Below are 72,089 nucleotides of genomic sequence, written 5' to 3'. Positions count from 1 at the left end.
GCGCTTCATGAAGACCTTAAAAGACTTTGTGAGAGGCAAAGTGCAAGGCCCAAAGGAAGAATGGCCGAGGGTTGGTTGATACAAGAGTCTCTTGTATATATTTCAGAATTTCTTAGTCAAGTAGACAACTCTTTACCGGGACTATGGAGCAATGAAGAGGACTTGAGGATGACCTCTATTGTGCCTCAAGGAAAAGGACAGAGTAAAGTAATTGACAGAGCATTGATTGATGATCTCAATTTCATTTGCATTCTTAATAGTGATGTGATGAGTAGATGGATTACAAGATATAAGGATGCAAAGACAAGAAGGCAAGCAGAAAGAGCTCTCTTTCAGAGGCAACAAGGCTCTCGTAAGGCGTACCCTAAGCATCTAGCAACACTTCCGAATGATATCCATGTTGATTGGTTGCATGAGGAAATGGAGAGAGCACAGAGAGACGAGGGGCTGCATATCACGGCAAAAGAATGGGAGTATGCATGAGGATGCATGTTAAAGGTACATAGAACTAATGTTTTGCATTAGTTGTAAGTGATTTGCTTTTAATATTTATTCACATTGCCTACACAAATATTGCTTCTATTTTGGTCCAGTGCACTATGTTCAATGCTATATGGTGTAAAGGAAAGCATTTTCGAACACAAAGAATTGATGATAAGAGGAATACACAAGATTGCGGTGTCATTAGTAGCTTTGAGGGAGCCAATGGAAAATGAACGATTATTGTGGCACAATCCAAGACATATTTAGGCTTGACTTTCGTCGCTTCTTTGTGTATGTTTTGGATGTCAAATGGCAAATGAACATGGTGGAAAAAGGACCTAATGCAACGATAAAATGCCATGCAAGTGACTATGTAACTATTGACTCTACAAAGTTTTGGCAAACAAAGAAAGATAGGCTCGTATTGCCACAACAATGTGAGTAGGTATGCGTTTCTTTCGTTGCTCCGTTGTGTATGTTTTAGATGTCAAATGGCAAATGAACGTGGTGGAAAAAGGGCCTAATGCAATGATAAAACGCCATGGAAGTGGCTATGTAACTATTGACTCTACAAAGTTTTGGCAAACAAAGAAAGATAGGTTTGTATTGCCACAACAATGTGAGCAGGTATGCGTTTTTTTACTAATGTGTTTTATGTACATATATATCTAAGCTCACGTACCCCTGGACTTTTGATATGCTAATTAATTGTAGTATGCGTTTTTTTACTAATGTGTTTTATGTACATATATATCTAAGCTCACGTACCCCTAGACTTTTGATATGTTAATTAATTGTAGTATGTGTATTTGAGTAGGTTATCTATCTGCCAATGGTGCATGACACTAAATGGTGGTACGTCATTCTTGTTGCACCACATTCTAAAGTGATGTACAATACATTCACTGATATGGAGCATATGGAGGATGTAGCAGGCCCCAATGAAGATGATGTCCAACGTGCCAATGAAGATATTGTGATCAATGATCAAGAAATAAGAGATCATCATGATAATGAGGATGAGCGTGCCATTTCTCATGATCATGATGATGACCCTACCATTGATGAGATGATGGTGATGTTGATGAGGATGACCAGGGCATCGGTACCATTATCAATGGACAGAATATCGATAGTGGAATAAATTTAATCATAGCCTTACAAATTGATCAAATGGATATTGATGTTGATCGTTTGGCAAGGATGGATCTTATTGAAGATGAGATCTAATCCTAACCAATCCATCATTGTATCGTTCTAAATTGATGACAATTCTATTGTATATGTTGTCTTTTAATTATCAAATCATGATTTGTTTTTGAATATATATTGTTGTAAATGCATATAGTGGGATTGTGTAATGGTATATATTGTAATGTACTATGAGATGGTTTTTATTTTTTTAAAGGTATGGAGTTTTTCTTAAATAATATTTGCTCTCTGCTATGGAGTTTTTCTCTACTATCGCAGGTAATAAAGCATGTATATCTGCGTCTAAAACACAATGTTTACGCGTATATACACACTCTGTTACATGCGTTTATGAACTCAGTATACATGCAAATTTAAATGCCCATATACACATGCCCGATTTTACTCATATACATGTGCGGTCGTAACTTATCGCGTGTATCAAATGCGTGTCTTGTAGTGAAAGAGTAGATCTGATTTTTAAAATGGGAGACAGAACATCTTCAAGACCCATGGGACTATTGGAAGAATGTACGACTTAAGCTCTTTATGTTCCCCTACCATCATACATTTGTGGTAATGGACATTCTTCACCAACCAGACTCATATGACATCATCTTGAGTAGACCTTTCATAAGGGAATCCAAACTAGTGCATGATTGGGCATTATACCATGTGTATGTTTGAAGAGACTCACAAATCCTAAAGATAAATCTGCGAACATGGAAATCGCATCCAATGGAAGGGTAATTTTTTAGCAATGATTCGGTCACCACCAGTGAGCAAACCATGTCCTACAAGTCTGTCAACCAATGGTAGAATTCTCAAAGGAGAAGGAAGAAGAGGAGATGTATGTGTCACTTCCCCCTCCGCACTTCAGTGAAAACAAGATGCATGTGATGGCCACTATAGATGTTTTACAGCCTAGAGGAACCGAATATGTTGAATCAGGGAATGTTCCTACCACCTCAGTGTCCATGGTCAATGTGCAATCACGAGAAGAAGATACAGAGAATGAAGCCTCCAGCATAGATGGGACTGGATCACAAGGCTGTAATAGTCCCAACGCCTTAGAAAATGGAAAAAATAAAAGAGGTATATCGCTCGATGAACCGCCCTCTTAGGAAGTAAACCCACGGACACCCAATGGGCTAAGATACCTCGAGGCTACTAAGGTGCACGAGGAGTTTTCTAAAAATTAAGGTAAAGAGATGAGTAAGATATTCTTGGAAGGGAAACATAAGGAGGATGTCATCCCTCAAGAGTCAAAAATGCCTAAGCTCATGAAAGCAGGGCATCGAAAACAAAACAAGGCTTTGGCGGAAGCTAAGCCTAAGGCTAAGAAGGGTTAGCTTCCCCGCGAGCTGTAATTACAAGCTCCTCTCCCTCGGCCTCCAGCTGCTTCGATTGTAAGCTAAGTTCCTTACCATTTCACCAACATGTCCACTGTTTCTGGCTTTGCTTATAGAGCCCTCTTCACGTGGCTTTGGCTAGTGCTCGCTGCTGCTGCTGCATGCGCACTCGCAGAGAAGTCGATCATTCTAGAGTACTACATGCACAATGACGTGGGTGAGAACTTGGTGGTGGAAATACCAGCTGGCGCTAATGCCAGCGCCACCATCAACTTTGGCACACTCTTAGTCATGGACTTACCCTTGACCGTCGCCCCGGACCTCAACTCCACCAGCCTTGGTGCTGAGAGGTGCATCGCCACCACCCTCTCCTTGCACTACAACCCCAATTACATGGCCAGCGTGCACATGTGCAGCGTGAACTACGATGACAGTGTCTACAGTGGTACCTTCAGTACCATGGGTGAACTCAACATCCTGCAATCCGAAAGCTTTGAGTATGGAATCACAGGAGGCTCCAACGACTTCCGAGGAGTCCAAGGTTATGCCGTCGCTACTCTCCACAGCACTAACCAAACCTGCCACACCTTCCATTTCACTGTTTACCTCCGACTTCCGGATCCCCCCATGACCCACAACACTATCAATTCCCTCTTATTCAAGTAAACTATGGTCGTTGGACCCTTAGTTGTATGATGGCAGAAAATATGAGATAAATGTCAGGTCTCGCCTTGGACTGTATGTCATATCATGATGGTCCTATATTGAGTTTTTACTGTTAAATTGCATCCATTAGCATTTCTGAAGGGTATCTCCACAGCTTCTCAATAACTAATAAGTGTTGATAATTTGGTAGTTCAATAAGTGACACATTAATATAGTTAGCTAAGTTCATAATGTTATTGTTGTAAGAGAATTCAGCGATCGTCAGCGTTTTCGAGAACGCAGCGTTTGCTCTAGTTACATATATCCATGGCGATCTTCGTCATGTGGATATGTAGGGTTTTCGAGAATTCAACGTTTTCTCTAGTTACATATCCATGCCGATCTTCGCATCCGGGTTTCTCAGCCGAATCTCTTCTGGTAGCTGCTACTGCGGGTACTTGGAATGTATCATATCCATTTGACACTGTGTCCTGTGGAGGTAAATACCTTAAACCTGACGGACCATAGTGGTGGTACGAGTCTTCACGAAAACCTGCACAAACAGTTACAATTTGTACCGCAAAATTTGTAGTTTTACTTGTTTAAGTATCAATTCTCAAAACCTTCAAAGTTATATACATTTTGGCAAAAAAAAAAATCGCAAATTTCACTTAACCTAACCGTCGTGGTTCACTGCATGTGCGCATTTATACGAATTCCACTTAACCTAACCGTTCCGATCGTCCTTGGTAAGCAAAAGCCCCTCACTTATACCTTCACGCTATTGCTATATATGATCCCAAAACTGATAATGGATATTGAAAGTCTTAACATCGCAGGAGGTCTGGGTGGAGCCTGCATTCTCATGGCACTCATTGTCGTTTCTTGTGGATTAAGGCAAGCTTACAAAAACTGAAGCAACAAAGAATGACGAATTTTCGTCGTCGTAATGGAGGCGACCAGTTGCACTCCATGTTATTCTCGGAAGATGAGCTTAGGAGAGCCACCAAGAACTTCTCTCATGAGCATGAGCTCGGAAAGGGAGGCTATGGCACGGTGTATTGGGGCAACCTACCCAATCATGGCAAGGTGGCGATCAAGAAGGCCAAGCACATGGAGGATGTAGATAGGGAAGAGGAATTAATAAAGTCCTTTGTGTTCGAGACTCTTCTTTTAGGGAAGACCACACATGACAATCTTGTCCGGCTATTGGGTTGTTGTGTAGAAACCCGAGTGCCCCTTCTTGTGTATGAATTTGTGGAGAATAGGACACTATGGGATCACTTGCATCCAGATAAAGATGCCAAAAGCAGCTTGCGCCTAGGCTCAAGCTGAGCAAGAAGGCTTCACATAGCGGTGGACACAGCAAAGGCGCTCACTTATCTCCACAAGATGAGTCCACCCATTCTTCATCTCGAGACATAAAGTCCGCCAACATCCTCATCGACAAATCCATTTACCCAAAGGTGGCCGACTTTGGTGCCTCATGTTTCCTCACTTCTGGTGCCACCCACCTCACCTTCGCCGTAGTGGTGGTGGGCACCCATGGCTACCTCGATCCTGAGTACCACCGTAGTTGCCAATTCACTAACAAAAGTGATCTTTACAGTTTTGGTGTTGTCTTGCTTGAGCTCATCACCTATATGCCACTTGACCTTGGCACACGACTACTCGCCCACCACTTTCAAACTTGTTTTAGAAATGGGAACATCACAAACCTAGGTTATTAAGCACTAATGCCAATGTCTTGGCATCCATCCAGGATGTTGCAAAGCTAGCAATTTATTGCTTGGCTATGGAGGGCTATTAAAGGCCTACGATGAAAGAGGTCTACAACAAATTGAAGGGGATCCAACCTAAGAGGATGCTAGTGAACGAGGTGCTGGGAAGCTATACTTAAGGCACTGGTCCGACTGTTTTTGCTCAGCATTCTAATTGGAGACCCATCGTACCAAAACAAATTGTTGGTACCAACAATAGAGAATGTGAGATCGTTTAGCTCTTGGGTGCTAGCTAGACCACTTCACATCACTCTATAACTACTTACCTCCACCGCGCGTTCAATATCCCTCATATCCTTGGGTGCTAGCTAGACCACTTCACATCACTCTGTAACTACTTACCTCTACCACGCGTTCAATATCCTTCATATCCTTGGCACTACTTTTATCTTTTCAGGCTCAAATTTGATCTATATAAATTTGACATACAGTCTATACATCATGCTGAAGAGTATTGAAACTTTCCAAGTGTGTCTAATAGATTTAAAGAGAAATTTGAGCAAATGTTTAACCAAACTTTTAGTTAATATTTTTTTTTTGTTTTCTTAAAAAACCAATTCTCGACATGCTTGATTTGAAGGGGCTTGAATAGTTGTTAACTTTCCTCAATTGGCATGATATTCATAAAAATTAAACACTTATGTATAACTCAAATTTTCATGGTATTCAAGATTCTCTTTAAAAATTTTAGGTGTTATAGACTTTCCAAAGCCATTTCGGCTCTTTCTAAATTTTTTCGAACTATTATCTAGTGTTAGGTACAATTTCCTCAAAGGATTCTCTTTGAAAATTTATAATTAGAGATTAATTTTAAAAGTTTCAAAAGTGAAAGAAAAGCCATAAAAGTGGCTTTTCTTTCACCAGACTAGTATTATGCTCAAACTTGGTCTTGCTAAAAAGGAATACTAGAGAATTAACAAACTAAATCATAGTTCAGCAAAACTAATGGGAATGGGAGAGTTATCAATCTCACTAGCAAAATACTATTTCAATAGACACCCAGAATGTTAGCTATTTCAGCATATGGCCGGCTGGTTTCATTCATAGAATGTTGTATTGCGTAGTACATCAAGCTTGGCATATCTCAATCTTAAATGGTGCATAATTTGTTTTATTTTTTGAGCCGAGGTCTAACAAGGCTTTAGAGTGTCGCTCATAGACTCGAACAGAGAAACACTTTTGTCATTAGCTACCTCACTCCCATTACAGAAGGCTAAATTTTCTACCCCCTTCAGGCATTCCCCAAAAAACTCATAGAATTGCATAATAAGGGTGCTTGAGTTCCCATCATTGAAACTAGTTTTACTACCCCCTTAGGATATTCCTCCAAGAGACTAATAGAGTTACATACTAAGGGTGCTCAAGTTTGTATCATCACACACCTATTGAGGGCTAAAATGGGTGGACCAGGGATCTTGTACGAGACACAATAATATAAGGTGTTAACACGTGTTGCCCTGAATCAAGGGCATGGTTTCTTGTATGATATCCATAAAGGAAGCCACATCCGCAAAGATACGAGTGTCCACTTGAATTTTTTGTATGAGATACCTGATGCAACCACAACATATCTCATGTGAGATGAACACATGAGCCGCGCAAGCTCCATCAACATGCCGTAAAGCAATATGAGGCCATAATGCATTGAGAACTTTAGGCCTTAGTGCGGGCATGTGGTTTTTTAATTTTTCATGTATTTTAATGTTTTACTTGGTTTTTGTTGATGTTTTTGTTGAGATTCATGTATAGCTTTGTGTTTAGAGTAGGATTACTACTTGTTTGAGTGAAAAAACTTGAGATTTGCATGATTAGAGAGCTTAATCAAGAGGGTTTTTGCTTAAACCTAGATCATTTTTCTTAATTCTTAGCTTAATTTTTTTCTTTTGCCTAATCCCTTTGCATAGGTAGGTTAGAATTACTAGATAGAACACTAACCAAACAAAAAATAAAACCATAAACTATCTCTTCATTTTCAATAATCATCATCACTAATCTACTTGGTTAGTGTGATCAGTAGACTTAAAGAGAGTAAAAAACCAAAAAATTAAGCTTAATTTCTTGTTATTAGACTAATTCGAGTGGCATTAGTGTTGTAAGTGCTTGCCTTATCTCAAATCTATGTTTAGTTCACTCAAATTAGGCCTTAATTAGCAAGAATTAGCACTAATTTGGTCTCTTTCGTCTAATTTTCTCTTTTGAGTGGATTAATGAGTGACCTAACTAGCAAAATTATATAGGGGTAATCACATCTTTGGATGAGCATAAACATTGCTAATCCACCTATCAAATCCCCGTGCTTAAACTCCTCACCAATTAGGAGTAATTTGAGAGCAAGGAAGAGGGTTAATAAGTGATTAACAATGGGATTCAGAGAATTAATCTTTAGTTAAGCTATAGTGTCTCTAAATTAGTTGAAATCCACTAATTTAGAGGTAGCCTCTAACTTTAGTCGAGGGGATTTTAGTTGTCCCCCACTCACTGCCTTCCAATTTGAAATTCAAATTTCAAAGGTCGCCGCCCGTTCCATTCCCAAGTGTCATGGCTGTTCCATTCCCTGCCACATCATGATCGAAGTATATCTTCAATTACTTGAATCACCCTTGTTGTTTGACCATCGATCTCGGAGTGGTAAGTTGTGCTGAGATCCAAGAAAGTTCCTATTGCTTTGAAAAATGCAATCCAGAATCTTGACGTGAACTTGGGATCTCGATCAGTTACTATTCTCCTATGGTGGGTAGGCCATGCAATCTGAAGATTTCCTTGAGGAACACTCTAACCACATCCACTGCAGTGTAGGTTTCTTTTATTGGAATCAGATGGATAACTTTGGTTAGTCTGTCAACTACCACAAAGATGGAGTTGTAACCTGATTGCACTGAAGGTAGTCCAGAAATAAAATCCATACTGATACATTCCCACTTCATCTGGGGGGATGTCTAATGGATGTAACTTCCCAGGCATTTTTACTCTCTCAACTTTGACTTTCTGACATATCAGGCGCAAAATAAGGCTGTCATGGGCTTCAATCAGAAATTGACCCTTAGTTCCCTCATCATTGGGAATGCATAGCCTACTATTATAATACATAATTCCATCATCCAGGCTGTACCCTTGAACTCGGTTCAACTCCTGAGGAGTTTTACTTTCCTGCATAAGTAGGGTTGCAATAGGGCCAAAGAATCTATCCTGCATGGATTTGACACCACTGTGATTGCAAGCAAGGAGGCTTTTCTGCTCTGAGGGCATCTACCACATTTTCTTTGCCTGGGCGGTACTTGATTTGAAAATCAAATTCCTGCAGGGTGTGCATCCACCTTCTTTGGTACATGTTGAGATCCTTCTGAGTGAAGATCCACTTTAAGCTTTGATGATCTATCATCAAAGTGAATCTTTTACCCAGTAGGTAATGTCTCCACAACTTCAAGGCATATACTTCTGAAAGTAGCTCCACTACAAGACAGTGCTTCCATACACGCGTTCGATACATGCCATAAGTTACGGGCGCGTGTATGGTCAGGCATGTATATGAGTAAAATCAGGTGCATGTATATGGGCATTTAAATTTTCCTGTATACTGAGTTCATAAACGCATGTAACAGAGCATGTATATACGTGTAAAAATTATGTTTTAGACGCAGATATACACGTTGTATTACACACGATAGCAGAGAGCAAATATTATTGAAGAAAAACTCCATACCTTTAAAAAAATAAAAACCACCTTCTTTAAACCATCTCATAGTACATTACATCTTCTTTAAAAAATAAAAACCATCTTCTTTAAACCATCTCATAGTACATTACAATATATATCATTACACAATCCCACTACATGCATTTACAACAATATATATTCAAAAACAAATCATGAGATGATAATTAAAAGATAACATATACAATAGAATTGTCATCAATTTAGAACGATACAATGATGGATTTGTTAGGATTCGATCTCATCTTCAATAAGATCCTTGCCAAACGATCAACATCAATATCCATTTGATCAATTTGTAAGGCTATGATTAAATTTATTCCACTATCGATATTCTGTCCATTGATAATGGTACTGATGCCCTGATCATCCTCATCAACATCACCATCATCATCAATGGTAGGGTCATCCTCATGATCATGAGAAATGGCACGCTCATCCTCATTATCATGATCATCTCTTATTTCTTGATCATCGATCACAATATCTTCATTGGTATGTTCGACATCATCTTCATTGCGGCCTGCTACATCCTCCATATGCTCCATATCAGTGAATGTATTGTACATCACTTTGGAATGTGGTGCAACAAGGATGACATACCACCATTTAGTGTCATGTACCATTGGAAGATAGATAACCTACTCAAATACACATACTACAATTAATTAGCATATCAAAAGTCAAGGGGTATGTGAGCTTAGATATATATGTACATGAAACACAATAGTAAAAAAATGCATACCTACTCACATTGTTGTGGCAATACGAGCCTATCTTTCTTTGTTTGCTAAAACTTTGTAGAGTCAATAGTTACATAACCACGTGCATGGCATTTTATCGTTGCATTAGGCCCTTTTTCCACCACCTTCATTTGCCATTTGACATCCCAAACATACATAAAGAAGCGACGAAAGTAAAGTCTAAATATGGCTTGGATTGTGCCACAAGAATCATCCATTTTTCCATTGGCTCCCTCAAAGCTACTAATGACACCGCAATCTTGTGTGTTTCTCTTATCATCAATTCTTTGTGTTTGAAAGAGCTTTCCTTCACACCATATAGCATTGAACATAGTGCACTGGACCAAAATAGAAGCAATATTCGTGTAAGCAATGTGGATAAATATTAAAAGCAAATCACTTACAACTAATGCAAAACATTAGTTCTATGTACCTTTAACATGCATCCTCGTGCATACTCCCATTATTCTGCCGTGATATGCAGCCCCTCGTCTCTCTCTGATCTCTCCATTTCCTCATGCAACCAATCAACATGGATATCATTTGGAAGTGCTGCTAGATGCTTAGGATATGCCTTACGATAGCCATGTTGCCTCCGAAGGCAGAAAGAGAGCTCTTTCTGCTTGCCTTCTTGTCTTTGCATCCTCATCTCTTGTAACCCATCTGCTCACACATCACTATTAAGAATGCAAGTGAAATTGAGATCATCAATCAATGCTCTGTCAATTACTTTACTCTGTCCTTTTCCTTGAGGCACAATAGAGGTCATCCTCAAGTCCTCTTCATTGCTCCATAGTCACGGCAAAGAGTTGTCCACATGACTAAGAAATTCTGAAATATATACAAGAGACTCTTGTATCAACCAACCCTCGGCCCCATGCTTCCTTCAGGCCTTGCACTTTGCCTCACAAAGTCTTTTAAGGTCTTCACATGAAGCGCTCTAGGAAGAACATCCAACGTGCATGCACAGTGCCACATAAAGCAATTTCGTCCACCAAATGCGCAATGAGATGTAGTTGGCTTGTGAGAATGGTTTGCGAAAAAGTTTCCTCTACCAAAAACAAACCACCTCCACTGCCATAACGCGCGCATCATCCAACGTGGCTGGATCAATTGCTTTGGAACTAATATATATGAAAAACAAATGAATAGTACGTTATACCTGGCCTCATGCATGCTCATTTTGAAAAACTATCAAATCAAAGTGCAAGGTATAATGAAGGGTGATCTGACATGGGTTTTACATACCTCACAAGCTCGCCCATCTTATAAATACATTTTTTCAAACTCTTGTTTGCACAATGGTCGATGCTAGTAGGTAGTACGAACTGCGCACATAAGAGTACATGTATATATGGTTTGAGGCATTATAAAATTTAATTTCAATGTACAAGACTTGGAAAACACTTACTTGGAGCATCTTGTGCCAATCGTGGGACTGATCTGACGGGAGAAATCGATGATGATTATCGAATATGGTCTTACACAAACCATCAGCATACTCATGTACTAATGAAGGGCCACAAACAGGACATGCATGTTTACCTGATGTTTTCAAACCTGTTAAAATATAAATAAAAGTTAGAATAATAAAGTCAATAGTTGTAATTAATATAACCAATAGTATTAGAGTAGGGAGTTATTTGAGTTCTTACTAGAACAATCACTATATCCTGGAAAGTCATGCATTGTCCACATCAACACTGCTTTCAAGTCGAAGTGTCAAGAGGAGGGAGGCCTACTAATGTCCACCACCGCAACACCTCTCCATAGTTCCTTCAACTCATCAATCAATGGTTTGAGATAAACATCCATGTGCTTTACTTTATGTTTCCGTGGAATTAGAAGGGATAACATAAGATGTCCCTTCTTGATCACCATTGATGGTGGAAGGTTGTAATTCACCAACACAACTGGCCACACACTGCTGTGAAACCAAATGGATTCACTCCATCCATACCTAGGCCAAGTCTCAAGTTTTTGGGCTCTGTTTTGAAGTTGGGCCACTCATCTTCAATTTGCTTCTAACAAGCAGGAGTGTCTGCGAAAATTCTCCACATGCCATCATCCAATCGATGTGAGGAATGCCATGACATGAGCTCTGCTCTATGGATTTGCACTTGAACATGTGTTTGATGCGAGGAATTATAGGAAAGTGTTGCAAGACTTTACGAGGTACATCAAAACTCTTCACATCTGTTCTATTCCTTGCTTCACCACAACTGGGACAATGTTGAGCCTACTTATGCATCCCACGAAAGAGAACAACATCATCTTGTTGACGCTTTGCATGCTCTCTCCTCTGAGCGTAGGGGACCATGTTAGGGTGTGGTACTGCATCTTGCTCCAATTAGAGTATATATATTAACAACTCCATTAATTTGGACACCATGAGTCATTTGGATACTATCAATTTACATCTACTCACCTCTAAACCTGTGTGATTCCAATCTCCATACATGGAGATGTGATTCAAGTTAATTCAATGCACAATGCATCCTTGACATCGATTACTTATACACTTGATCCTTTGTCCCAACCACACATCGTAATTACGGTGACGCACTGTCTCATCCTCACCAGAACTGCTTGAGGAGGTTGATGACATTCTATGTACAAAAGAGCAAATACATAATCATAATCAGTTTTTGATCAAAGTATAAAAAGTCTCTGTAAAGTTGTTCTCTCTACCGTGTAATATAGTGCTCATAGAGTACTACCGATCAACAAATGTGTTGAGAAACACAATGTCAATCCGAGGACTTGACCCGATTAGTGCATGAAGGCTTATCCCTTGCGGGAGAGCTCACATACACGAACCACCACTTGACGATTCAACCATTCAACACCTCAATCAATCTCTCAATCCCTTAAACCCACTACACTAATCAAGAGAACAAGCAATGCATGGCAATATCTTAATCCCATTCAAACATTGATTAAATCTTAGCTTTCCCTAATGCCAGCAAACCCATAAGCGTGCATCTACTAACCCACAAGCTTAAGCAAGCATAGAATGTAACATTCACAAACCCACAAGCTCATAGAGAGAGTCTATCCATGAATAACTCATTGTTGGCAATGAAGTGGGCAAGAGCTTGCATCAATGGAGACTACACACACACACACTACAAGCATACATACTCAAGAGAAAGAAAGAAGCATTCAACTAATCATAGATTAATCTACTTCAATGATGCTAAAACAGTTTAAGAAAAAGAAGTGGGGCTATACTCATTGGAGCTTGATGCTCATTAGAGTACAATAGAGAGAGAGTTAGAGAGTTGCCATAGCTTGAGAGCTCAAAAGCTTCACTCAATAGCTTATGAGAATGGCCAAAAACGTCCCCTTTCTTTAGCTAACATCTCTTTTATAGAGATGTCACTAACCCTAACCCTAGGCCTCTTTCACACATGGGCGGACAACCCCATAAGTGAGCCTTGCTTAATACACTTAGAACTCTCATTTAGAACCCACATTGGCCTAAAACGATTTACATTGCACTTCGGCACAAAAATATGGAAAAATTATGTGCGTCTTTATGTTCCCATGGCTACAATCCCGCTCTCTCGCATTAATTGCTTTCGGCCTCCTTCCATAATCCGTGTTCCCGTGGAACAATCTCTTTATCCTGTGTATAACCACGTGTATCTACTCGTTTATCGTGTGTCAAAACGCGTGTATTTGTGCTGCAATGTTACTATACATGCGATCATACACACAGCGGTCAATGTCATACTTAAAACAAAAGCCGTCGCCTACTCCAAAACCCTATCGCTTTCTTCAATTTCATCTTCTTCGTCGCCACCAAAGCATCACAAGTGCAAGAAGCTTGCAGGCGGGTGGAAGGAGCATACACACGGGTGCACACAAAAGCCAAAAAAGAGACTCACTTGTCAAGAGGTGAGTCAGTTGGTCCTGTCTCTTCCCTTCCTTTTCTTTATGCAAATGTCCCTTTTCTTTATGTCTCTGTCCTTTCTTCTCTTTCCTGCAGGTGTCCCTTTTCTTTATGCGAAAGTGACGTTGGTCGGTAGGCATCCTTTTTTTGGCACTTTTTTCCGCCACAAAGTCGCGTGTATAATCGCATGTATGCCTGCGTGTACTCTGCTAGACAGTTTTTTCACGCAGAGATACACGCGATCGTGGATGGGATTTTACACGCTCATTTACACGTAACTTCATGATGCATGATACACTTCATGATACATGATGCATACAAATGGATTCTTTTTGTAGATTCTTCATGGATCCAGGTTCTTCATTCGATACATTTGCATACGGCACTTGGATGATGGAGATGCTAAATTATTTTGGGCGCCACCTTGGCTTTGTTGAGCTTACAGAGTATATGTATGCCCATCCTCCTCCTAGATTCCCTGGTATAGTCACCCCGTTCTCGAGTGCCCATGTCACTCCACAACCTTCTGTGCCTACAGGTCCGATGAGGAGATATACCCCTTCCCAGACACACTCACGCACCCCCTCCCAGCAGGCACCGTCACGTCAGGGCTCACAGCCACCATCACGTACTCCCTCACAGCCACCGTCACACACAGTGTCACGTCCACACTCACGTACACAATTCCCTGGTCATGACTCCACACCCGCAGTACAGAGGAGAGCACACGCCACAGTAGTAGGGAGAGCAGACGCCATAGTAGGGAGAGTGGGAGTGGAGGATGGGGAAGATGCGGCGGATGCTTTGGTGGGGGAGGTGGTATTCTTCGCGATGAGAGAGGAGATAGGGGGAGGAGAGTTGGAGGAGACAGTAAGGATGAGAAGGTGGTAAGAGAGGTAGAGGGAGAGATATACTATGATGTGACGGATAGGGGCGGGATAGTGATGGATGTGAGGGGGAAAGAGGTAATGGAATACATGCATGGGGAAGTATCATACTTGTATAGAAATTGTTTTATTAAATTTAAAGATTAAAATAGCCGATTAGTAGGGAAGGTGATAGATGCTGTACATAGTCGGTACCCCAATCCCCCACATGCGACATTCTCGGATGTATGGAGAAGGACGCAAATAAGGGAGATCTTAAGTAATAAAATATCTCACCTTAAGAAACTCGCGTGTGATGATTGGGTAAATCAAGCTGCGGGTGGCTATCCTAAAACCTGCTATCCTGCCCACAAACGCGAGTGGAAGGAGGCAAAGAAACGAGCAGAGGGTGGTGTGAAGAGTAGGCAGCATGTGGAGGCACGACGGATCCAGATGGATACCATTGGATCTTTGCATTTTGGATCTGGAGGCGTCGAGTGTAGTGGGAGGCAAAGTTCGTATCTTGCCACCTTATTTGATTTTTTACTTAATTCATTGATGCACTCATTGCTTTAATCTTATGAATTGTGTTGATTATGTTACGACGGGTTATGGGGAGGAAGCCCAGAGCCCACGAGACTGCCTATGCTCGCCACCGGCATAGCAGACGTGACACGTGGGCCCTCTTTTTAGAACCGAGGGACGTATTACTGACGCGCAATTTGAGATGGCCATGAGACCGTACGATCGACAAGTACTTGAAAACTCTAAACAACTGATTTTGGTTTATTAAATTTTGAATTACATAAATATATACTTATATATGATATATTACTTGAGTAGGCACAAGCTGCTCTGCTGTACGTGCTGATGATCCACCTGCCGCCGTTCGGTGCTCCTGCTCCTGCTCGACGTGAACGACAAGGTGAGCACTACTCTTCGGACATGTATACGGATGTGAGCTCATTGGATCCTGGAGGGATCATCTTGTCATCATCTAAGTCTGAGTAGTACTCAAACTTATAGTATCACATCCGTATTGAGGATGTGGTTGTATATATATTTTTGTAACTGAAGCCATGGGAGATGAACCAATTTAATTTTGTATATATTTGTTAATATAGAAGCCATGGGCTACTTCGACGTATGGACTCCCTTGTATATATATTTTTACATAATGAAAGCCATGGGCTTATTTCAGCACACATAAAATTTTGATAGTATTGCATTCATGTCTTTCTTGAATCGTGTATTGATAATGTCGTTCTTGAGTCGTGTATTGACAATGCACAAAATGTTCTCCGTGGATGGTGCAATGCACCAAAAAAAAAGTCAAGAGAGTGCTATTGGGTGCAGGAATGCTGGAATAGATTTCAGGCACCAAATACCACTCTCTCGATTTTTTATTTTTGCTCTCTGTTCACGTGTATCTACGCATAAAGTCTGCCAAAGTCACGTCTATATGCGTCGAAAATTTGTTAAACACACATGTATCGGTGCAGCAAAACTGGCAAAATGTGTGTATAAGCCCATGTATCAATGCATCTGATGACGGGCATCATACATGCGCTTTTACATGCATGTCTGTGGCCGTGATTATACACGGGCCCACTACTTTTTTTCACAAGTCATTTTTCGCGGCTAACAGCGCGGGTATGAGCTCGATCCCTTGTAGTGCTCCAAGTTGTGGGACAGCATAATTTCTCTCACGCGTTTTGAGTTTTTGGGATTAATAGGCCATTGCATGACCTTCCTACATGAGTGCACCTCCCAGGGCAAAACCACTGGCATCAGTTTTACTACCTCAAAGGGTAGAGAGAAATCTGGCAACTTCAAAACGGGATTGGTTACCAAGGCGGTCTTCAGCTTATCAAAAGCGCTTTGACACCTGGCAGACCATTGAAATGGGGTATTCTTCTTGAGAAGATTAGTCAGGGGGAAGCTATGAGAGCATACTTAGGTATAAAAATTCTATACCAACCAATTAATCCCAAGAATCCTCTGACTTCTTTCACTGTCTTAGGTTCAGGCCAATCTATGACTGCTTGGACTTTTACGAAATCTAGAGAAATTCCGTCTTTGGATACCAGTGGTCGACAGAGAAAGTGCATTTGCTCTTTTTTGCAAAGAGTTGGTGCTTCCTTAGAGTCTCAAGAACTTTTCGGACGTCAGCTGCATTCTTTGCACCCAATACGTCACTCTTCATGCAAGTATCTCAGACCCTTAGCTGCCCCCAACCACAACCTTCTGGCGTGTTGGCCATTCTAAGCAATGATTCTCTTCCTTCAAAAGCATTAAAGACCATTGTTTAGGCAAAAAAATCATTTCAAGAACCTTAAAACATGATAGAAAATATTTTTAATTAAGAGCTATGTGCCAAGGTTAGCATGGCAACATGTATCTGCATGTTGAGAGAGAGAGAGAGAGAGAGAGAGAGAGAGAGATTAAACCATAAAGGTGTGAGTCCAAAGATCCATTGCAGATAAATTCATACACAAGTAATCGCCTTTTGTCTTCAATGCAATAGCCAAAGATCCATTGCAAATAAACTCATACACAAGTAATCACCTTTTGTCTTCAATGCAATAGCCAATGAACATCACCACATTCCAATACTGTGCAGCACAACTCAAGACTTCCACCTCTGAGAAGAGAACTCAATATCACCTTGAGAGCTGGCAAGTTTATGCTACTTAACAGCCACAGCTTGGCCATCAGGCAGGACACCCCTATACATAGACCCAAAACCCCCCTCGGCTAGGAAGTTTGCCTAAGAGAAGCCTCTAGTAGTAGCAAGCTCCAGCTTAGCATATGTGAACCTCCTTGGAGTCTTACCGAAAACGCGAGCCTTGTGTTGGCAGATTAGGCACAATGGGTGAGGACCCGGAGGCACATGCCTTGATGAGGACATGGCCCTTCTCACACTTGAGGTTCGCTCCAAGTCCCCATGCTTGGGGTGAATGCCATCCTCTTTGGCACAGCAAGCTAGCCCACCACTTCAATGAGGCAAATAGAAACCCTAATTTCAATGCTTCCTCCACACCCATGTTTACCTTCTATAATGCATGCTCTCTTTAGGATGGATCTCATCCAAGGCTTTACAATAAGTTAGTAGCTCCATCTAAAGCTGAGAACAAACCTACTTTTGTTGGGACACCCACAAAAACAAAAGCAAGTATAATCTCTCAGTTCTTGAACATGCAGAGAACACACCTACTTTTTTCATGACTACACACTCCAAAACAAACATAATCTCTCAAATTTTTTACATGGGTTGCCTAAACTTTCAAATACCTACATCACATAAACATGCTAGCCAATAGACATGACAAGAACCCACTTCAAATATCATTATGCAAGAGGGCCACTTTGAGAATTACCACCATATTGAGGTGCCAATTATCCAAAGGTGCATGCCAATGTTGTCTCCATGTTTAGCATATTGTGAAATCATGTGTCAAGAAGCATATACTGTATCAGCAATCATGTATCAAAGAAGCACATACTATATCATCAAACATGCATCAAGCACATTGTAAGGCCATTTGTAGATCGTGTATGAAGCAGCCATGGTATATGCAAGTGAGCAAAGGATACATGGTTACATATATGAGGAGACATTACTACCTGGGATGAGGGGAGATCTTGTGCTTAGTCCTGGGAATAGAGACAAGGCATTTGCAGATTTAACATTTAGGGTTTAAAATCTAGGGTCTAGGGTTTATAATTTCTGTTTTGGTGTTTGGGATCTAAGGTATAGGATTTAGGGTTTGGGGTCTAGGATTTAGAGTTTAGGGTTTAGGGATCTAGGATTTAGGGTTTAGGGTTTCAGATATAGGGTTTAGAGTTTAAAATTTAGGGCTTGTGTTCTAACATTTAGGGTTTAGGATTTAAGGTTTACGATACATGGTTTAGTGTTGTGGGGTTTAGGATTTTGAGTTTTAGGAATTAGCATTTAGGGTTTAGAATCTAGGGTCTAGTAATTACAGTTTTTCAAAGTTTGGTGTTTGGGATCTAAGGTATAGGGTTTAGATTTTGGAGTGTAGGATTTAAAGTTTAGGGATTCCAATAGGGTTTAGGGTCTATGGTTTAGGGTTTAGTGTTTTGGGTTTAGAATTTAGGAATTTGAGTTTTAAGATTTAGAGTTTAGGGCTTAGGGTATAAGGTCTAGGATCTAGGGTTTTGTGTTTGGGGTCTAGAGTCTAGGGTTTAGGGTTTATGATTTTGATTTTAGGATTTGAGTTTTAGGGTTTATGAATTTCATTTTAGGATTTGAGTTTTAGGTTTTGGGGTGTCTACTAAGGTCTAAGGTCTAATGTTTAGGATTTAGGGTTAAGGGTTTATGATTTTGAGTTTTAAGATTTAGGGTGTAGGGTTTAGGATTTTGGGTTTAGGATTTTGGGTTAAGGGTTTATGATTTTGAGTTTTAAGATTTAGGGTTTAGGGTTTACCGTTTGGTATTTGGGATCTAAGGTATAGGGTTTAGGGTTTGGGGTGTAGGATTTAAAGTTTAGGGATTTGTTTAGGGTTTGGGGTGTGTAGGACTTAAAGTTTAGGGATTCAAATAGGGTTTAGGTTCTAGGGTTTAGGGTTTAGAGTTTAGGCTTGAGTGTTTTGGGTTTATAGTCTAGGATTTTGAGTTATAAGATTTAGGGTCTAGAGCTTAGGGTTTAAGGTCTAGGATCTAGGGTTTTGTGTTTGGGGTCTAGAGTCTAGGGTCTAGGGTGTAGGGCTTATGATTTTGATTTTAGAATTTGAGTTTTAGGGTTTAGGGTTTAGGAGTTGAGTTTTAGGTTTTGGAGTGTCTAAGGTGTAAGGTTTAGGATTTAGGGTTAAGGGTTTATGATTTTGAGTTTTAAGATTTAGGGTGTAGGATTTAGGATTTAGGGTTAAGGGCTTATGATTTTGAGTTTTAAGATTTAGGGTTTGGGCCTTAGTGTTTATTGTTTGAAATCTAGGGTTTAGGGTTTATTCTTTGGGATCTAGGGTTTGGGGTTTACTGTTTGGGATCTAGGGTTTGGGGTTTTGGGTATAGAGTCTAGGGTTTAAGGTTTAGTGTTTGAGGTCTAGGGTTTGTGGTTTAATGTTTGGGAGCTTAGGTTTGGGGTTGAGGAATTTGATTTTAGGATTTTAGTTTGATTAGTGATTGGGATCTAGGGTTTGGGGTTTAGGAATTTGATTTTAGGATTTGGGTCTAGGGGTGTGTATATGTGTGAATGTGTGCATGTGGGTGAGTGAGTGGGGTCTAGGGATTGGGATTTAGGATTCATGGTTTAGGGTTTGGGATCTAGCATTTAGGGTTTAGGACATAGGGTTTAGGGTTTAGGGTCTAGGCTGTAGGGTTTGGAGGTCTATGACCTACCAGTTTAGGGTTTAGGGTTTAGGATATAGGGCTTAGGGTTTAGAGTCTAGGCTATAGGGTTTAGGGTCTAGGTCTACAGATTTAGGTTTAGGGTTTGGGATCTAGGATTTAGAGTTTGGGATTTAGGGTTTAGGATTTAGGATTTAGCGCTTAGGGTTTATGGATTACGACAAAAGATTTAGGGTTAAGTTTGGGGTGTAGGGTTTAGGGTTTAAGATATAGGGTCTACGGTTTAGGGCCTTGGGTTTGGGGTCTAAGGTTGGAGATCTAGGGTTTAGGGTTTAGCACTTAGGGCTTAGGATTGGCATAAAGTTTAGGGTTTAGGGTTTAGGATCTAGTGTCTATGAGTTTAGGGTTTAGGGTTTAGAGTTTAGGATCTAGGGTTGTAGGGGTTTTAGGTTTGTTGTCTAGGGTTTAAGGTTTGGGGTTTAGAGCATAATGGTTTATGGTTTAGGATCTGGGACATGGAGTTTAGGGTTTAGGATTAGTGTTTGGAGTCTAGGGTTTAGGATTTGGAGTATAAGATTTAGGGTTTAGGGTTTAGGTTTTAAGATTTTAGGATTTGGGTATATGATTTTGGGTTGTGAGTCTAGTGTCTAGGATTTAAGGTTTAGGGTTAGGATGATGGGTTTAGGTTTTGGGTTTTGAGTCTAGGATCTAGGGTCTAGGGTTTAGGGCTGAGGGTATAGGTTAAGGGTTAGCATTTGGAGTCTAAGTTTTAGGATTTGGGGTTTTGGGTTTAGGATTTAGAATCTAGGGTTTAGGTTTTACGATTTTGGATTTAGGGTATGAGATTTGGGGTTTTGGGTTTTTGGTTTATTTTTTAAGATCTAGGGTTTAAGTTTTAAGATTTTAAATTTTGGCTATAAGATTTTGTGTTTTGATTCTAAGGTCTATGGTTTAGGGTTTAGAGTTTAGGATCTAGGGCTGTAGTAGGGATTTAAGGTTTGGGGTCTAGGGTTTGAGGTTTTGGGTTTATGATTGAAGGTTTAGAGCTTAAGGGTTTGAGGTTTGGGTAAAGGATTTTGAATTTTGAGTGTAGGGTGTAGGGTCTAGGATCTAGGATCTAGGATCATGCATTGACTCTCATGTGTGTGTGTGTGTGTGTGTGTGAGAGAGAGAGAGAGAGAGAGAGCATGTCTCAATCAATGCAACCATATATACAAACCATTGACCCATCCTTGTGTGTGTGTGTGTGTGTGTGTGTATGTGTGTGTGTGTGTGAGAGAGAGAGAGAGAGAGAGAGAGAGAGCGAGAGAGAGAATATCTAAATGTATATGTATGTGTGTTTGTGTGTGTAAGTGAGATGAATAAATTGAGGGAGTAAGCTAACAAAAGTGAACGTGTGTGCATGTGTGTGTTTGTGCGTGTGTGTGTCTATGGGATGACCTTCTTTTAAGATCAAGAAAGGCATGTTTCAATACTTTATGTGGGATGACTCTCTTTTAGAATTCAGATGAGTCTCAAATTAAAACAACACTCAATTAGGTACATCAAGAAAGGCATGTTTCAATACTTTATGTGGGATGACTCTCTTTTAGAATTCAGATGAGTCTCAAATTAAAACAACACTCAATTAGGTACATCTAATATGAATATGCACATACATGTAGGAAGTTTGGCATTTAAAAAATGCTCTGTTAGACCACCTTACTTACATGTGATGACCAAATGAGCGTCCTCCTACCTATTCACCATCCACCACAAGTAAATTTTATATGTATGTATGTTTTTGCTAGAAGGATAAAACCTCTTTAGAAGGGTATCCCACCCTTGAAATTATAGGCCGACATGATATTGTTTTTTAGGCATAGACCATCGATATTCCAAACAAGACTAGCAAATGAGTAATGGATGTTTCTTGCTAATTTCTTTGTTGCAAACTAGTTAAAATAGTATTTTAACAATGCACTTTTCAAATGACTAGAGCACATGGTGACATATCAATGTGTTTTTCCCACAAATAGAGTTGTGCCGCCACAAACAAACTATCTTTATTTTATGGTAAAGTTTGTGACTATGCTCTAACAGATGATTTTTTCTAAAAATTGTGCATTCATCAAAACTATCCAACAAGTTGCTCACACGAGGCAAGACTACACACATTTTGAACCATCAGGAAATCTATGCATGCATGGCTCCATTTCATGTGTCTGTTAAGTTACTGGGTCGTGCATTGGGGCCTTGGAAATGTATGTGTGTGGCTCCAATTCATGTGTTCGTTAGGTTACTGGACCATGCATTGGGGCCACCAGTTGTTGCAAGCCACAACCACTTGTGGTGTGTACGTATGAATAACCCCCAAGTTGTTCTCACTCCTGGGGCCCATCTAAAATACTCCATTAACCAGAATGTAGGGTAGAGGGGCTAGGAAAAGAAAAACCCATCAAAACATTGATAGGCCCGACGCACTCATTTTATATTCCACATGGGATCCGATGTTTAAACTAAGATACTCCAGAAGTACAACAGAACTATTGTGGCATAATATTGGATATCTATAGGAGTAATGTTTCGTTCTTCATGTAACATGATTGAGCAGTTGGCTCTATGTTCATGCCATCACTTAGAAGTGCTTTCTCTTTCGAAAGCAGTGGTTTATAAAAAATAAAATCTAAGAAGTTGTCACGAAGTTGTTAGGGAAAAAGAGCATGAAAATAATTTCGTGTGAAAGGTCAAAAAAGGAAAACCGGAGGCGGCAGAAGAGGGAAACCTAAGCGGTTTTCGGATACCGAGAGAGGGCGAATCACGTGGTCCGTCCATGTATTAACTTCCTTTGAATTAGTCGCCACAATACGCATTTTCCGAGCCCTAGTTTCCGAAAAACCCTAGCCCTCGCAGGGTGCCTCTGTCTAAAGAAAGAGCTGCGCGTGTGCATCTTTCGTCTCCTACGCTTGCAAAAAGAATGGCAGATTTTGGTGAGGAGAGCACGAGAGAATCTGAGATAATGGTAGAGGAGACTGTTAATGGAGAGGCTCCGCGTGGGGACGTGGGATGATGGATGCCTGCTGCAGGAACATCACTTCATCGAGAAGGCCTCTTGGCCGCGGCAAGAGGGACACCACCAGCCGGCAGGTCACCTTCTCTCCAAGCGCAGAAGCGGCCTCTTGAAAAAAGCCTACGAGCTCTCAGTCCTTTGCGACGCTGAAATCGCCCTCATCATCTTCTCCACTACCGGCAGTCTCTTCAAGCTCCAGGTACCCTTGCAACTCCCCTTCATTATTATTAGTTTCTGCCTCGTTGTCGTACTCAGTGAACAATTCGTTGAGATAGAAGTTGAATAAAAGCATTGCTTAGCGAGTTTTCATCTTCTTGTGATTTACAATTAGGGATTGGTCTTAGAATATTATGTGGATTATTATCGCAGATGGGCACGAGGGATCCAACTCAAGGTAGTTGTCGGCCAAGAGACCATAGCTCAAAGCTAAGCTTTACCAACACACCATGGTATTCATTGCAAAACGACCTGTCGTTTTTGTTGGTCAAAGAGGAGCCGTGAGAGCAAGGCATCGACTTCCTAGCAATGGAGGGTGAGGTTAGAGGATCGTCCGATTGGGGAAACCGTGAGAGTGTGCTCTATGTGATGCAATCGTGTTCTAAGAGGGTAGGCGTGACAGGCATAGCCCTAGTTTGAGACTATGAGACACTTGTATTTGAAGAGGATAGTCATGAAAGGTGTAAAAACTGTTTGTGGTACCATTTGCATTATTTCCTTATCGCTCAAGCCTCATATTATTTAGTACAATAATAATGTAGTTTTTTTCTTGTCTACCGGAAATCTAGCGAGGAGATGAGTTCTACATAATCAATTCTTTATTTCTCAAAAGGTAAAGATGCTAAATTATGATTATTTGGTCGAAGGCAATTCCTTAGCCTTGTTGCTCTTTGATACAATTCACATTTCTTACATCATTCATGTGGATCATGAAAAAGAGAGGGCCGAAGCGTTGCATAAACTCTTTGGAGCTTAGGGTAAGAAATCTTACAGATATAGTTCTATGGACTCATATGTTGCAACCACATGAGAGCTTTGATGCTCATGTGAATAAAATGAAGTCCCTCGCGAATCACTTTGTTGCACTCAACATGAAAGTGCAGGAAGATGTTGTTATAGCTCCGGTGATAAAGTCGATGCCATACGAGCTTTATTGAAACCTTATCACATTGAAGAACCTACCTAGTCTTATCTTGGAAGGGGCCATTCCCTCCTTTAAGAAAGAGGAGAATAAGATAAAGAACAGAGAAGCAGGGGAGACATCTTCTTCTTCACCCCAAGAAGAACTATAAAGGTTTCAAGTGTTCTCTTTGTGGTAGGAACAACAATGTGAAGAAGAATTGTTGCTCAAAGAATCCGTGCAAACATTATGTGAAAATTAACCATAATGAAAGGTTCTCCTTTTATAAAAAACAACATGCCAATATCATTGGGGAGATAGATCTTTCCATAGAGGAAGCATTTGTGTTGTTTTCGGTTGTGTTGTGTTATATGTGACCTGATCTTGTGTGTATTCTACACTTAGGATCCTATAACTAGCACGAGAGACTAGTCCATGAGCCTAAGATTTATCCTTGTCATAGTATGAGATAGTCTCTTGAGGGAAAATTGTTGGCAATCAAGGTTCGACCTATGCATGTGAACCAACTCTTAGAGGGATCACTTATGTGTTTTCGTGTGTGAGCCACCTCTTAGAGGGGTCACAATTATATTTAGATATTTTTGTGTGATGTGACGTAAGCAATGATTTCGGGAGAAGAAACTTTGGGCTTATAAAGACGTGGTAAGCAATGATGTCACAATTATATTTAGGATATTTGTGTGTGATGTGATGTAAGCAATGATGTCACAATTGTATTTAGATATTTTGTGTGATGTGATGTAAGCAATGACGTCGGGAGAAGAATAATTAGCCTTACAAAGATCTTATAATTTCATTGAATTAAACACACAACTATCTCGTCATTAACTCATATAAGTCTTTCTCTCTAGAGTGTATTGTAACACTCTCTCTCAAGCATTCCATGCTCAATATACTTGAGAGAGTTGTACCCTCTACTGGAGGATGATGTTATCCTGGTGCTTCATATTCTTAGGCACTCCATAATGAGATTATCTTATAGTAGTGATTATATATTTCATGTACTCCCACATGATGATGATTGTATCAGCCTCTACTTTTAGATAGCTATCTTAGTTGTACTTGTTTTGTTTTTCTTTTCCATGATGAGACATACCATGGATAGTGTTGTATCACTTTTGGTCTCATAGACCCATTGCGTCTTTAGAAGATGTTTAATATAAATTTCTTTATTTATTCTTTTCTTTAATCTTTCATTGTCTATGCTTTAGCTTTATCCATGTTTGTTAATCAACCTCCATAGCCTGTAGCTCAAGCTCTACCATATCTAACGATGTGCCTTATCATGTTAGAGCCTTTGCAGGCCCATGCGGATGTGTGTGCCTCCAAGGGTGCTAGAGACCCTCGTGAAATTGGCATGTTGGATAAATTTATTGGTCATTTTTCTCTGTCATTCATGGTGTGGTATCATGAGACTCTATGGGAAACAATGCAACTCTTGGTTTTAAGTTGGTATCAAAGCATAGTCACATGAAAACTTGTTTTGTCGATAGGAAACACGAAACATATAAAACAAATGAAACGTTTCAAAATGATACGAAAGAATCAACCAAAAGAATATTTTGTCCAAATTTGAGATTTTTTAACATTTTCTTTAAAAAAATAAGTCTTGTTCTTCTTTTATTCTTCTTCACCCTCGCTTTCTTCTCCTTTATCTCAAATTTCTTAAAAAATCCGTGAAGAAAAAATGATAGAATAGACAAAATGCCTCTTCTGATTATATATAATAGTCCCCAAATTTGACTTCTTTCTCTTAATTTCACATCCCATTGTTGAAATTTATTTAAATTTTCTCACTAGATCTTCAATTTTTCACTTTCTCATAATTCCTAATGTAAAAATCTAAATTTCATACTTTCGACCTTAATGGTATGTAGTTAACTAATGCATCTATGTACGAATAGAGTTTTCTCAGTTCACTATGCCTATCTTCACATTAATTACTACCTTGCTTCCAAAAATTAATCATAAGGTATTTGCACTCATCTTTCAACATTACATTATTAATCTTTTATCCATTTACCATTGAATTTTCTTAAATATGCATCCTATTCACATTCTTTGTCAAGGCTAATGCACATATATTTCTTAAGGATAATTATCATTATTTTAATTCTTAAAAAAAAATTTATTCATTTTTAAATTTGTTTCTAATATTATTTTCAGTATTTCCTTTCTCTATTGTATTTCCAATGTTTAGGGAGGTGCATATATGTACATTAAAATCCCTACTTTAATTTTTGTACATGGTAGATTGATTATTTATGTTTAATTTTTTTTATTTTCTCAATTTTGTCACTTTTAACTTTTCATTAAAAATTATCAAATTCTCATATTTTCTCACTAGAAATATACATTTGGAAATTAATGTATCAGTTAAAACAGGCTAAGGAAAGAGAGATCTTACATTCTTTTCAACTTGAAACTTTAAGATGTTCTCATCTTGTAAACTATGAATAATCTCTTATAGTTCCATTTTACCTTGAGTGGAAGAACAAACTACTTCTCATCCAATATATGACTTGGATTTGGAAGATACAGTTTCTTCAGTAAACTCACATGAAAGATATTGTGATCTTTAAGTATGGAGGGAGTAAGAGTTCATAAGCTTGATCTCAGACTCTCCTTGAATGTAATATGCGGAAGCTTCGGAGAAGGATCGGTACTTCAAAACTCAGAAATCAGCACTCTTTTCGCGACGGAATTAACGCACAAACTGAAAGGAGATGTGTAGAAAAATAGAGAGAGAAGGGGGGAATGGAGAGGACACATTATTGGGTCCCAATTACCCTCTGTAGGGCCCCCACCACGGATGGTGTATTTGCTTTATTAGAATGATGAAAAGCTGAAAACAAATACAGAAACTTGACCTTTTCTTGGCTGGAAAACTTGCCCTTGACCTTCAGTCCTTCACCCCTTTGCGTTAGCAACCTCTTGGCTGTCCTGGCCCTTGTTTGCTTGGAGCACTTGGTGAATTATGAGATGGATTCATGGATTATGGGCTGGGGTATTTATACTTCACATAGCATCCAGTCGGTCTGCTTCATGAAGTCCCACGACTGGGTATTTTTCCAATAAAGTGTTTTCACACTATATACCTTGCTGTCCAGCCTGCGCATGCTTCTGGGGCAGCATCCTGGCTGCTGAGCAATCAGCACATGGGTGTGGGACTGCTCCCTACACCTGGCCGACTAGCTGGGTAGGGTATTAGACCCAGTCGGCTGCCTGTCCAGCAGCAGTACAGCTAGCCGACAGCCCCTCCATCCCATGCCTTGGCTGGTGGGCACAGCTTGGGCCCTCCTGGTCCCTTGGGGGTGGTTCTACACCTCCCCCATGCCCACACTACAAGTGCAAGTGCAAGTTCTTCTCACTGGGGTAGCCCTATGGGCTGGCCCCATCTCTACATGCAACCCTACATGCCTACAGAGGCCTGGCATCCAGTTGCAAACCAGATACACAGGACATCTGACATCATTCCAGAGGGAGACTCACAGCGCGGACTGGCACTGCTTCATGTGCAGGACAGTGCACACCAGACCTTGGACGCATGTGCAAGACAATGCACACCTGACCTCGGACAACTGAGATGGATCCCTGGCTGACTCGTCCCGGACTGGGCTCACATGGGACCAGTTCACCATCCCAGGTCCTACACCTTCTGTACAGAAATGTCTACGTGGCATCCAAGTGCGGGATGCACGTGACATCCCCTTCTGCTTAACTTGACGGAAGCTGCATAGCCTCCAAATAATCCGTCAATAATGCCGGATAATCTTCAAAAAATTCTTTGTCGAGCCATACCGCTTCATGAGTTCCTCGGTCCTGAAACTTCGTGAGAAACTGTCGTAGTCTTCGGCCTGAGCCATGCTTGAAATGGTGCAGAAGGATCTGTTCTGAAACCATTACTTCTGCTTCATCAATGATGTCTGGTTCCGCTTCGTCTTTGACCTCTGAAGGGGGTGGACCTGCATATGGCTTTAATCAACTGACATGAAATACATCGTGCATAGTCCAACTCGGAGGTAGCTTTAACTGCATAGACACCTCATTAATCTTTTTCCGGATGGGGAATGGTCCGAAGCTCCTGAAAGACAACTTTGGGCATCGCTTGCCCACCTGCTTCAATCTTTGCTTCATAATCCGAAGATACACCCAATCTCCTTCCGAAAACTTCATGTCCCTTCGGTCTTTATTGGCCTGTCGAGTGTAGGCCTCTTGCGCTTTAGCCAATCTGTCTTTAACGGACTCTAGGATCTCCTGGTAAGACTCCGTCACTCTGTTCGCCTCCGGTACGGAAGACGAAGTCCTGGTTAACAACGACTGGAAAGGCCTTCCAAACGCTGCCTCATATGGAGTCCTGCCAATAGCTGAAGAAAAAGAGTCATTCAAAACAGCTTGAACTAAAGGCAAAAACGATTCCCACTTACCTTGCTGATCATGGACATAACACTTCAGCACATCAAAGGCCAACTGGTTATATATCTCTGTCTGGCCATCTGTCTGTGGGTGGAATGCACTGGAAAAATTCAACTTAGTACCAAAATTATCAAACAATGCCCTCCAAAAATGACTGGTAAACTTGGCATCTCGGTCTGACACTATGGTCCTAGGAATCCCACCAATCGGGTACCAATGCCGAATGAATAGCTGGGCAACATCCTCGGCGGTCACATTGGCCCTGCAAGGAATAAGCATAACAAATTTGTTGAACCTATCAACAATAGTTAAACATTGTGTATTACGCTTACTCGGACTGGGAGGCAGATTTGTGACAAAGTCTATCGAAATGTCCTGGAAAGGACCCTCAGGAATCGGCAAAGTCTGTAAAAACCCTATCTTCTTTCCACGAGGAGCTTTCACCTTCTGACAAATGTCACAGCGTTGTACATATGTAAACACATCACGCCTCATCTTTGGCCAGTAGTATTGCCGTTCTAATTTCTCCAGAGTCGAATTCATGCCCCTATGACCACCTGTAATGGCGTCATGGGCATCATGGAGAAGATCTGCCCGGAATGATTTCATGACACACAGTCGGCCTTTGTAGAAAAGCCAACCATCGCGTATCAGAAAATGGCATGGTCCTGTGGCATCCAATGCCTGTTCCCACTGTGTACCGAATTCCTCAGAATCCGCGTACGTGTGCTTCATGTCTTCTAGTCCTGTACCAACACGGTCAAGTCTAGTAGTCTATATCGCAGATACTTGTCCCTTCCTGCTCAAAGCATCGGCCACTGGATTGGCCTTTCCTGGAAGGTACTCAATCATGCCACCGAACTGTTGGAATATCTGACTCCAGCGGTGTTGTCGATCACTCCACTGTGCACTTGGCATCGTCTGAATCCAGCGCAATGCCTGATGGTCAGTGCGGACCTCGAAGTCACGGCCATACAGGAAATGTTTCCAATGTTTCAAGGCCTGTATAACTGCTAGGAGTTCACGATCATAGACTGAGTAGTTCTTTTCGGCGGGCAGTAACTTACGAGACATGTAAGCTACTGGATGACCATTCTGTTGCAATACACCTCCAATTGCGATGTTACTCGCATCGGTGATCACCTGAAATGGTTCGTCCCACGAGGCAAGGGCTAAACAAGGCGCTTCTGACAAAGCCACCTTGAGGTTCTGGAATGCCTCCAACGCTCGTGGAGTCATTCAAATCTTTTGCCTCCTTGTTTTCACTCCCTTTAGCAGATCGGTGAGGTCTGCCGAGAGATCAGAAAACTTGTCAATGTGGGTGGAATATGATCTAATGTCATAAGCGGTCTGAGGTACTTCCCAGTTAACAATCTCGGCCACCTTAGCCGGATCAAGTCGAATGCCTTCAGCACTAATTATATATCCCAAGTAATGTACCTGGAACAGATAAAATTCTGACTTCTTTTCATTGACATAGAGCTTGTTGCTTTCCAGCAACTTAAGGACTTTCTCCACATCAATGTCATGCTGCTCAACTGTAGCTGAAAATATGAGTATGTCGTCCAGAAATATGAACACACACACTCCAATCAACTCCCAAAAAATACGCATCATCATGCGGTTAAATGTAGCTGGGGCGTTCGTCAATGCAAATGGCATAACCACAAATTCATAGTGGGCCCGTTCTATACGGAAAGCTGTCTTGGGGATGTCCCCCTCAACAATCCGAACCTGGTGGTACCCACTCTTTAAATCCAGTTTGGAGAACACCTTAGCTCCATTCAGCCTCTCCAGAATATAGTCAATTCGAGGCATCGAGAATCTGCTCTTGATAGTCAGCTTGATGAGTGCACGATAATCGACACACAACTGGGAAGACCCATCTTTCTTCTTGACAAACAAGATCGGTGCTGCAAATGGCGACACGCTGGGGCGGATGAAACCAGCTTGCAACAATTCTTGGAGTTGGCGGTCCAACTCCGATTCCATTGCCTTAGAAAGGCGATACGGAAACTTGCTCGAGGGTTCCGAGCCTGGGAGGAGGTCAATCTTGTGATCCTCCGGTCTAGACGGGGGGAGCTGGGGAGGGAGACTGTCCCGGAGAAAGGAACTTTTCATGGAGAACCGAGTACTTCTCGGAAGCACTGGCCACCGTCTGGGGGCTGTCTGGATGTAAATCATCGCACACTGTGCGCCTTTCCTGACTGCTCGCTTAGCCTGCAAGTGGCTTATGAGCAGAAAGTTTGGAATACCTGGCTCACACTTAATGGTCACAGGGGTGTTTGACACATTCCGATCGATCTGGAACGTGTGCTTGTCCCACTTGACATCAAGAAGGAACTTGTGAAACCACTGGATACCCAAAATTATGTCTGCTCCTACAAGAGGGGCAACCATAAAGTCACGCACAAACTCTATGCCCTGAATGGGTTGGCTCCCTTAGGTTCCAAGGGTTTGGATGATGAGTCCCCTATCTCTTGGTTCTAGTGGACAACCTTTGCATACTTGTCTTATGGATTATCTACTAGGTCCTTTGTCTCAAGAGAACACTCATCAAAGATGTAGTTCCTATATATGTAAAGATGCTCATGAAGTCTCTTTCTTTTGTTGAGACCAGTCATGAATTGGTCATTAACTGATAAGATATTTAGTCTCTCTCTAGGCTGCATCTCATATGGATATATCATATGGACACTGGTCTATTTCTCTTGAGACCGGTCATAAATTGTTCATTAAGTGATAAGTCATCTTGTATTTCTCTGGGACATATGTCATATTATGGAGATACATGGATTCTTGGCTCTTGCAATTTAGTTCCACATGGTCTCTCCTTCCTCTTTCTTGAGATTGTAGATGAGCTATGGGACTCCATTTGAATCCCATGGGTAATAATATCACATCTAAAGTGTGTCTAAGACCTCGTAATTAGTGTTGAGCCCTAGTTGAGTTTGTCCCAAGCTAGCCATGGCCAACCATAATCACAAACACCGTTGTGACCATTGAGACATTTCTCTTTTACACTACCGTAAGAAAGTAACACATAGAGCAATCCATAAACTAAACATACACAACACAAATGAAAGTGCCACCTCATAAAGGACCCCATTATGGAAACTTCTTAACCATATATTAAAACTAAGTTCCATTTTCTCTCCATTCAGACAAGGAACATGGAATGCAAGAAAAGGTATAGAGACAATTGCATGAACTACTTCCAACCGAGGTGTTTTAAAAAGGCAATCACAGAATTACATGGAATGCAAGGAAAGGTATAAAAACAATTGCATGAACTACTTCCAATCGAGGTGTTCTAAAGGGTTATTAACATAATTTATCCTCATCAGTGTGTGCAAGCCTGCAACCTTAGCGCCGTGTAGGCGTAGAACCAATGCCATTGTGAACCATATAGCCCAACCCCATGCCAGAGTAAAAGGATTTTCTACAACCATTCCAGACCTTATGCTCCATCAATATGTGAATATGTAAAATACATACTAGGGATAACATTTAAAATGGGAGGGGGATTTTCCATGATATAGCACCAAGACTAAGAAAATCCACATCTCTAGGGTAATGAAAAAATTTGATAGAATTGGAGATCCTATTCAGTACATAGAGAAGTTTGATAAGTTTGCGAAGTCATGGAAAGGATTGACGATCCCACCAAGATCTTCTAGTTTGAACTTTGACTTGAAGGCATACTAGGGATAACATTTAAAATGGGAAGGTGACTTTCCATGATATAGCACCAAGACTAAGGAAATCCACATCTCTAGGGCAATTATCAAATTAGATAGAATTGGAGATCCTATTCAGTACAACCTAGAGAAGTTTGCAAAGTCATGGGAAGGGCTCATGATCCCACCAAGATCTTCTAGTTTAAACTTTGATTTGAAGGCAAAGAAGACCAATGCTTTAGGTACAAGACCCACTTGAAAAGACTAAAAGTTAAAAAAAGTGTGTCATTTGACATGGTTTAACACTTCCACAATTGGAGAGAACCTTGATGGTATTGGTCTTTATTGGAGCTATTCCCAAAAAAGGCTCTAAAGATAGGATAATTCAATGCTCTTTTTATAAAATTTATTGCCCTATTTACTAAGCATGTCTGTAAATCAAGGGCTTGGTGGATTTTGGCACCTATTATCGCCAAGGGTTCTATGATTCCTATGATGTAGCTTGCTAATTTGGCTCATATATTTGCAAAGATTTTCACTCGAGGAGGTAGATTCAAAGAAGTCTTTCCTAGGGAAGGACACTGTTGAGTGCTAGTCATTCGATGGGACCAAAGGCTAGGTGGATTTGAAGAGGTATGGTTAGATGCACTATAATCAATTGGGTTATCTCCAATGATTAGCTTAGACCGAATTCACATTAAAGTGTTTCTTCCTAGTAAATGTGCACCAGGAAGGTGTCAATGGATTTAGATACATGCGTTCTTTCCATTGCAAGAAATTATTTGTTTTTAATGTTTGAGTTGTTTTGATTCTCTTTAAATGTTTGCTTGTTTGCTTGCTCATGTCATGTTTGGTGGGTTCATTCTAGAAAACGTAATTCATAAGTGATATAAAGAGTGATGTGAAAGGACATAAGTTTTACATAAAAAGGTGGAACCTAGATCTTAAACAATTATGTAATCGTGTGTTCCATGTAAACAATAATACAATCAATAAACGTATTCGACTTCTTCTTCTTTGTTTGCCTGTGCATCACCATGTGAGAGAGAGAAGAAGAGAGAGAGAGAGACTTAGAGAGAGATGGGGTTTAGTTTTGTCCTAATTTATTCAAAATCAATTCTCTTCATATTCAGTAACTCATCTTATCAAGGCTCATTCAATTAACTGAACATCCTCGCATTGTGGGCTCATTCATTCTGGTTATATAAGCCTTTCGTTATCCTCACATACATGGGTATGGTTACTGTGTGGACCACCATAGTAACCATACCCACCTTCTGACTCACTATGTGTGCCAAGTGTGTCTCACAATCCACATCCGGACCTTAGTCTAGTTATGCCTTAGGATAATAAAGTGTAACTATATGTTAGTGCAACCATTAGTATATTTGATTCACCACCGTGAATGGTAGTTACACAATAAGATTTTTAATAAATATTATTCTAATCATCGCTAAGCGCAGGCAATAATATTATAGCTCATATTTTTTTTGATTTGTTATTCACACCTATCTTTTGTGTTTTGGATCTCTTAATCAGGATGTTTATTTTCCGTGTTGGTAATCCGTCAACACACCTCGCATAATTGCTAGCTGAAACATGCTATGAGCCAAAGTTGAGAGCTTTCACATCCATGGAAGTGATTATGTACGTGTGTTAGAGACAATGAAGCTTTGAGTTGATTCCTCCAGTGGGCTGACACATGGGCCAAATGAAGGTGGAGGGCATCCAACAAGTCCTTGATGAGATCCAACGTATGGGTGGTCCCTAGCAAGTTGTCTACTTATTGAGAACCGTGGGCTTTAGCCTTTGGTACCATCATTTCCACAGTAAAAGTTATTAGTGCATGATGATAAGACCAAGCATTAACATCACTTAATGTTGCAGACAGTGTTATAGAGTTGCACTTCAACTCAAAAATTGAGAAAGATCAACCTTTCTACTAAAGCAATGTTTTGGTCAACTTAAAAAGAAGAAAACTAGTGGATATGAAAGTCACGAAAATTTTAAAACGAAATACTCTACATGTTGATGCCCTTGAAATGTTTTTCATGCTGCATTGAAATTAGCACATTTATTTTTGGATACCCTAGAATTTTTTTTAAAGAAATTGAAAGCTTGGGTGGTCTTATTGTAGTATTGGAAAAACGAGGTTGCCCAAATGAAGGACTTGTTGAGCTTTATGGAAGAAAAGCATAGGTACACATGGATGGTATTTTTTCTTCATTTGAGTACATTACATGCATTTCATGGCGAAACTCTTTAGATTGTGGTGCTTTTACTATAAATGGGTGATTTAAGAAATCATCAAGTCTTTTTTTTGGGGGTGGCGGGGGAAGAGACGCAAAAATTTGTTTGGCCCAAATCTGAGCAACTTGCAAATGAAAGAACTATAAAAGTTGGAAAGCCAACTTCAAGTTGGGATACGTAGAGTGAGGGCAAGAAAGGTGAGCAATTTATAGTCCTAGGAAATAAAAAGCAGATCCTTATTGCTATAGTGATGTAGAGAATTGATCAAAATCTAGAAAGACTAATTCACAACTCTTCATTCGTGACACATACACAATTGCTGATGGAATGGGCTCAAGAGCTCTGTAAGAAGGTGCAAATTTTTAGTAGAATCAATTGCATTATCTTTACATTAAATTTTTGGGAATTAGGACTATATCTTGTGCTTCCTTCTAGCTAGTACCTGGGCAAGGTTTTAACACTACTACTTGAAGTACGTCCAACTGGTGTTGTCAACTGTTCACCATTTTTCTTGTTTTTCACCAGGAGCAACTTCTCTTACAACAAAATGAGACATTAAGATCCAAGGTAATATGCAGTAATGCGCGTGATTCACACTCGTGAGTATGAAATTTATCGCATAATGTAATTATGATTTGTGACACCTAATATAAGTTGATGTCGTAATTAATTAAATCTTGCTGAGCTCCAAGCACCAAGTAGCTGTGTGACAACCACCACCATGAGCTCTCAGGACATGCAGGACTCCTCAAGCCATGTGAAGGACTCCTCCCTTCCGTGAAACGAGTCCAGCGCCGCCATGACTATTGATGAATTACCACTCTTCAGCTTGGTTTTTTTCTTGCATAGATAACGTTGACTTCATTTAATATGTTGAAAACGATTATTTTTAATATGAGAGAGAGAGAGAGAGAGAGAGAGAGAGAGAGAGAGAGAGACATCACTCACTTATTATTCATGGGCACTTCTTAGACTCTGGCAATTCTTTAGACTTGAATGATTTTTTTAACCAAATACATTACTTTATTCTCTTGGGGTTTTTACTTAAATTTCCTCCTTTGGCAGGAAGGAGCCTGGTGCTTTTATTCTACACGCTTGACTGCAGGATTAGCTCTTGTGCATACTATCAATATTTGGTAGTAGTACACTATAAGGTCATGCACTTATACCATGGGCACTTTTGTCTTACTAGATTTTTTTCCATGGTCATCTAGGTGTAAATAGGCACCTTAAGTTTAGCTAGTATACAAGCAATCCCTAAAAAGTAAATAAGATTAATTATATACTAGCTAATCTTAAAGTGTCCATTTACACTCGTATATCTAACAAACCTCCCTGTAGTACAAATATGAGATTTACAAAGATTACAAATCAGTCTCTAAAAGGAAAGAGGTCCAAAGATTTGTAGAAAGCCTCAACCTGTTTATGTGATAAAGCTTTAGTGAAAAGGTCTACACCAAATTATCATGTGTACTATAGTATATCATATTGATTTCTTCAGCTATATGGAGGCTCTCTCTCACATGGTGATAACAAACTTCAATGTGCTTGGTCGTGGCATGAAAGACATGATTCTTGGTAACTGTCACATTGCGTTCTAATTGTCTATCAACATTATTATGTGTCCTCTAATAAATCAGATTTATCTCTTCTACATGGAGTCTCTCTCTGACATAGTGACATCACACTTCAATGTGCTTGAGCTTGGTTTTAAAGGAAGAATTGCTTGAAGGGACACAAATGTTAACAATCCAAAAATGGGATTGATCATGGTGAAGGACACAAGATTAAGCATAAGATTAAGGTATATTAAACCACACTAAGAACTCCATGAGAGAGAGAGGGAGATTGCACACTCAACACTCAATTCTATTGCATATCACAAATGAACCATACAATGATATAGGCTTTCTAGTCGTATCCCACTTTACATCTCATCATCCATGTGGCACAACCTTTTCCACTTCTTTTGGTCAACACTCACACACCATTCAATATTACATGTGGCATTCTTATCTTTCCACAATATCTTGCACCTTTAGGGTGCTTTCCCACATACACACAACACCATGATTACATGTCTCAATACCCTCTCTTAATCGAGGTGTTCCACAACTCATCCATCACCCATATCAATGTAGCATTGCACAACCTCAATCGCTACCTCTCAACACTCCCCCTCAATGATACATTGGAGTGTCCATCAACCAAACATGTGTGCACGTTGTCGTGCTGTGGCACGTCTATGCAGTGAAAGCATGTTCATGGAACAACTTATGTGGAATCTGGGCTTGTTACAAGCCTGTCCGGAATGTGGTCCGATGGAGATGATGTCAGCTGCTCGGATGTCTGGATATGTGTATGCGTCTCCAAAGATGAACGGGCACTTGAAGCTTTTTTGAAGTGTGTGTGGAGCATGAGGGCAATAATAGAAAAAGGAGCCATGTGCCTTGGGCATGAGTGTGAAAAGCAATGGTGGCCATCTATAAGGTTTTAAGAAAAAGGAAAGAGATGAAAAAAGAACGTGGCCCAAAAAGGATAACCACGTGGGAGTTTAGCAGAGTCGCCAGCGAGGTTCTTCTGGAGAGTTGGCGAAGACAGTGGAGTCGCCAGGTTGTCAAAGGAGCCGCCTCGTGGAAGGGCAGGCGCTGTGGGTGACTGAGGCGCTGTGGGTGACTGAGAAGCGGTGGTGGCGAAGGCTTTCAAGCCTAGGTGGTGGGATCGAGGTGGTGAATACCCCGGGCAGCCTACAGACAGGAAGAAGTATTGCCGCCTGGTATTGCTTGTGATACTGGTGAGCGTGGAGGCGGGGCTGGTGATAAAGCGGGGAGATGTGTAGGACAGTAGGCGGCCTTGTGATGTTTAGGGTCACGCTGGAGTGCAGCTGACGGGCGTGGCAACTCAGAGGAGCAGCGCAGCTGCAGGTATACAGAGAAGAATCGCCTTGTGGGGGCATACACAGAGAAGACGCCGCCTCGTAGCCAGGCGCAGAAGGGAGCCGCTTAGAGGAGGGAACACTGCAGAGCATCAGAGGAGTGCTGCAGCAGGCTTGGCTGCTGCCTTTGGGGCTGCAGTTGGTGGTGTTCTTTATTCACTAGAAGAAGCTTCGAGCTTTTGGTCCAGAAAGGTGGAAGCCCAATGTGGTGATGTGGCGATCATTAGTATGCACCACAGTTGCAACGATGATTCTGTCTTGGCTAACTGAAAAAGCGTTCTCTTTTTCGCTTCCTGGAACCTTATCATTGCATGGACTTCAGCCTGAATTTGTCCTTAGTGATTTTCCACTGTTCATAGTCACGAGTATTGGTGCTGGAATCCTTGGAGCGCTGGTGAACACCTTTGCTGCATGCTGCTGATAGCTTGGGGAGGCAATTCTTTTCATAATCAAGGAGGGCCATGTTGCATGTTTGGTGGTGGACCTGATTTCCATGAGTAGTTTATGCTGATTTTGCATGTATACAGTGCCAGGAAATGGAGAATGGAATTCCAGAGACACCAAAGTGAAGTAATTTTTGTGAAAGGCAATTAATGTTTTGGTGTGAATACCTTCTCTTTATGGAAAAAAATCAGCACCTTTGAGTTGTATCTCATGCAGGTTTTGTGTTGTCATGTAATCAAGCAAGAGGTTATGTGAAATGACAATGTGAATGCCGTCTTTGGTGACTTATTACTCTCACAGCCAGAAGCCCCGCGCTTTCCCAGCGACACTGTCCACGTCACGACAGCTTTGGTGAACCCGACGTGAAACCGCTGGGGTGAGAGTACGTAGAGATGGCTAGCAAAATGGAGCATTTATATGCAGAGATGAAAGAGCTTGAAGAGCGGTTCAGGAAGATTGAAGAAGAAAAGCGAATTCAGGAAGCGGTGGAAATTGTGGTGCAATTGGTATATGACAGGGTCAATATATTTGATGGTTACGATCCAGAAAGCTATCTAAGGTGTTACGAGACAGAGATGAAGAATCAAGGGGTTCCAGAAAACATGATGATTGCATCTTTTGCATACCTTATAAGTCCTGATTTAAAAGATGAAGTGCTGGAACTAGCAGAGTATCACTCCAAACGATGGAGTGATTTTGCAGATGCACTTATTTATGCGAGTTCCAGGTATAATGTGAGCTGTGATAGTGTTCCAGCAACAATCCGAGCCAATTTAGAAGCGGTTGTCGATGCATGTCTTATGGAGGACAATCAATTGCTATTCAAGGCTGATACAGAGATTGTGGAGGCTGTTTATGCTAAATTGGGACTGCAAAAAGCCATTAGTGAGCAACAAGGCCTTCACAGTGCAAAAAGGGATGCTTTGCTACAACCTCATAATGATGCAATGGGTGAACTCTGCAAGTATAATCTGTCTTCCTTGTTTGAGGGTGTAGATATACAGGGTCCTATGATCATACCAAATGATGTGTGTATGCCTATGCTTGAGGAGACACTTGATTCAGAGAGCTTCAGGACAGGTGCTCAAGACCCAATACACGAGGAAGAGGACATCGCTAATAGTTTCCTCTTGGGCTGTGAAGCATGTAAGCTGTGTAAACTTGAGGATTCTCATGACGAAAGTGCTCATTTGAAGGGTATTCCTCAGGTGTCGTATCATATGTGTGAAGAACAGCAGGAACCAATGCTTCTTGCTGAAAGCATGATTGCAGAGTTTGAAGATCTAAGACAAGAAGAAGATGCTATCATTACTGCATTCTTATCTGGTTATGATGCTTATAAGCAGGATGATGTACATGAATATGCAGACGGGCCACAAGTATGTGTGATTGATTTAGAGGGGGTGAGTGATATGGGTGATTCCAACAGTGATGTTGCTTCTGAAGCTGGTTGCCAAGGTTCTTTGGATTTGGGTTATTCTAGAATGCTAACAGGGTGTTCCAACAATAAACAGGGTGATGCTATGTTATCAGTGTCAGGGTTACCTTGCAACCACATTTGTGAGCAACAATCTCGAGCTTGGAAGCCTGTTTATGATGATGATTTGGAGAGGGAAATTGAATCTGTCTTTTTGAATCATACAGGGTTCAATGACATACAGATTCAAGGGTACTCGGGTGAGGGACCCATAAATCTAAGCCCATCTGCAGACAGGTATCAAGAAATATTGGGAAATAACATGCAAGATATGCAAAGTGTGGTCACAGAGCCTCATGAGGCTGCATATGAGCAACCAAATGGATATAGCTATGGGGGTATGAATGTTCATGATAATCAACATGTGGGATTGTAAGATGATAATGGCTTCAATGCGATTGATCCTGGATTGGATGCTATCTTAGATGATGCATTGGATGATTTCATGGTATATAATAGATCCCCATCAGCTTTGGGCTCTTCTATGCTTGATGCTAGTCAACTGTCGGTTGCAAGTGAGGATGTGCAGGTGTTATGTAAGCCAAATGATTGTGATGAGATTGATTCAGAGCTGAAGGCTATTCTCGATGATGCCTTGTTGGACTTTGTATGTGTTGATGCTTTTCCGTTTTTGGATGAGAAGAATGAATGTTTGTCAGTGGGTGAGCTGGATCCTGGCAAGGTAGATTTGGATGGGATGTTATCAAGTGTGTGTTCCATGCTGTTAATGCAGTTGTTATTTGGTGTGGCCATACAATATGTGGTGCAAAGGCTTCAAACATGGCCTGAGGAAAATTTTGAAGCAAATCATTTTCAAGAGCATCCCACTTTGAATGATGAGGGTAATTATGCATATGCAGGGAATCTAAGTGAGGAAAGGGCTTCATATGAGCAAAGGATATGGCACATATGCCAAAAGCGATTGGTATTTGATCCAGGTGGGAAAGCAGAACCATTCAGATGTGATTGCTAAGATATAAATATCTTGCAGGCTAGGGGGTAGGTTAAGATGTCATGCTATGTTTCAAAGGATAACCCCTTGTGAGTGGCACTATGTATATTCTTCTACTGTTTCATGTTTACTAGGGTGATACCAACTGGGTCAGGTTTGACAGGGTTTAAGACGCTTAGTTGGATGCTTGTACATATACCAATGTTGGTGTGCAAATAATGCCTGGGCAGTGAGTTCCAGGACCTGTGTGGCACATACCAGAGGATGTGCAGGTTTAGAGGGGGTGGATGTCGTGCTGTGGCACGTCTATGCAGTGAAAGCATGTTCATGGAACAACTTATGTGGAATCTGGGCTTGTTACAAGCCTGTCCGGAATGTGGTCCGATGGAGATGATGTCAGCTGCTCGGATGTCTGGATATGTGTATGCGTCTCCAAAGATAAACGGGCACTTGAAGCTTTTTGAAGTGTGTGTGGAGCATGAGGGCAATAATAGAAAAAGGAGCCATGTGCCTTGGGCATGAGTGTGAAAAGCAATGGTGGCCATCTATAAGGTTTTAAGAAAAAGGAAAGAGATGAAAAAAGAACGTGGCCCAAAAAGGATAACCACGTGGGAGTTTAGCAGAGTCGCCAGCGAGGTTCTTCTGGAGAGTTGGCGAAGACAGTGGAGTCGCCAGGTTGTCAAAGGAGCCGCCTCGTGGAAGGGCAGGTGCTGTGGGTGACTGAGGCGCTGTGGGTGACTGAGAAGCGGTGGTGGCGAAGGCTTTCAAGCCTAGGTGGTGGGATCGAGGTGGTGAATACCCCGGGCAGCCTACAGACAGGAAGAAGTATTGCCGCCTGGTATTGCTTGTGATACTGGTGAGCGTGGAGGCGGGGCTGGTGATAAAGCGAGGAGATGTGTAGGACAGTAGGCGGCCTTGTGATGTTTAGGGTCACGCTGGAGTGCAGCTGACGGGCGTGGCAACTCAGAGGAGCAGCGCAGCTGCAGGTATACAGAGAAGAATCGCCTTGTGGGGGCATACACAGAGAAGACGCCGCCTCGTAGCCAGGCGCAGAAGGGAGCCGCTTAGAGGAGGGAACACTGCAGAGCATCAGAGGAGTGCTGCAGCAGGCTTGGCTGCTGCCTTTGGGGCTGCAGTTGGTGGTGTTCTTTATTCACTAGAAGAAGCTTCGAGCTTTTGGTCCAGAAAGGTGGAAGCCCAATGTGGTGATGTGGCGATCATTAGTATGCACCACAGTTGCAACGATGATTCTGTCTTGGCTAACTGAAAAAGCGTTCTCTCTTTCGCTTCGTGGAACCTCATCATTGCATGGACTTCAGCCTGAATTTGTCCTTAGTGATTTTCCACTGTTCATAGTCACGAGTATTGGTGCTGGAATCCTTGGAGCGCTGGTGAACACCTTTGCTGCATGCTGCTGATAGCTTGGGGAGGCAATTCTTTTCATAATCAAGGAGGGCCATGTTGCATGTTTGGTGGTGGACCTGATTTCCATGAGTAGTTTATGCTGATTTTGCATGTATACAGTGCCAGGAAATGGAGAATGGAATTCCAGAGACACCAAAGTGAAGTAATTTTTGTGAAAGGCAATTAATGTTTTGGTGTGAATACCTTCTCTTTATGGAAAAAAATCAGCACCTTTGAGTTGTATCTCATGCAGGTTTTGTGTTGTCATGTAATCAAGCAAGAGGTTATGTGAAATGACAATGTGAATGCCGTCTTTGGTGACTTGTTACTCTCACAGCCAAAAGCCCCGTGCTTTCCCAGCGACACCGCCCACGTCACGACAACGTGTCTACCATCTTAGACACCAAGTCCTTTTTGAGCCGACTCGTTGCGTTCGTATGTCGGTGTGTTTGCTGTGATTCGGACCCAAGTCCCTGCCAAGGGAGGCCAAGCTCCTATTCACTCAATGCGCACACACTTGTGACATAAACACATGTCCATAACACCTTATGGACATATGTCTTTAAATGGACCCATCACCGGCCATTGACCGGGTGACCGGGCCCATGGGGTACCACGTACACAAGCACCCGAAATATACCTACAACTCTTTCATTTCAGCCTCAACCATGGCTTCCTCTTATACCTGAGGGTCTTCATCTCTACTCACGCACCCTCGAACATTTGGGGCTCTTGTTCGAACCTCACATGAGGAACTTTTGGTGGTTTCCTATAATATAGTGAACTTCATGATATATCGAAAATTTTGAGAGATTTCCTAGTTATGAAATTTTCCTATATATAACTAGGTAATATTATTCCCCAGCTGCATATCTAGAAAGTATGGGCTAATATCTAGGTAATTCAATTTCCTATATACCGACGCTAAAATACAAGAGCTTGAGGGCATACCGACGCTAAAATACCGATGCAAATGTCGAACGTCGGTATGTCCGTTGTAATGTTGGAGGAGACAAGTCGGGCGGGGTATTTTCAAATTTTCGTTACCCGACGCGTATACCGACGCATATACCGACGCTTATTTCGATGCGTATACCGATGCACATTCCGTAGTATATACCGACGCATATTCTGACGTATATTCCGTAGCATATACCGACGCTCGTAAGTTTTTTACAGTCGAGAGCCTATTTTCTGATTTTTTCGCAGAGAACGGCGCGTTACAGCTAGAGAAGGTCTCTTTCTCTCCCTCTCCTCTTTTTTCCTCTCTCCTCTTCTCTCCTTCTTTCTTCTTTTCTCCTCTTCTCCTTCTCCTAATATGTTCTTGCAATTGCTTTTACTTTTTAATTTAAGAATTAGGACGTTTAGGGTTTTGTGTTTTTTTGGCTCTCTATGCATGTTGAGAGCTCTCTATGTATGCATAGATCTCCTAATGCATGCATAGAGATTTTAGGGTTTTGTATTAGTTCTTATTCTTGTGTTTAATTTACTAATTATTTTGTTTAATATTTTGTTTTGCAGCTCTTTCACCTCACCAATCTTTCACCAATCCTCTCCTTCAGCTTCGCAAAAAAGAGGTAGATCCTCTTTCGATTTTTCTTGTTTATGCTATTTTCTATGAATTATTGCATCCCTGTTTTATGGTTTAGGGTTAGTTTTGGGTTCTTGTAAGCTTATACATAGGATTAATTTAATATCTATGCATAAAACCTATCATAAGCTTGCAATCTCTATGCATAGCCTTCTTGCAAGCTTTATGCATAAGCTCTATTCATAGAGCTTGCGAGCTTGTGAAATCTCTATGCATAAGCTCTATGCATAGAGTTTGCAAGCTTATAAAATCTCTATGCATAGGTTTCTTACAAGCTTATAAAATCTCTATGCATAGGTTTCTTGAAAGCTTGCATGGACATTGTACATAGAGCTTGCGTAGCCTTCTTGTTGAAAGCTCTATGCATAGCCTTCTTGTAAAAGCTCAATGCATATGCTCTATGTATAGGCTTTATACATAGAGGTTGTAAGATTATGAAAGCTCTATACATAGGGCTTGTAAGCTTATGCAAGCTCTATACATAGAGTTTATGCATAGAGCTATATGAATCTAGTTGAATGCATGAATTAAGATCTATGCATAAAGCTTAATACATAATGTTTTATGTATAAATCTTATGGATGAGCTTTATGCATAAGGCTTCACATGCGTTATGTTTTTTTGCATAAACCTTTTTTTGATGTAGAGTGCCTTGCATGGATGGAAAGCATAAGCTTTTTGAATGTTTATACTCTCTTATACATAAAACATATAAGTCTTATGCTCTGTTTTTCTATGCATAAGGTATTCTCTTTATTCAGAGTTTATATATGTTATCAAGGTAAGATCTATTATCCATGTAAAACAAGATCATGTTTATTACACCATTGGGTGACGGGATTAAGGGTTAGCATAGTGCATAACGCTTATAGCATAGAGCTTATGCATAGAGCTTATGCATAAGTCTTGCATAGAGCGTATGCATAAGACTTATGCATATGGCTTATGCATAGAGCGTATGCATAAGACTTATGCATAAGGCTTATGCATAGAGCTTATGCATAAGGCTTATGCATAGAGCGTATGCATATGGCTTATGCATAGAGCTTATGCATAAGACTTATGCATAGAGCGTGTGCATAAGACTTATGCATATGACTTATGCATAGAGCTTATGCATATGGCTTATGCATAGAGCGTGTGCATAAGACTTATGCATAAGACTTATGCATATGGCTTATGCATAGAGCGTATGCATAAGGCTTATGCATATGGCTTATGCATAGAGCGTATGCATAATACTTATGCATAGAGCGTATGCATATGGCTTATGCATAGAGCGTATGCATAAGACTTATGCATAGAGCTTATGCATAAGACTTATGCATATGGCTTATGCATAGAGCTTATGCATGATAAGGCTTATGCAGTTGGCTTATGCATAAGGCTTATGTAGTTGGCTTATGCATAGAGCTTATGCATAAGTCTTGCAACCTTATTATGCAAGCTCATACTTATACTATGCATTTAGATTTTTGCATAAGGCCTTTATAAATAGCTATTTATGAATAGAGATAGCTTCTCTCTCCATCCTTGTTCAAATTCGAGTTAATTTTGTATGGAGAGGAGATAAGCTAATGTATGAGTTATTTTTAAAATCTCCCTCAACGGCTGGGGAAAAGAAGCCCGTTTGACGCTTTTTTAAATATTTGTCAAGTCTCCCTCACAACGGCTGGGAAAAAGAAGCCCGTTTGACGCTTTAAATGTTATTTTTTAAAATCTCCCTCGTCGCGGCTGGGAAAAAGAAGCCCTGTTTTATGGTTTACATAGTGCTTTGTGTAATGCATAATGATTTGTGTTTAATGAGCTGCATATACATGTTATCCTGCTAGATGGAGCCTCTCAATCTCGAAGAGAGAATAGCGTGTCCATGCATGCGATGTAAGTACCAAATCTTTCGAAAACGAAGGATTTGCAACCAGCATGTTCATGACGCTGGCATATTTCCAATGGAGCGCTTGCAAAATTTACGGTTTCAATCGTACAACTAAGCAAGTGTGCAGCCGCATCTTGATAACATTGCGCCTGTGAATTCTCGTCCCCAACAAGGGATGAGGATATCGCATGAGGGAGTGACAGATGGAGCTCAATTAACAGCACCCGAGGGAATGGAAGAAGGTCAGGAAATGGAAGAAGGTCCAATGGAAGAAATGTTGGATGCCTTCATCGAGCAATAAGAAGCTCTCTTCGAGGAGCATGAACATGAAGATCATCAACCACGACATTCTCAACGGTCAAATTATGAACCAGAGGAAGAGGCCATGCGTAAACTTGCACACCTTCCATTATACAATGGTGCCAATATATCTGTATTGCGTGCATCTCTTACGATACTAAATTTGCAGTCAATTTTTGGATGGTCTAATACAAGTGTCACTGAACTATTCAAGTAAGGACTTTTTTTGGAGATTACACCTACTGTTGAAATGATAAATTATCAACTTGTATTTGAGAAAATCTTAATAGTAACGATCAGATATTGCCATACTTGTAGGCTTTTGAAAGATCAGATATTGTCCCCTGGCAACGAGATGCCTCCATCTCGTGCAGATGCGAAGAAGTTATTGAAATCCATAGACATGGATTACAATAATATTCATGCTTGTCGCAATGATTGTTGCCTCTTCCGCCATGAATATGAGCATTTGCAAGAATGTCCCCATTGTGGCTCTAACAGATATAGAGAAGATGTTCAGGGGGAAGCTGTCCCGGTAAAGGTTCTCAGGCACTTTCCAATCATCCCAAGAATAAAAAGCATGTTCAGGTGCAAATCTATAGCAAGCTTGATGACATGGCATGCCACAACTCGATCCACAGATGAAGTGATGCGTGTGCCTGCTGACTCACCCGCATGGAGACACATTGAAGAGAAATGGCCGGCTTTTAAGGAAGAACCTCAAAACCTCCGTCTTGGCCTAGCAATGGATGGTGTAAACCCTTTTGGTTTAAGGAGCTCTTCATGGAGCACATGGCCTGTTTGCCTTGTGAATTATAATCTTCTGCCATGGTTAGCAATAAAGAAAGGTCATTTGTTGCTCTCATTAATAGTTCCAGGAAAGTACAAGGTGAAGAACATGGATGTATATTTGGCACCACTTATTGATGAGTTACGCACCTTGTGGAACGGAATTGAAGTGAAGGACATGTCAAAGCAGCAGAGTGGCCAAAGACTTACAACTGTGCAAGGTATTCTCATGTGGACAATGCATGATTGGCCTGGCTATGGAGAATGCTCAGGTTTGTCTATATCGGGTTACAATGCATGTCCTGTATGTGGTCCTCGACTTGATTCAAGATACTCAAAAGCATTACGAAAGAATGTCTACCAAGGACATGTTAGGTATCTTCCAGAAAATCATGAATTGCGGGATGGTAATCTAGGAAGACCTCCTCCAAGTGCATTGAAGGCAAGCGATTGGAAGATCAAATGGGAGGAATGTGGCAACTTGGCATGTCCTGGGATGAAGAGGCTCTTTATCTTTCACCAACTCCCCTATTGGGGTGATCTCCTTATAAACCATTTGCTTGACCCGATGCATATTTTCAAGAATGTAGCTGACATTCTGTGGAAGACCATGACAGGAAAAAAGGAGACTAAAGGCCAAAGGGATGACTTGGAAGAGACTGGTTGCATGCAAGAGTTGTGGGCTCGCACTAGACCCAATGGAAAGGTGCTACTTCCAAGAGCCCCATGGGTTTTTAGCAAGATGGAGGAACAACAAGTCAAGAGGACAATTTCAGAGTTTCGGACTCCTACAGGTTGTATGCATTGCTTGAAAAGTGCATTTACAAAGGATGATGATCTTAGTGGCCTCAAGAGTCATGATTGGCACAAGTTTCTACAATTTGTGCTACCCATAGCAATAAAAGATTGCCTCACTGAAGACATTAGAGCTACTATCTATAAGATTGGCACATTGGTGCGCTGGATTTCTTCAAAAGAGATAAAGAGAGACACTTTGGAGACAGCGCGTTTAAACTCCATAGAGGCAGTCTGCATGGTAGAGAAGTTTTTCCCTACAAGTTTATTAACAATCCAGATGCATCTGCTAGTTCATGTTGTAGATGAGGTTGCAGTTGCTGGAACAGTCCATTCAAGATGGATGTTCTTTTTGGAGAGGTTTATGAAGACATTAAAGGGATTTGTTCGCCGAATGGCTCGCCCAGAGGGTAGTATGTCAGAAGGGTGGCTGATATAAGAGTCCCTTGTTTACATCACTGAATATTTAAGTTCCTCAGATCCAGAGATACCTCGACTATGGTCTCAAGAGTCCAATAGGCGAGTCATTGGTGAGGAACCTCAAGGCCAAGGCATTAAGAGAAAGATGGATAACAATTTGAGGGAAAAAATCAACAAATTTTGCATCTTGAACTCTCATGTAATGGAGAAGTGGATTGAGACATATGAAGCTCTCAAGCGACAGCGAGTACAAGATCGTTTAAGTTTCAGAAGGAATCGCACTACAAGAAATCTCCCATATCCAGAAGGTATGCAAGCTCTTTCGGACTTTTCCACAGGTAGATGGCTAGAAGCTACAATTTTAGAAGCCAAACGTGCTGGTTTAACTATAACAGAGGAGGAGGAGGAGCTTACAAAAGGATGCGATTGGCATGTAAGTGTTTAAGTTCTACATGTCTCTCTTTTTTTTCTCTACATGTCTCAGTGTTTGATTCTCCATCAACAATCTTTTTGTGCTATTTGTAGTATCACAAATATGGGGCGTTTTGGTCACATGGAGGTCATTTTCGAGTAGAACGAATAGACCAAAGAAGAGCAACCTTTGATTGTGGTGTCACAGCACAGTTTGTTCAAGAAAGTCGTGCAAGTTCAAGTGATGATAACACAATTACTGGAATGCTTGATTACTTTGGAACCATTCAAGATATATTAAAGGTTGGCTTCAGAAGTTTTGAGTTGTTTATCTTTGATGTGAAGTGGTTCAAGGTAATCATGAATGGGCCACATGCAACTGTACGTAGAGACAAGAGTGGCCTCATCCAAGTGGACTCCGCAAAGGTATGGACCGATCAACAAGATACTTTTGTGCGCCCAGAGCATTGTGAGCAGGTTGTCTTTAAAGCGGATCCAAAAGATCCACGCTGGCTGTTTGTGGTTCAAGTCGCCCCCCGCAGTAAGCAAATTTTTGAAGAATTTGAGCTACAACAAGGTGATGTGGATACACAGGGTAATGGAGAGCAGCAAGAACAAGCCGATATCAACAATGAAGAGGAGCAAGCAATTGAAGAGGAGCAACTAGAGCAAGATCCAAATGAAGAGGTGCAAACCAAGGAAGCTGAAAAACATGTTGAGGAAGAAGACATAGATGATGAATACATCCTTCATCAAGGGACTTTTAATGATGAGGATGCTGAAATGTACATAGACATAGATCTCTTTGGGGCTACTGATCTTAATGAGGATGATAGAATAGATAATGATTTTTAAAATGATGTATCTTAATGATTATGCAAATAGTTATGACATATTTGTAATGGTTTTATGACATTCATTGTTTACCATTGTTAATGTTTACCATCATAATCACTACTGTAGGAGCAAGTTGATATAGTTTTACCAATGTTGTTTATCATTGTTAATGTTTGTCATATGGTTCTTTCATTCATTGTTTACCGTGTAATTTTCATTTCGCACAAGTTTGTCATATGGTTTTTTGTCCAACAGGCCATGGGTGACTCACCGCCCTACGACTACAGTCCAGATTTCTCATTTAATCCTACACCGCAGGGCATGAGTCCCCAGCAGTTATATGGTTTTCTTTCGTCCATGACTCCAGAGCAGAGAGCCATGACTCAGAGTTATTGGGGTTCTGGAGCAGGGACATCTGCCTCACCATCTGGCTTCCCGATGCCAGTTTCCACACCCGTGGGTACGACAGCAGCTCCCACACCTCATACCACACAGCCTTCCACTCCTCTTACAGCTCAATCTACCACCTCTTCACATAGACGGCGCTCACGTAGTAGGTCTTCAGGGGGAGGTTGTTGTGGTGGTAGTGCCACAGATGCTGTGACACCACCACCACGTGAGCGTCGTCCTTCGCTCTCATCTGTTGATAGCACACCCATAGGGTCATCTTCCACTCCCTAGGGTGCACATGACCATGACAACAGCAAGATTTACACAATTAGGGATGGGGCACCAATAATGGATAGTGCAGGGAAGGCAATGAAGACACGCATTCGACAATTGTGCACTATACAGTTTCACGACTCTGTCATGACTAAATGGGATCAGTAAGACAAAGGGAAGAAAAATTATATAAATACAAAGATAAAGCAAGAGTTTCAGCCATCTGACCCTATGAATGTCGTCTCTAATGAGTGGATACAGTATACAGCTCGCATTTTGATGGGGCATCGTAGGTCAGAGGCGAGGGACGCATTTAGAGAGGGGCAAGAGAAACCTGTTTGGCTAGATGACAGGGAGTGGACAGCCATTGCTCAGGAGCTCACCGAGACACCAGAGAGGTTTCAACAACAAAGAGAGGCGGCAAGGGCAAGACTCCAAACAGTAGGGGCTTCTCATCTTGGGAGTGGTGGTTACGAAACCATGCGCCATGAATTCGTAAGTGTTTGTAGCAATTTTATTTATGTAAATGCATGTATGTGGGCTAAATGTTGATTTCTAAAAGTTATAATTGTTAATCGTTTGTGCAGGAGTTGGCCATGAATCGCCCACCAAGTAGGCGAGAGGAGAAGTACGCTCACAAACATGGCCTTGTGGCCTTGTTTGAGATGCTTGAAGAAGAAGGAGAGACCGTCAATTGGGAGGCATTACCATGATGTAAGATGACCTTCAAACTAATGAAATATGATCAAAACATTCTTGAGTATTAATGTTTAATTTAATTTCTTGTTTGTCGATCAGGAAAATAAAAAAACGAGCACGGTTGTTTTTGTGCTCTATTTTAGACAGAATGGTGCTGTCTGTTTGCTGTTGTTGATCCTGCTCATTGCAGGCAGCCAGGTAACAGCCAGGCAGCACTATTCTGCCCAAAAAAAAAATTCTGCTACAGCGTCGGTATATTCCCCGGTACTGGCGTCGGTATATGCATTGGTATATATCTCGGTATTTACGTCGGTATACACCCCGGTATACAACCCGGTATATAACACGGTATATGCACCGGTTTAGCCGTCGGTATTACCCCCGGTGAGGCGTCGGTATAGATAACGGTATAGGCGCCGGTATTGTTACCCGACGCTTATACCGACGTGGTTCCGGTGCTTATACCGGCGTTTATACCGATGACGGGGCTTTTTTAGACCCCGTTAAATGATGCCGGTATAAGCGCTGGTATTAGGCTAACATGTAGTAGTGTAGCCTTTGGTATCATCATTTCCACAGTAAAAACTATTAGTGCATGATGATAAGACCAAGCATTAACATCACTTAATGTTGCAGACAGTGTTATAGAGTTGCACTTGGGTGCATGTCAACTCAAAAATTGAGAAAGATCATCCTTTCTACTAAAGCAATGTTTTGGTCAACTTAAAAAGAAGAAAACTAGTGGATATGAAAGTCACGAAAATTTTAAAACGAAATACTCTACATGTTGATGCCCTTGAAATGTTTTTCATGCTGCATTGAAATTAGCACATTTATTTTTGGATACCTTAAAAATTTTTTTAAAGAAATTGAAAGCTTGGGTGGTCTTATTGTAGTATTGGAAAAACGAGGTTGCCCAAATGAAGGACTTGCTGAGCTTTATGGAAGAAAAGCATAGGTACACATGGATGGTATTTTTTCTTCATTTGAGTACATTACATGCATTTCATGGCGAAACTCTTTAGATTGTGGTGCTTTTACTATAAATGGGTGATTTAAGAAATCATCAAGTCTTTTTTTTGGGGGTGGCGGGGGAGGAGACGCAAAAATTTGTTTGGCGCAAATCTGAGCAACTTGCAAATGAAAGAACTATAAAAGTTGGAAAGCCAACTTCAAGTTGGGATACGTAGAGTGAGGGCAAGAAAGGTGAGCAATTTATAGTCCTAGGAAAGAAAAAGCAGATCCTTATTGCTATAGTGATGTAGAGAATCGATCAAAATCTAGAAAGACTAATTCACAACTCTTCATTCGTGACACATACACAATTGCTGATGGAATGGGCTCAAGAGCTCCGTAATAAGGTGCAAATTTTTAGTAGAATCAATTGCATTATCTTTACATTAAATTTTTGGGAATTAGGACTAGATCTTGTGCTTCCTTCTAGCTAGTACCTGGGCAAGGTTTTAACACTACTACTTGAAGTACGTCCAACTGGTGCTGTCAACTGTTCACCATTTTTCTCATTTTTCACCAGGAGCAACTTCTCTTACAACAAAATGAGACATTAAGATCCAAGGTAATATGCAGTAATGCGCGTGATTCACACTCGTGAGTATGAAATTTATCGCATAATGTAATTATGATTTGTGACACCTAATATAAGTTGATGTCGTAATTAATTAAATCTTGCTGAGCTCCAAGCACCAAGTAGCTGTGTGACAACCACCACCATGAGCTCTCAGGACATGCAGGACTCCTCAAGCCATGTGAAGGACTCCTCCCTTCCGTGAAACGAGTCCAGCGCCGCCATGACTATTGATGAATTACCACTCTTCAGCTTGATTTTTTTCTTGCATAGATAACGTTGACTTCATTTAATATGTTGAAAACGATTATTTTTAATATGAGAGAGAGAGAGAGAGAGAGAGAGAGAGAGAGAGAGAGAGAGAGAGAGAGAGAGAGAGAGACATCACTCACTTATTATTCATGGGCACTTCTTAGACTCTAGCAATTCTTTAGACTTGAATGATTTTTTTAACCTAATACATTACTTTATTCTCTTGGGGTTTTTACTTAAATTTCCTCCTTTGGCAGGAAGGAGCCTAGTGCTTTTATTCTACACGCTTGACTGCAGGATTAGCTCTTGTGCATACTACCAATATTTGGTAGTAGTACACTATAAGGTCATGCACTTATACCATGGGCACTTTTGTCTTACTAGATTTTTTTCCATGGTCATCTAGGTGTAAATAGGTACCTTAAGTTTAGCTAGTATACAAGCAATCCCTAAAAAGTAAATAAGATTAATTATATACTAGCTAATCTTAAAGTGTCCATTTACACTCGTATATCTAACAAACCTCCTTGTAGTACAAATATGAGGTTTACAAAGATTACAAATCAGTCTCTAAAAGGAAAGAGGTTCAAAGATTTGTAGAAAGCCTCAACCTGTTTATGTGATAAAGCTTTAGTGAAAAGGTCTACACCAAATTATCATGTGTACTATAGTATATCATATTGATTTCTTCAGCTATATGGAGGCTCTCTCTCACATGGTGATAACAAACTTCAATGTGCTTGGTCGTGGCATGAAAGACATGATTCTTGGTAACTGTCACATTGCGTTCTAATTGTCTATCAACATTATTATGTGTCCTCTAATAAATCAGATTTATCTCTTCTACATGGAGTCTCTCTCTGACATAGTGACATCACACTTCAATGTGCTTGAGCTTGGTTTTAAAGGAAGAATTGCTTGAAGGGACACAAATGTTAACAATCCAAAAATGGGATTAATCATGGTGAAGGACACAAGATTAAGCATAAGATTAAGGTATATTAAACCACACTAAGAACTCCATGAGAGAGAGAGGGAGATTGCACACTCAACACTCAATTCTATTGCATATCACAAATGAACCATACAATGATATAGGCTTTCTAGTCGTATCCCACTTTACATCTCATCATCCATGTGGCACAACCTTTTCCACTTCTTTTGGTCAACACTCACACACCATTCAATATTACATGTGGCATTCTTATCTTTCCACAATATCTTGCACCTTTAGGGTGCTTTCCCACACACACAACACCATGATTACATGTCTCAATACCCTCTCTTAATCGAGGTGTTCCACAACTCATCCATCACCCATATCAATGTAGCATTGCACAACCGCAATCGCTACCTCTCAACACTCCCCCTCAATGATACATTGGAGTCAACCAAACATGTGTGCACGTATCTACCATCTTAGACACCAAGTCCTTTTTGAGCCGACTCGTTGCGTTCGTATGTCGGTGCGTTTGCTGTGATTCGGACCCAAGTCCCTGCCACGGGAGGCCAAGCTCCTATCCACTCAACGCGCACACACTTGTGACATAAACACATGTCCATAACACCTTATGGACATATGTCTTTAAATGGACCCATCACCCGGGTGACCGGGCCCATGGGGTACCACGTACACAAGCACCCGAAATATACCTACAACTCTTTCATTTCAGCCACAACCATGGCTTCCTCTTATACCTGAGGGTCTTCATCTCTACTCACGCACCCTTGAACATTTGGGGCTCTTGTTCGAACCCTCACATGAGGAACTTTTGGTGGTTCCCTATAATATAGTGAACTTCATGATATATCGAAAATTTTGAGAGATTTCCTAGTTATGAAATTTTCCTATATATAACTAGGTAATATTATTCCCCAGCTGCATATCTAGAAAGTATGGGCTAATATCTAGGTAATTCAATTTCCTATATAGGAAATATGGACCGATATCTAGGAAATTCAATTTCCTATAGAGAACATGGGCCAATATCTAGGTAATAGGAAATATGGGCCAGTATCTAGGTAGTTCATATTCTATATAGAGAATGAACAAGAAATATGGGCTATTATCTAGGTAATTCAAATTTCTATACAGAGAATGGATTGCCTATGTGCAAAATTGAACCACAAATGATTAATTGGCTATTTAAAAAAATACTTTAAAACTTTTGTACTTTATATTCATGCATCAATATTATTAGAAATTAAATCCTCTCTCTCTCTCTCTCACACACACACACATACACACCACATATACATTAAAAGAAACTCAATACAATATATGCTAAAAGGTAAGTATATGCTCTCATCTTACATCCAAAAAGTACAAATGATCAATCATTCCACATTCTTACAGGACATGGAGCTTTTAATTCAATAAAGATGGGAGGAGGCTACTAATAATGAGCCAAGCCATGATGAGTTGGCTACTAATAATGAGCCAAGCCATGATGAGTTGGCCGGACATACCCATAGACCTGAAATTCCTAGAAGAGGAAGAGGTCTAGGTATGAGGGGAGTAGCTCCTCAAAGTCCAATGGCAGATCTGAATGTAGATCTTAACACTCCCACAAGGGCATATTTGCTTAATATGGCTCCAAAAATGGACCGAGGAATGGTAAGGAAACTAGGCATTGCACTAGAATCTAGACCATCCCAAATCATTTCCAAGCTTATACAAAAGTTCTTAGGGAATGGAGACCCGATCCAACATGTTGAGATCTTTGAGTCAACTTGCGAAACCTATGGGGGCCAGTGAGTGTTGTGACCATGATCCATGCCTTCTCACTGACCCTACAAGGAAAGGCTCATCAATGGTTTCGAACCTCAAGCCAAAAGATAAAATCAACTTCACTCGGCTCAAAAATGTGTTCATACCAAGATTCGCCCAAAGTGGTGATAGATGAAGCCCTATGGCACAGCTGCATAATGTCAAGCAAAAGGAAAATGAGTCTATGCGAGACTATGTATCCTAACTCAAGCACTTGAATTCAAGATGTAAGTTATAGGAAAGGCTAAATAATGATCAATTATTACCTTGCTTCTGCTAGAGGAGTCCAAGATTACAAAATGCATGATTATCTCGTATTAGCCCCAACCAGCTCCCTTAGATGCATGCTCTAAGTTGGCAATCCAATATGAAGAAAATATGCTCAAATTGCCACAACTTGAATATGCCAAGGTAGCTTCAGTAGCAACATCACGAGTTTTGAGTCACTAGGACACAGGAACCTGGAGCAAGCAAGGTGGGAACATGACTATTGAAACGAACGCAGTAATGCCATACTAAACAAATTGAAGGTCAAGGATGGAACAAATGGAAGCTCCACTACCCTTACCAGCACTATCAATGCAAATTGTTGCGGGTTGCAAGCCACCCAAACCCATCCTATTTACCAAGAGGGATGTTCCAAATACAAGACACGTCAACTCTCCAGCCACGTGTTCTACCGCCACAACCACCACAGGCTAAAATCAACCAAGTATTGATTGAGGAGCCATCGGATGAGGGTGAGATGGTGCGTGAGGTAGAAATCAATAATGAGTACTATGAGGAGGCCACGAAGATTGTGCCAGAGTTTTATGCCTTACAAAAAAACACGCCAATATTGTTTCAAACCATAGTACTATGGAAAGGTAAGGAAATAAACTCAAATATGCGAAGGGGGCCACTACAATGCTTTGGGTGTGGTGGACCTCATCGAATAGCAGACTGTCCTAACAAGAATGTGGTTCATGTGCGCATCATTCTAATGTTTTCATCAAGATAGTACATAACATCTTATTTGTACTCTCCTCTTGACCATTTGCCTATGGATAATAAGGTGATGAATTTTGGTGGACTATAAGAAATCCGGTGAGTAAGTTCTCAATCACCTCATTAATAAAATGTAAACTCCAATTACTAACTAATTCTAGTGAGCAACAAAATCTAGAAATGATGTTTCATATAAGAACTTAGCCGTAGTTCATGCATCAGCTCACTTAGAGACTCTTGCCTCTATGCATGTTGTAAAATAGTCAGTGTGGCCATGATCACATATCGGTCTTGTGATGGATCCACAACTGAATTGATGTGCCAAAAAAAGTTAATACCCCACTTTTCAAAAGGTTGTCTCACAATCATAGGGGTGATCGACATCTTGTCTCTTTGTTGTGGTGCAGCAAACCTTTGACACTGCTCGCATCATTTTACAAACTCCATGGCATCCCAGAATAATGTGGGCCACCATAGTCTTGCTTGAAGCACCTTGCAAGCTATAACCTCCCCAGGGAAGTGTCCTCTGGCGATTCCCAAGTGTGCTTCATCTAGTGTTGTGAGACAAATTCATCTTCTCGCACACATCTTCTTAAGACATTGTCCGTACGTAGCTTGTACAATTCTCTAGCAAATGATAAGGTGCAGCCAACTTAATAAGCCGATGAATTTTATCCTTGTTCAAGGGTTGCTCTTGCAAAAATCCAAAAGCTAGATAGTCTCATATCTTCTCACTCCATTCAGGCACCATGTCGAGTTTGAACAAACAAGCATCTAGGAGATCATTATCAACACCACTTACAGGTTCCCCATTCAGAATTCTAGACGTGATGGGTGAACACATGTTGTGTTTCTTTTCTATTGTGACCGTGAAGTCGAATTCCAAGAGTAAGAGTAACCAGGGTGATTCTTCTCGTGGTGCAAGGATTACTCACCAAATATGATAAGGCATGATGGTAATAGGTAATGTCGATACTTCTTGACAGCATAAACCATGGCAAACCCTTCTCGTTCTATAGTGGTGTAATTTATCTCTGCATCATTCAATTGGCGACTAGCAAACCAGACTAGGTAATCCAATTTGAACTCACCAGGCTATGCCAATACACATCCTCTTGAGAAGTTTGATGCATCGATGTGCACATGGAATATAAGATCCCAATTGGGTGGTTACAGAATTAGTGCACTCTCCAGTGCTTTCTTCAACTTATCGTATGCTTCTTGGCATTCCTTAGCCCATTCAAAGACAATGAGTAGTCTATACAATGATCTATAAATTTTAGCGTAGAATATTATGAAACGGTGATAGGACCCAACGTGACCCATAAACCTCTGTACACCTTTATAGGGGTGGCAATAATTCCAAGATCAACTTGATCTTGCTTTCATCTATGGAAATATCATTCTTAGAGATAATGTGTCCCAAGATCACACCATGTTTGACCCAAAATTGGCATTTCAAGGGGTTTAACAATATACGATACAATCGACATTGCTAAAAAACCTTTCTCAAACAAGCGAAATGGTCTGACCATCTTGAGTGTGCACAATCAATGAATACCTCCAACTACTTTTGCAAGTAGTCTTTGAAGGTTGTGCCCACATCAAGAGTTGGAAAGTTGCCGGGGGTATTAGTGATGCCAAAAGGCATAACCTTATAAGCATATGTTCCCCACATTGTGTTGAAGCCTGTTTTGTGGTTGTCTTCGGGTGCTATAAACACCTTATTGTAGCCTGAAAATCCATCTAAGAAGCTGTAAGCTTCTTCACTAGCTACCCGTAGAGGGCAGTGGGTAATTGTCCTTTCTAGTGGTTGCATTGAACTTTTTGAGGTCGACGTAGACCCTCATTTTCCCATTCATCTTTGGCACTATCACGATTGGTGATAGCCAATCGGCGTGCTCAATCTTGTAGATGAAATTTGCAGTAATGAGTTTGTCAATTTTCTCTTTTACAATTGCTACATATTTTGGACTCATTTGGTATGATTTTTGCTTGGTTGTCTTGATCCTTTCATGATTGGGGTCATGTGTTGTACCACTTCAGGTGGTACACCTTTCATCTCTGTGTATTTCTAGGCAAAGTAATCCTTAAATTCTTTGAGGAGAGCAATGAGTTCCTTTTCCTCAGCTGGAGTCAAGTCCTTACCAATATAAACAAGTTTGGTTTCCTCCCCTGGCTCAGTAATATCAATTTCCTTAACCTCAGCTAGACCATCGTATGATGTGGACAGACCATCTTCCTTTACTCTTTTAGGATCAGCTGGACCACTTTTTGTTCATCGATGGTGTATGTTTTGAAATGGTTCGGTACTAAGAGTAGGTTTGGTTTATCTTCATCTTCTCCTTTTGTTGAGCCATCACCTTCTTAGCCTTGAGCTTGGCTTTCGCTAGAGCCTTGTTTTGTTTTCGATGCCCTGCTTTCATGAGCTTAGGCATTTTGACTCTTGAGGGATGACATCCTCCTTATGTTTCCCTTCCAGGAATATCTTACTCATCTCTTTACCTTAATTCTTAGAAAACTTCTCGTGCACCTTAGTAGCCTTGAGGTATCTTAGCCACTGGGTGTCCGTGGATTTACTTCCTAAGAGGGCAGTTCGTGGAGCGATATACCTCTTTTATTTTTTCTATATTCTAAGGCGTTGGGACTATTCCAGTGCTTCATTCTTTGTATCTTCTTCTCGTGATTGCACATTTACCATGGACACTGAGGTGGTAGGAACATTTCCTGATTCAACATATTCGGTTCCTCTAGGCTACAAAACATCTATAGTGGCCATCACATGCACCTTGTTTTCATTGAAGTCCGGAGAGGAAAGTGACACATACATCTTCTCTTCTTCCTTCTCCTTTGAGAATTCTACCATTGGTTGACAGACTTGTAGGACGTGGTTTGCTCAATGGTGACCGAATCATTGCTAAAAAATTACCCTTCCATTGGATGCGATTTCCATGTTCGCAGATTTATCTTTAGGATTTGTAAGTCTCTTCAAACATACACATGGTATAATGCCGCACTAGTTTGGATTCCCTTATGAAAGGTCTACTCAAGATGATGTCGTATGAGTCTGGTTGGTGAAGAATGTCCATTATCACAAATGTATGATGATAGGGGAACATAAAGAGCTTAAGTCGTACATTCTTCCAATAGTCCCATGGGTCTTGAAGATGTTATGTTTGCCATTTTAAAAATCAAATCTACTCTTTCACTACAAGACGCGTTTGATACACGCAATAAGTTACGGGCGCTTGTATGGTCGCGCATATATATGAGTAAAATCGGGTGCATGTATATGGGCATTTAAATTCGCGTATATACTGAGTTTATAAACGCATGTAACAGAGCATGTATATATGCGTAAACATTGTGTTTTAGACGCACATATACACGCTTTATTACATGCGATAGTAGAGAAAAACTCCATAGTAGAGAGCAAATATTATTTAAGAAAAACTCCATACCTTTAAAAAAATAAAAACCATCTCATAGTACATTACAATATATACCATTACACAATCCCACTATATGCATTTACAACAATATATATTCAAAAACAAATCATGATTTGATAATTAAAAGACAACATATACAATAGAATTGTCATCAATTTAGAACGATACAATGATGGATTGGTTAGGATTCGATCTCATCTTCAATAAGATCCATCCGTGCCAAACGATCAACATCAATATCCATTTGATCAATTTGTAAGGCTATGATTAAATTTATTCCACTATCGATATTGTGTCCATTGATAATGGTACCGATGCCCTGGTCATCCTCATCAACATCACCATCATCATCAATGGTAGGGTCATCATCATGATCATGAGAAATGGAAAACACCTCTTTTCTTAGTGGTTGCAAAGGCTCCCTTCAATGATCTCATGCATCCAGTGGGAGTACGCAAAGTAGTGATGGCCTACTTTACCTGCTTCTCCTTCTGCTTGGATATAATCCATGGTGCACGCGAAAGACGAACGTACCCACCCTCCTCTCATGTGGCCAAGCTTGATGCATCCATCCTACGACCCGCAAGTCCTCCCGTACTACACTGATATTGTCTCGTTAACCAATAACATGTTCCCAAATACCAGATGCCACATTCTTGAAGATATGCATGGGATCAAGAAGATGGTTGATCTTGAGATGGGTCCAATATGGTAGCCGAAAAAAATGGAGTACCTACACAAGAGATGCCATGTCATTGATATGATTGTCTATCTGATCTTTAATCCAGTTAGAGACTACACAAAAGAATATTGAAAAACATTACACACTACAAGGGATCGAGCTCATACCCGCGCTCCTAGCCGCTAAAAATGACTTGTGAAAAAAAGTAGCGGGCCCGTGTATCAGCGCGTGTATCATCGCGGCCACAGACATGCGTGTAAAAGCGCGTGTATAGCACCTCTCAGACGCGCTTATACACGGGTGTGTAGCCGCGTTCTTTTCACAGACGCGTTGATACATGCCGTTATACACGCTTTTTTTAATTTAGACGCGCTTATACACGGGTGTATAGCCGCCTTTTGTCAGTTCAGATGTCTCAGACGCGTTGATACCTGCGTCTATACACGCGTTTTTTTAATTTAGATGCGCTTACACACGCGTAATTGTCAGTTTTGACGCATTAATACACGCGTATTTTACAGAGTATCCGCGTAGATACACGCGAGTTTTAGCAGTTCTGACGCGTTTATACACGCGAACAGAGAGCAAAAAAAAAATCCAGAGAGTGCTATTTGGTGCCTGAATACTGTTCCAGCATTCCAGCACCCAATAGCACTCTCTGGATTTTTTTTTTTGTGCATTAGACCATCCCATTAGACCATCCACGAAGAACATATGCACGAGGGAGATTAAGACAAGAACGACATGAATGCATACATTGTCAATACACGATTCAAGACAGACATGAATGTAATACTATCGATCAATCAATTCAATATTACTATCAAAATTTCATACATGTATACAAGGGAGTCCATATCTCGAAGTAGCCCATGGCTTCAGTTTACAAAAAAATATATACAATCACATCCTCAATATGGAATGTGATACTATAAGTCTGAGTACTACTCAGACCCAGATGATGACTCGGTGCTGCCTCCATGCTCAGATGAGCTCACATCGGTCGGAATGTCCGATGAGTAGTGCTCACGTCCACCCTCTGCAGTGGCGACCGGTGGATCATCAGCAGCTTGTGCCTGTTCAAGTAATATATAGTATATAAGTATATATATATGTAATTCAATAAACCAAAATCATTCGTTTAGAATTTTCAAGTACCTGTCGACCGTATGGTCTCATGGCCATCTCAAACTGCGCGTCCGTAATACGTCCCTCGGCTCTGAAGATGGCCCACGTGTCACGTCTGCTATGCCGGAGCATACGCAGTATTGTGGGTTGTGGGCTTCCTCCCCGTAACCCGTCGCTGTATCATAATCAACACAATTTGTAAGATTAAAACAATCATAGAATCAATGAATTAAGTAAACAATCAAATAAAGTGGCAAGATACTTACGAACTCTGCCTCCCATGACTCGACGCCGCCAGATCCGAAATGCGAAGATCCAATGGTCTCCATCTGGATCCGTCGTGCCTCCACATGCTGCCTGCTCTTCACGCCACCCTCTGCTCGTTTCTTTGCCTCCTTCCACTCGCGTTTGTGCGCAGTGGCAGGTTTCTCGGCAGGATAGCCACCCGCAGCTACATTTAGCCGGTCATCGTACGCGAGTTTTTTAAGGTGAGATCTTTTATTGCTTATGATCTCCCTTATTCGTGTCCTTCCCCATACATCCGAGAATGTAGCATGTGGGGGATTGGGGTACCGACTATGTACAGCCTCTATCACCTCCCCAACTAATCGGCTATTTTGATCTTTAAATTTAATAAAACAATTTCTATATGAGTTTGATACTACCCCACGCATGTACTCCATTACCTCCCTTCCCCTTGCATCCATCACTATCCCGCCCCTATCCGTCACATCATAGCAGACCACTCTCTCCATCTCTCTCATCTCCTCCTCTTCCGAACTGTCTCCTCTAACTCTTCTCCCTCTATCTCCTCTCTCACCGCGTGCCCTACTACCCCCCCCACCTCCCCCACCTCCCCCACCAAAGCACCCGCCGCATCCTCCACTCCCACTCTTCCTACTGCTGCGGGTCGAGTCACGACTGGGGGATTGTCTACGTGACGGTGGCTGTGAGCCCTGACGTGACGGTGGCTCTGAGGGAGTACGTGATGGTGGCTGTGAGGGTGTACGTGAGTGTGTCTGGGACGAGGTATGTCTCCTCGGTGGACGTGGAAGAGGAGAAGCTACATGCCGTCTCGTCGGACTTGGAGGAATAGACGGCACTGGAGTGCCCTAGATACTCGCGGTAGGGGTATAGACACCAGGCAGGGAAGGAGGGGGATGGGCATACATATACTCTGTAAGCTCAACCGGACCAGGATGGCGCCCAAAATGATTCAGCATCTCCATCAGCCAATTACTGTACGCAAATGGATCGGATGAAGAACCTGGAATATCCATAAAGAACCTGCAACAAACATCTTCATGTACATCATGGGCTGTCTCTTGACTCACACAAATATCATCATTCAAGTCAGTTGTGTTGCCTGCAAATCATGAATTCTGAAACGCAGTCTCGTGCAGAAACGCGTGTATACACCCGTCAAAAAACGCGTGTATGCACCCGTGCAGAAACGCGTGTATACCCGCGTGAACAGACTCTGCAGACAGACTACATGCGCTTTTACACGCGTTTCTACACGCGACCTGCGAATTTTTTTTTTCAAAAGGACCGACCCCCGACAAAGACAAAGTGTCCTTATAAAAGGACCATTGTCGCCCCTGTCAGAATCATTCACCCAATCGTGTGCACAGAAGCAAAAGGACGGAGACAAACCCAAAAGGCAAAGAGCAAATAGCATAAACAAATCTGAGGAAAGAGACAAGGCACAGGACAAAGTGACTCACCTCTGAAAAAGTGAGTCTTCTCTGCTCCTTCTCTGCTCCCTCCTTCTCCCGTGTGTGTGCTCCTTTCTCTGCTCCCTCCTTGCTGTTGGAAGAGGCGAAAACAGGCGAAAACGCAACCAGTGTTGATATGTTAGTTCAAAATCTATATTTGGGGAAGGCGGGCTATTTTTAGTTTAAACATACCGTCGCGGTTATATTCGCGGTTATAAACGCGTGTATATTAGCGTGTATGATATTTTAGCTGCGTTTATACACGCGTTTTGTAGAAATTACCCGCGTTAATACACGCGTTTTTTAGGAAGTAGCCGCGTTAATACACGCAATTTTTAGGAAATAGCCGCGTCAATACACGCGATTTTTGTGCTTTCATTAAAAACATATTATGATTGTTTTCTGGTTTTGTACACAGGATGTCATCAACCTCTTCAAGCAGTTTTGGGGAAGATGAGACAATGCGTCATCGTAATCGCGATGTGTGGTTGGGACAACGGATCAAATGGATGTGTAATCGATGTCAAGGATGCATTGTACGAGCACGTCGAATCACCTTGAATCACATCTCCATGTATGGAGAATGGAATCAAACAGGTTTAGAGGTGAGTAGATGTAAATTGATGGTATTCAAATGACTCATGGTATCCAAATTAAATTAATAGAGTTGTAATATATAAACTCTGATTGAAGCAGGATGCAGTACCACACCCTAACATGGTACCCTACGCGCGACGAGAGCACGTAAAGCGTCGATGAGATGATGCTGGAGCTTCGGGATCTATTGTCAGAGATGAGTGAGAAAGGGATGACAATAGCCCTGCACCCCACGAAGTTGTGGAAGAGGAGGTGCTTGATGATATGGTGCGGAATCTTTTTAAAGATGATCCCAAAGGTATGGACGACGATGATATGGAACAAGAGCACCTTTATAAGGCTTCATCGACACCGGTGTTTGAAGGGTGCACATTCTCAGTTTTACGTGCTTCACTTGAACTGCTTAATATACAAGCAGTTTATGGATGGAGCAATGCAAGTCTTGACGCATTGTTGAAGTAAGAATTCTAACTTACAAATATGAATTAGTGGTTTAAGGTTTAGGATTTAAGACTACTTATAATTGATGATATTGGATGCAGGCTATTATCAAACATGCTTCTAAAGGAAAATAGACTACCCACCTCAAGAGACATAGCGAGGCGCTATGTGACATCTCTTGGAGGACTGGATTATGATAAAATACATGCATGCGTCAATGATTGCATTCTCTTTCGTGGGACGCATAAGGAGGCTCTACATTGTCCCACTTGTGGTGAAGCAAGGTACAGAACAGATATGAAGAGTTTTGATGTACCTCGTAAAGTCTTGCGACACTTTCCTATAATTCCTCGCATCAAACACATGTTCAAGTGCAAATCCATAGCAGAGCTCATGTCATGGCATTCCTCACATCGATCGGATGATGACATGTGGAGAATTTCCGCAGACACTCCTGCTTGGAAGCATATTGAAGATGAGTGGCCCAGCTTTAAAACAGAGCCCAGAAACTTGAGACTTGGCCTGGGTATGGATGGAGTGAATCCATTTGGTTTCAAAAGCACCGCATACAGCGTGTGGCCAGTTGTGTTGGTGAATTACAACCTTCCACCATCAATGGCGATCAAGAAGGGACATCTTATGTTATCCCTTCTAATTCCAGGGAAACATAAAGTCAAGCATATGGATGTTTATCTTGAACCACTGATTGATGAGTTGGAGGAACTATGGAGAGGTGTTGCGGTGGTGGACATTAGTAGGCCTCCCTCCTCTCGACACTTCGACTTAAAAGCAGTGTTGATGTGGACAATGCATGACTTTCCAGGATACAGCGATTGTTCTGGTAAGAATTCTAATTACCTCCCTACTCTATTACTATTGGCTATATATATTAATTAGACGGTTTGACTTTATTATTCTAACTTTTATTTATATTTTAACAGGTTTGAAAACATCGGGTAAACATGCATGTCCTGTTTGTGGTCCTTCGTTAGTACATGAGTATGCTGACGGTTTGTGTAAGACTATATTCGATAATCATCATCGATTTCTCCCCTCAGATCATCCTAAATATGTTGCTAGTAAGAGTAACATTCCTCCACAAACACTTCGTGCAAAAGATTGGAAGCGTATTTGGGAGTCTACAACTATTCTTCCTCCAGATGGCATGAACAGGTATAGTGATGTTTTTTCAATCTTGTTTTGTGTAGTCTCTAATTGGATTAAAGGTCACATAGAGAAATCCCTTGTGTAGGTACTCCATTTTTTTTCGGCTGCCATATTGGACCCATCTTAAGATCACCCATCTTCTTGATCCCATGTACATCTTCAAGAATGTGGGATCTGGTATTTGGGTACATAGAACTAATGTTTTGCATTAGTTGTGAGTGATTTGCTTTTAATATTTATTCACATTGCTTACACAAATATTGCTTCTATTTTGGTCCAGTGCACTATGTTCAATGCTATATGGTGTGAAGGCAAGCATTTTCAAACACAAAGAATTGATGAAAAGAGAAATACACAAGATTGCGGTGTCATTAGTAGCTTTGAGGGAGCTAATGGAAAAATGGATGATTATTGTGGCATAATCCAAGACATATTTAGGCTTGACTTTCGTCGCTTCTTTGTGTATGTTTTGGATGTCAAATGGCAAATGAACGTGGTGGAAAAAGGGCCTGATGCAACGATAAAACGCCATGCAAGTGGATATGTAACTATTGACTCTACAAAGTTCTGGCAAACAAAGAAAGATAGGCTCGTATTGCCACAACAATGTGAGCAGGTATGCATTTTTTTACTAATGTGTTTCATGTACGTATATATCTAAGCTCGCGTACCCCTTGACTTTTGATATGCTAATTAATTACTGTACTATGTGTATTTGAGTAGGTTATCTATCTACCAATGGTGCATGACATCAAATGGTGGTACGTCATCCCTATTGCACCACGTTCCAAAAGTGATGTATAATACATTCACTGATATAGAGCATATGGAGGATGTAACAAGCCACAATGAAGATGATGTCGAACATGCCATTGAAGATGTTGTGATCGATGATCAAGAAATAAGAGATGATCATGATAATGAGGATGAGCATGCCATTTCTCATGATCATGAGAATGACCCTACCATTGAGGATGATGGTGATGTTGATGAGGATGATCAGGACATCGATACCATTATCAATGGAGTACAGAATATCGATAGTGGAATAAATTTAATCGTAGCCTTACAAATTGATCAAATGGATATTGATGTTGATCGTTTGGCAAGGATGGATCTTATTGAAGATGAGATCAAACCCTAACCAATCCGTCACTGTATGTTCTAAATTGATGACATTTCTATCATCTCATATGCATGATTTATTTTTGAATATATTTCATTGTTGTAAATGCATGTAGTGGGATTGTGGAATGATGTATACTGTAATGTACTATGAGATGGTTTAAAGAAAATAGTTCTTAATTTTGTAAAGGATGAGTCAACATATGTGAGCCTAGAGACGTGAGCCTAGAGACATGATCCTAGAGAGTCAGCATATGTGAGCCGTGAGTTAGCATACATGAGCCTGAAGACATGACCATCTCTCAGGCTGGGAGCCATAAGCCCACAATCTTGTGAAAAAAGATTTAAGTCAACATATTTAAGCCTAGAAATGTGAGCCATGAGTCAACATATGTGAGCCTAGAGACATGAGCCTAGAGACATGATCCTAGAGAGTCAGCATACGTGAGCCGTGAGTTAGCATACATGAGCCTGAAGACATGACCATCTCTCAGGCTGGGAGACATAAGCCCAGAATCTTGTGAAAAAAGATACAAGTCAACATATGTGAGCCTAGAGATGTGAGCCTGGAGACATGAACGCCATGAGTGTAGAAGCATGAGTCAACAGACATGATTGGAAGTTGGAAGGTAAACCTAATATTATACCATGAAATCAAAAAAGAGCCTTGAAGAATTGTAAAGACACATCTACCTTATAAATATTTTCCTGTCATACACAGGTACAATTTTAAAGGAAAATTCTTGTCCTTTGTAATTATTGGGGCATTAAAATTATAATTATTACTTAACAAATGCTCACCAACTATGTTATAGGCCTATTTCATTTAAAAAAAATCCATTATCTTAGTTCATACAAAAAAGGCATAAGCCTATAGATGTGAGTCTCCAAGCATGAACCTATTTCTATGAGTCTAAATATGTGAGTTTACAAGCTCAGCCTAAAGGAGTGAGTCTGCCATGCATGACATGAATCTAACTCATGAGACTCATGTGAGCTTATTTCATATAAAAATTATGCAGGTCCGCCAAACGTGAGTCTAGAGGCATGAATCTGCCAGACATGAGTCTAGAGGGATGAGCCTATATACATAAGCCTATAGGCATGAGCCTATAGCCGTGAGCCTAAAGGTATGAGCTTATAACTGTGAGCCTAAAGATATGAGCCTAGATTTTTTAACTTAAAAAAATAAGAGGACAAAAGAACAAAAAAAATCAAAGTTAAAAAGAACATTTATTTTTTTGTAAGAATAAAAATGTCTGAATGCATTTTCAAACACGCTTCAAGAAGCATACTAGATTGAGAACTGATGAGTTGATTTGGATTCTGATTGAAAAATGATGATCCTTGAAATTTGGTTGAAATGTAATAAGCTGAGCAAAACCACAATGAGGATGAATGGGACGAGTCCTTGTGATGATGTTCATAACTGGAATGATGTTAATGACTTCAGCAAATCACTATGAGATTAGTGGATTGTGCTGGCACATTACTACTATTAACTTTTGATCAGTGGATCAAGTTAAGGGATGATAAATTAAAAATCTGAAAAATTGAAATCCCCCATGGAGGACTATTCAGATGGAAAAAATCAGTCTGATGGACCATTATTATGTTAAAGATATGAATGAGATATTCTGAATGAATTGTTATCTGATAATGCATTCTATATGAGTATCTTTACCCCATGATTATGTAGGGAGCTGACCTAATTAAAGAATCAGTTGAATCAAAAATCGGATTGAATCATAAATAAAGAAACTTAACAAGAATTTTTGTATTGATAGGAACATGGATCGAGGTCATCGTGGTAGAAATGTTAAGCCCCAACTCGATGAAGAAGAGCTCGACTTGGATGTTCGTAAAACTCTTCATAGTTCACAGTCTGGTCCCTTCAAGGGTGAAGGGGAACAGTTAGGTGAAGTAGTAGAAAAAAGGATTGAGGCCATGGAGGAATATTTTGATGTCACTGGCTACAATGAGAGAAGCAAGATGGCTCTCGCTAGGTTAAAGATTGTGGAAACGGCCAGGGTTGCATGGAGGAATCACTGCGAGACAAACTGTCTCGACTGAAATACCCAAACCTAGACCGATCTCAAGGCTTACCTCAGAAAGAGGTTTTGTCTCCAAGGCTTTCTTGAAACTAAGATGAATGAGTTCTTGGAACTAAAGCAGGAAAACCGTGGACAATTGAAGAGTACCATCAGGCTTTTGCCCTTCTCCTTAAATATTCCCCTCAATTGGATGAAGAGCAGCTGATGGCCAGGTTCATTCGGGGAATGAACGAACCATTTGATACTTTAGTCAAGAATGCCAAACCTATCTCAATGGCTAAAGCAGTAAGAATGGCGAAGGATTTCGCCAAAGCCTTTGATGTCAAAGTCCTGCCAAAGCCAGCACCATCACCTTTCAAAAGGTTTTTATTCCCAAAAGGTGATTCCAACCTTCCTCCACCTAAGAGATATCAGGGTCAAACCCAGGATATGGGAAGTTCCAAAATGGAAGAAATGTCCTTTTCTCGAAACTCAATCCCTTGGAATTCCTCCGTCTAAGAGATATCAGGGTCAAACCCAGGATATGGGAAGTTCCAAAATGGAAGAAATGTCCTTTTCCCGAAACTCAATCCCCTGGAATTCAACTTCAGAAGTTCCACCCTTGAACAAGAGAGTGAAATGCTATAACTGTCAAGGATTTGAACATCGCAGTATGGATTACCCAACTCCTTTTAATCAAGGTTTTCAGGGCAAGAAAATCAAGGATCAAGATTTCAGACTCCAGTCCCTTCCGTCCAGAGTAATCAGGGTTCTATCTACCAAAATCAGGGAAATCCAAGAGATAGACCCTCTATCCAACCTGCAATTTCAATCCAAAGTAATGCAAGACCTCCACCTCAAAATAGGGGAAGTCAAAGAGAGTTGTTTCCAAATCGGCCGTCCACTTCCAAGGCAGTAACGCTATAAGTGATTGAAGAAGAAGAAGAAGATGAAAGAGATCATACTCCACCTGCAAGATGAGGACATCTCGCGTTTTTTAAGTGGGGTAGAATGTAAGATTCCTCCCTAGCCTCTCAGGATGACCAGTATCTTCCCTTGTAATCAAAATCCTCTTCAGAAATATAAAAGATCTTGTTTCTACCAGTTTTGTCTAGAGAGAGAAAATCTTCTAGAGAGTGGTAATTCAGTTTTTAAATATTTTTGGATAGAAAAATATCTCATCTTATTAAAATAAGTTCCCTTGAAACAGAAGTTCAAAAAGATTTTCAGAAGGTGCATTAGAAATTAAGTATAATCTATTCAAGAGGCATTATCCTAGGGGTCCAGATTTTCAAAAAATTTTAAATTAAGGTTCCTATGGACCAATAAGATTCATCCAAATGTAGGGAGGAGATAAATGAAAGAATTAAAGGAAAATCCCCAAAAATGAGTAAATACTCACATAAGATGAAGAGTTGACTAAGGACAAGGTTAATAGTTAAAAAATGAGTAAATACTCACATAAGATGAAGAGTTGACTAAGGACAAGGTTAATAGTTAAAAAAGAGAGATATTTAGAAGAATTGACACCTCAGTATGGAGGAATTCTCCTCATGAAGGAGGCGCCTATTTCACATGTGTGGGAGAGTTTTAAAGTCCCAAATAATGAGATATTTTTATCTCTCCTCTCCCCTGTTTTAACTAGATCCAAAAAGTGGACTAAACTAATCCAAAAATGGTCACAATTGACCAAACTGATCTGGAAAATTCTAGAATCAGTTGGCTTGGTTAGAAGCTCACTTTTTCCTATAAATGGAAGCCTTTCCCTTTGTTGAAGCTTAATAGTGTTTTTGCACTGTTACCTTGCTTCTCCCAAGAGCTAAAAACTATGAAATTACTCATAATTCATTAGTTTTTGACCTTTCCCTCTTCTAAAGATTGGTGGCCACTCTTGTTTCAAACAAGAGTAGATCCCTTTAACCATCAAGCCAAAGGAAAGCTCTCAAATTCTCCTTGTAAGTTGGAGATTCTTCTCTTTTCTATTTCATTTTATGGTTTTTTTTATGATTTTTGTCTTCTCTAAATTGAATATGATGTTATGCCTCATTGAAAAAAGGCATTCCCCTCTCTTCTTTAGTAAATCCAACCATTCTTATCCTAGATGAATGATTAATGGATAAAATCAAGTTTTTCATAATGTTTCTCTTTGATAAAGTAGAAAATGTTTACATTAGAATGATTTAAATACTCTTGGTGAATTTCTAATTAATTTTAGAGAGTTAAAAATTAAAAAATGGTTAGCCATACAAAGGAGATAAATTGTGACAAATAAGTTTTACTTTTTTATTATTTCAAAAGAGTAATTCCCATCGTATATGTATTCTTAAAGTGTTATTTTTCATCCTAGGTGTAGAAAAATGCATAGTAAAAATATTTTATTAAAAAAGTGTCACTTTCTTTAGAATTAAATTCTATGCATAGAAGGAAGCATATTGAAATTGTTATTTTGATTATAAAAGTGTTATTTTCATCATAAATAATTTTTATGCATAAATGGATGCATAAAAGATATTCTTTTATATTAAAAGAGTGATTTCATCATAAATGATTTGTATGCATAAACATATGCATAAAAGATTTTTTTATATTAAAAGAGTGATTTTCATAAATGATTTGTATGCATAAACATATGCATATTAGATTTTTTTTCCTATTAAAAGAGTGATTTCCATCATAAATGATTTGTATGCATAAACATATGCATAAAAGATTTTTTTAATATTAAAAGAGTGATTTTCATAAAAAATGATTTGTATGCATAAACATATGCATAAAAGATTTTTATATATATTAAAAGAGTGATTTTTATCATAAATGGATTTTATGCATAAAGTAGATGCATAAAAGAAATTGTTTTATTATAAAAGTGTGACTTTCATCAAAATTGAATTTATGCATAAAAGAAAGTTTTTATTTTAAAAGAATTATTTTTCATTGGATTTAGTTTTTATGCATGGAAAGATGCATAAAGAATTTATTTAAATCCAAAAGTGTTATTCTTATCAAATTTGATTCTATGCATAGAAGGATGCATAAAGAAATCCATTTTTATTTCAAAAGAGTTATTTTCATCAATTTTGATTTTATGCATAGAAAGATGCATAAAGAGTTTTATTTTCGATTCAAAAGAGTTTTTTTTTTTTAGAATCGATTCAAAAGAGTTATTTTCATTAATTTTGATTTTATGCATAGAAAGATGCATAAAGAGTTTTATTTTCGATTCAAAAGAGTTATTTTCATCAATTTTGATTTTATGCATAAATCTGCACATAAAGAATTTTACTTTTAATCCAAAAGAGTTATTCTTATCAATTTTTGATTTTATGCATAGAAAGATGCATAAAAGATTTATTTTTATTTCAAAAGTATTATTTTCATTGAAATTGAATTTATGCATAGATAGATACATAAAAGATTTATTTTTATTTTGAAAGTGTTATTCTCATTAAAATGGAATTTATGCATAGTAAAATGTAGAAAAGGTTTATTTTTAATTCGAAAGTGTTAGTTTCCTTAAAATCAAATTTATGCATAAATAGATGCATAAAAGGATTTTTATAAAAGTGTTATTCCTACTAAAGTTGTCTTTATACCTAATTAGATGCGTAAAGAATCTTTATAAAAAAAAAATTAGAATTCTCTTACATTCTACAAATGGATGGATGGAAGTGATATGAATCATATAAATGTAAATGGATGAATGGATGTGATGTCCTGTGAATTAGGACAAAGCGACCAAATGTTGGGCAAAACTGTGCATAAGCTTTAGGCAACTTTGAAGCTATCTTCGAGAGAAATACACCGGCCCGAGACTGAGGGAAGGTGTGCTGAATACTCCTGAAGAGATTAAGCTTCTTTGCCTTGGGTTGAGAGCACAAGTAGGGCTGTAAGTATGCACAGGCAAGAGCCTAGACAGACATGCTTGACTTCTGATGATAGTCTTTGGTTTATATCTGATGAATTATGGACTGAACTAAATTGAACCTGTCTTTTTAGGTTCTTAAGGTGCCCAATCGACTGCCCTTAAAGCCTGTTGGTTGGCAA

At 40.4% G+C, this 72,089-nt stretch overlaps 2 protein-coding genes across 4 annotated transcripts; both read left to right on the top strand.

Moving 5' to 3' along the window:
- The first annotated feature begins 3,113 nt into the window (after nucleotides 1-3,113).
- On the top strand, nucleotides 3,114-3,692 carry LOC147632484 (pterocarpan synthase 1-like). Its single transcript, XM_086806991.1, has one exon. It carries the CDS (start codon nucleotides 3,114-3,116, stop codon nucleotides 3,690-3,692), a length of 579 nt encoding a protein of 192 aa, XP_086663117.1.
- Nucleotides 3,693-22,823: 19,131 nt separating this feature from the next.
- LOC147632483 (MADS-box protein EJ2-like) lies at nucleotides 22,824-36,144 on the top strand. Of its 3 annotated transcripts, XM_086807289.1 has the most exons (3): nucleotides 22,824-23,230; nucleotides 35,041-35,082; nucleotides 35,581-36,144. In XM_086807289.1, the coding sequence occupies exons 1-3, from the start codon at nucleotides 23,000-23,002 to the stop codon at nucleotides 35,653-35,655; spliced, it is 348 nt and encodes a 115-aa protein (XP_086663415.1). In that variant the 5' UTR covers nucleotides 22,824-22,999; the 3' UTR covers nucleotides 35,656-36,144. The 3 variants fall into 3 exon arrangements, with proteins under 3 accessions (XP_086663415.1, XP_086663416.1, XP_086663414.1); XM_086807290.1 differs by lacking the exon at nucleotides 35,041-35,082; XM_086807288.1 differs by lacking the exons at nucleotides 35,041-35,082; nucleotides 35,581-36,144 and adding an exon at nucleotides 23,401-23,949.
- Nucleotides 36,145-72,089: the final 35,945 nt, after the last annotated feature.

Source organism: Cibotium barometz, chromosome 13, assembly GCF_041138505.1.
Source record: "Cibotium barometz isolate CiBa-2024 chromosome 13, ASM4113850v1, whole genome shotgun sequence".
NCBI classification, from domain to species: domain Eukaryota; kingdom Viridiplantae; phylum Streptophyta; class Polypodiopsida; order Cyatheales; family Cibotiaceae; genus Cibotium; species Cibotium barometz.
This window is presented reverse-complemented; position numbering and strand designations above follow the sequence as displayed.

Coding starts and splice junctions, on each gene's coding strand:
- LOC147632484 (XM_086806991.1), top strand. CDS start 3,114: ATGTCCACTGTTTCTGGCTTTGCTTATAGAGCCCTCTTCACGTGGCTT.
- LOC147632483 (XM_086807288.1), top strand. CDS start 23,000: ATGGAGAGGCTCCGCGTGGGGACGTGGGATGATGGATGCCTGCTGCAG. Junction 23,231..23,400: donor GCAGTCTCTTCAAGCTCCAG/GTACCCTTGCAA, acceptor TTATTATCGCAG/ATGGGCACGAGGGATCCAAC.